Source organism: Saccostrea echinata, unplaced genomic scaffold, assembly GCF_033153115.1.
Source record: "Saccostrea echinata isolate AGI-Se365-2 ecotype Australia unplaced genomic scaffold, CSIRO_AGI_Sech_v1 ptg000001l, whole genome shotgun sequence".
NCBI lineage: Eukaryota > Metazoa > Mollusca > Bivalvia > Ostreida > Ostreidae > Saccostrea > Saccostrea echinata.
The window spans coordinates 41,642,941-41,715,029 of record NW_026889750.1 but is presented as its reverse complement, the minus strand read 5'-3'; the positions used below and the strand labels follow the sequence as shown (position 1 = coordinate 41,715,029).

Here is a 72,089-nt window from a genome sequence, read left to right as displayed (position 1 = left end):
AAGAACAGCAAAGCCATCTTTAGTCAGATTGATATGGAAACATCCTAAGGCATTGTAGATTCAAATTTGTTCAAACCATGATAACCGGTCATATAAAATAAATTTTCCGCCGAAATACGGCTGAAATATTGCCAACTCGGCGTTAAACCCTAATCGATCAATCAATCAATTAATCAATCAAACCATGACCTCCTAGGGGTAGGATGGGCCACAATGCACTATCAGAGTTTAGCATGTGAATGTATAGGAATAAAATTCTAAAACAGGAACAACAAAGCCATGTTTAGTCACACTGATATAGAAGTATCTTGAGGTAGTGTGAATTCAAGTTTGTTTAAATCATGACCCCGAGGGGTAGGGTGGGGCTAGCGCTACATCTAAATCATGACATCTGGGGTAGGGTGGGGTCACAATAGGAATTCATGTTTTACATAGGAAGATATGTTAGAATAAATTTGCTGATGAAAAACAGCAGGGTCATATTGACTCAGGTGAGCGTTGTGGCCCATGGGCCTCTTATTTTATATCAAGGTCTTGGAAAATCGTAGGACGATTCTTTTATAAAAGGCAGTGACGAATCTGAATGTATAATGGTAGTGCGATGTATATTTATCTATAAAATAGATTCGCCACATACAATCAAAAGATATGAGGTCAGATTTATTATCCATGCATATCACAATCTCAATCCAGCTCCAGACAGCTCAGTATCACTCCATATCATTATTCGTAGGGAAAGTAGTCCCGGGGAGTATGGAGTATGACTCTCAGTCATACTCCATACAGTGTCAATTCTCCGGGACTACTTGGTATGTAGTCCGAAATATCTGACGTTTTCCAGGCTTTTTTACGATTTTGATATTTGACGTGCCTGGAACGTCAAATATCAAAATCGTAAAAAAGCCTGGAAAACGTCAGATATTTCGGACTACTTGGTATGGAGTTGTAGCGTAACGCAATACTGAGCCGTCTGGAGCTTGGACTCTCATGATCAGCCAGTTTTATTAATGGAAAAACCCATGAAATACCTTTTTTTCTCCGGATAACCGTGAGTTGCCACTTTCCATAAATGAATGAAATAAATAATCAGCGCTTTTTAAAAGAAATAAATTTTTGATTTAAAATTAGACTGAAACGCTTCTAGTCGACAACACGAAAATGTACATTTAATAATAGTACTCAAAAAGTCCTTTATCATCTAAAGTTTGCACTCGCAAGGTTGTTTGTCTGTCGTTTGTTGTTTTCAAGTAAGCTACATCGGACGCAAGCTTTTATTCAAACGCACAACCGACGTTTTTGAGAATTCTACGGTGAACCGTACGCGCATGATTTGAACGCATGTGACATTTTTGTAATGTTACCCGTTGTCAAGTGTGTTGCTAACGCTGAGGGTAACATTACGGATTGTTAAATGCGTCTAAACCAATCAGATTTTAGTATTTAACATGGAAGTATAATAATATATTTTATTCTTCACAAGTTAACATCTGAAATACATAAAAAAGTAAATCTTTGTACGTGATAGGATACTTATACCTAATTATGCTAATATTGCCAAATTAATTTGAATATTACTGTTTGTTTTGTTTGTTTTTTAAGAGATTGCGTGTTTCAATAAAATACATACAGTTACACAATGTAATAAATTACAAACAATTACCTAAATATTTTAAAATTAATTGTTCAAACGATGTTTTACGATCAAATTAGACCTAAGGATATCTTCACACTAAGTTTTTTATTCTCCTTGATCTGAAATTTTAAACGTTTTAAATAACTGGAGACGAATAATAGAATCCCAGCACCACCTGTGATAATGGAACCGATTGATTACCGATCAAAATATTGTTAAACATATTAAACTGTCTTCTTCTCTTAATCAAAAAAGGTTAAAATGTTTCATTGTATTCACCTTAAAGTTTTAAAAAGACAAAATTCAAATCTAAATGTACGCTCGAACGAAAGCACTCAAAATCCGGAGAAAATATGCAAGTTTTGACAAACTTTCAAAGAGCCGTAGCTGCCTTGCCGACGACACGGCCGACTCGAGAATTTAAAAGGAAATCACTCGTTTCTATTTATAGACATTCCTGTTCAATTCATAGCCAACCTATTTAATATCATTTGAGTGCAAGTATAACATAGGAAAGTCATTTACATGCTCATTACTCTAATTTGAGACAAAAGGTTGAGAAAATCTTTGACAATAAATCAATTAAGGAGTTATGTATTTGTAAAATTTAATAAAATAGTTTAGAACTGTCTTTTCCTGAGATACTTTCAAAGTGCACGTGTATATTGAAACTTTTCGAAATTGTGTTCATTATCAATATTTTTAAAAAAAAAAAAAACGTAGAAAAGAAACGCCAAAAAAAAAAATAATAAAAAGCACATGAATGGAGAATACTGGTCTCGATCTAGGAATCATGAGATTTATAGTCCAGCGATCATACCACTGCGCCAAGAAGTCATTGATGCTCAATGGATAAATTTTAGACAGATTAGTAAATCTTCCGGAAATATGAGAAGGAAAATTGAATATATATTTATATCATTTTCAATATTCAGATCATCTTTAACCAAAATTATCTAAATGTAATAAGGTGCAGTCATACCCAAATAAAATTAATCAGAAGTTGTTTTTATGGTTAAGGGTGGCTTTTGGCAATAGTTTGTCATACTTTAGGTAGCTACCTTAATATGTACTATATAATCCATACAAACTGAATTATTTCCATATTAATCGTATAAGGAAACTATCAATATTTAAATACTATTATAATGTAATCTGAGTTTACTAATGTACAAACTAAGATTGTATAACAGAGTATTGGTTTAAAAATGAATTTAAGAAATCACTACTACAGTAGGCGAAAATGCCTATCAAATGCGCTATGGCTCTTTTCTCCGGAAGACACTGAATGAATTCTGGATTTCAATTATATAAGCATTTGAATGTAATTATTCTGTTTATTTTTCAATTTAAGAAGACGTAAAGATCAAGCATGTTACTTTCATTTCATGTTTCTATTTGAACAGTATCTTGCATGATTAGAGATTGCTTTTCTGCATCGTAAGCAATGCAAATGAGATGCTAAGTTGTGTGAAATAGAAAGAGAAGAACGATATAAAGTGTTATTGACACATGCACAAAAATGTAGGAAATATTTGAGTATATCATTGGAAGGAATATATATCATATAGATCATGCATCACTTTACTTCCTCTTGAAAAGTGGTGGGGAGGGGGGTGTACACATGTACATTAAAGTGATTGGGGTATCTGGCCATCAGTATATCCGGTACACTCGGGGTGGACATCTCTTACCCGCAATTCCTCTTGCAAATTTATGCTATTTGATATAGAATCTTTAATACAAACTGCCTTATAATATAAGCACCTGTTATTTTACGTTTCCACCGGAAAAGGGGTTTCCCAGTATGACCAGAAAAGATTTTTGGGATCTCTTATATCAAAACATGGACTTTACCACTGTTCTTGTCAAAGGGAGTATCCATTTTGTTAACGCAGTTCCTTCTTAAACCCCGAATGAATATCAATGATATTTTTAAAGAATCAACTTTGACCGGACGTAAACTCCTATTGGAGCGGGAATATCATTTTGTGAGCTCAATCAAGTTTCTATTCTGCTTTTCAAATGAAACATATCCTTGTAAAGTAATGTAGTAGTGAACAAGATCGATTGATTGATTGTTGTTTTACGTCTCGTTCGAGAATTTTTCACTCATATATTGACGTCACCATACCGATGAAGGGCTTCAAATTTAGACCTTTACTCGGCACCCAGGGCCATTGAGCAGTGAGGGTTCCCCATCGTGCCAACGCCCGCCGTGACACGGGGCCTCGGTTTTTAAGGTCTCATCCTAAGGACCCGCAACTTTCACTTCAAAGTGCCAAGAGCTTGGCAAAGGAATAGTTGCTACCTATTTTTTTATCGACTTAGGTCAGTCGCGGCCGTGGTTCGAACACACGACCCTCCGATCACGGAGCGAGCGCTCTACCGAATGAGATACCGTGAAGGTGAGGACTTCTTGATAAAAATGCTTTCATATTCATAAAGTTGTTTAACGAATCTATAAATAAAACAAAAACGTTAATTATTATGCTTTGACGTGTATGACATCATACAGATGGTAATAATATGCTTCAGAAACAGAAAATGATTTTTTAGAGTTCAATATATTCAAAATTATTGATGTTTAATGTTTAAATAAAAATATTACTTCAAAGCAACAAAACTCAAAATTTAGTCATATTTCTTATTTTGGGGGTTGGGGTGAAGGGGGGGGGGGGGGTATTGTCCTTTTTTTGATTTCCTAGTTACTGTTTACATGCACCTGTCTTAATATTGCCTGATTGTACATTATGAACACAAAACATGTACATCAGCACTGAATTAAATCTACTCCAAAACAATTAATTTTACGGACAGACAGACAGATATTATAGTTCATATTTTCCTTCTTTTTCTATGAAATCGATATGTTCACTGTAAAAATCAATTTTCCATACAAATTTATAGCAAAATCCGAGAAAAAATTATGAATTCCTTAAGCTTTTTAATATGTTCATTAGATTTCAATCAGATTTCAATCATTGATCTTTAACCTCCTATTATTTTAGATTTTGACCATAAAATTTTCTACGACCGGACGAAAATAATTGCTTAATAATATACCTTTCCAAAAAAGTACAAATTAGCCGTAGGGTAGGGTGGTGCATTAATTTCAAAATTTTGATGTCTTGTCACTCCACTAATAGCTCTGAAAACATTGAACATACGTTACTGTCGCTGGATCAATACAACAGAAGTACTGCATAATTAAGTTAATGAATGTATTACATATACTGCAATAATTATTTTCAATAGGTCTTTCTTTGTTAACACGATAAAATGCACTATTCCATCCTAAAATGTTTCCAACTATGAAAACATTTTAAAACCTTCTTCTGTAATATATCAGGGTCAGCCATAATGCTTTTTATCCAAGAATATTTACATTTCCAATGTCTTTGTCCGGGATAAAATTTCAAATTGTTAAAATACTTTATTTCTACATAAATCTACTGGTTCATCGATAGGCGTGGTGAAAAAAAAATCACGTGCGGGACGGGACAAATAGAGACAGAAGCGCGTTGCTTGTAGCACGTGAATTTGCAGAATCAAGAGCAGGTAAATATAAAGAATAACTGTCTGATTTTTTGGTTTCATGACGATGATCAATCGATTGGCTTGCGTGATGATTTTATGCATAAACGCCTTCGGCGTTTATGCAAATTATCACGCAAGCCAATCGATTGATCACATCATGAAACCAAAAAATTAGACAGTTATTCCTTAAATATACAGTATTTCAATTTTTTTATCCCGCCAACAAAGTTGCGGGATATTATTTTCATAGTTTACAACTGATCATACGTCAAACGTTTACTACAAATGTTTATTAAAATTAATTAAAATGAATAATAGTATTTGGCTATGAGTTGACTTATAGCTTTGAGTTTTACACCTGTACACTGATGATTATTCGTGTCTTGAACTTGATTCTTATTGATTTTCACGGTTAAATTTTAAGATTCAAGGAAACACTGAAAGATCAAAATTTGTGAGTGAAATAAATTTGTTTAAATATGGTACATGTTTTTTTATGGTAGGATGGTCCAAATACAGTATACAGTACGTACCTCTTAAACCCTGACAGTTTATTGTGTGTAAATCTTGTTTATAAGGCACAGGTACAGTCATGGATGTAGAATAAAGTGTGTATATTAGTCTGGTTCCCGCCCCCGCCACTCCGTTTTTTTACTTCGTTTTGGGGTTCCCAAAACGAAGTGAAAAACGGAGTGGCGGGGGCGGGAACCAGACTATGTGTATATATGCACAGGTACAGTCATGGATGTTGTTTATAAGGCACAGGTACAGTCATGGAAGTACAATGAAGTGTGAATATAGAACAAGTGCAGTCGTGGATGTTGTTAACAAGGTACAGGTACAGTCATGGATGTAGAATAAAGTGTGAATTCAGAACAGGTACAGTCGTGGATGTTGTTAACAAGGCACAGGTACAGTCATGGAAGTAGAGAAAAAGCGTGTGTACTGGACAGGTACAGTCGTGGATGTTGTTTATAAGGCACAGGTACAGTAATGGATTTAGAACAAAGTGGGTATACATGCACAGGTACAGACATGGATGTTGTTTATAAGGCACAGGTACAGTCATGGATGTAGAATAACGTATGAATACAGAACAGGTACAGTCGTGGATGTTGTTAATAACACACAGGTACAGTCATGGAACTCATGATGGAAGTACAATGCAGTGTGAATACAAGACAGGTACAGTCGTGGATGCTGTCAATCAGGCACCGGTACAGTCATGGTGTAAAATTTCTAGAGTTGTCAGCACAGGTACAGTTGTGGATGTTGCATCCCAAGAAATTCCTTACGATTTTCATTGAGCTGAACTCAATAAAGGTGCTATTAATGCTATTCACCGATATTCCCTATAGATTGATTCCAGATAATTGATTGCAGAATCTTAAAGAGGTGGATCTAATAAAAATATTTACTTTTACAAATACTTTCTTCGGATGTTCTTGATAATTATAGCATTCATTTCCTTTTACATGATCAATTATTTTAATACCATACCCTGCATATTTCGGGTATCACACCGCGGTAATCGACCAATAAAGATGTCAATTGTAGTTCCATGCATATAAAATTGATTTTTATTTCTTTTGAGAATTTTTTTTATTTTCTTCCAGCCTATTTTTACAACTTTGATATCTATGCCTAGTAAATTTTATGTACTTTGTAAATAAGTATAAATGACATGAAGTTTTAAAGCTTTAATTTTAAATCTAAAAGTTTTTGAAAAAAAGCTTTTTGGAAATCACAGCCTTCCATAAAGTAGATTTATTTGAAAGCAGAAATTTTCTTTCCTCCATACTGACACATTTCGTATTTTTCATTCAAAAACAATCCGTACTTAACAACATATAGCTTTGGAGTTTTTTTTTTTTTTTTTTTTTTTAAAAAAAAAAAAAAACCTTGGCCATTACTTTTGAACGGTTGGTGCAAGGGCTTTCATAATTCATATATGTAATCCTTGTGACAAGACCTTTCTTTGGATACCAACAACTTTGACCCTTTGACCTTGGAGTTTGACCTTCTTTTGGAAAATTTTAACCTTGATAATAACTTTTGAACGATTGGTGCTTCGGCTTTCATATTTCACCTGTGTATTTCTTAGGAGAAGGCTTTTCCTTGGGCATACCCTGGTAATTATTTTTGACCTTGACCTTGATGTTTAACATACTTTTGAAAAAAAAACTTTAACCTTTTACATATCATTTCAATGATTGCTGCTAGGGCTTCCAAATTTCACAGGTTTATTCCTCGAGACAAGACCTTACTTTGGGTACCAACATATTTGATTTGCATTTGAGAAAGTTTAACTTTTGCTATAAGTTGCCATACGGGGGCATCGGTGTTTCACAAACACATCTTGTTGATTGTTATTTTAAATTAGTTTTTTTTTTTTAATTCTGGTTTGGAAAGTTTTAATATGAAAGAAATATGATATAATAAGTTTTCCCAAAAATAATACTTTTTGGTTCATTTGAGTCAATTATTTAAATCTAAGCCAAAAAAGAGTTTTGATATACAAGTATTCTAATATTCTAACAAAAATTTCTAGATTTTGAAGTGATCCTATTTTACCTTACTCCTGACATCTGATATTATATTTTATAATACAATGTTTTAAAAATTATAACACACAATAACTCATTCAAAGTTTGTAAATCAGTTGGTTGTTTTGATATTTTTTTTATCATTTACGGCAAGTTTTTCATATTTCCTAGACTTTAAAATATCATTATTTGCTTTTGTAATATATATATTTAAAAATATATATTTAATAAAATGTGCAAACAATATCTGTAATTTATTGATAGACATAATAATTTGAACTACAAATAGTATCAATATCATAGTATCACATTTTCTACAATTTATGTTTTTATAAAGATAATGCTCATTGATAAAACAGTTTTGTTGCACTCCTGACTGCAGTAAAAGTCCAATACTTATGATCAAAACACATTAAAGTATTTAAACTTGGTTTTATATCTTGAATTAATCCCTCCCTATTTATCTTAAAAAAAAAAGCACCTAGCTAAAATATATTATGAAGATAAAAGTATATCTTATAGTATATTTTCCTTCGCAGGACAAATACTGTAAGCTATTGAGGTCAGCCAGAAATATTTTACTCATCCATTTGTTTTTTTAATATTTATTCATATTTGATCAGTAAGAATTCTAACAAACATGTATTTGTTGCACTCCTGAGAATACCAGTCTTTAAAGTAGAATTGTTACGCATAAATTACATCAGAACGTGTTCTGTTATTTCAGTGAAGTTGAGGTGGAATTACTTGAATTTTATAACAATTTTCGGGGTGGGTGTGTTTGTGTGTATGTGGGGGGGGGGGGGGGGGGGTTACATTAATCAAAAAATCAAAGAAAAGATAAAAAGACATATGGATTAATACAATTGAAAAAGAGACAGATTTTAATGACAAAATTAAATTGTCAATAATTTAGTAGTAAATTATTCAAATAGATCATTATTGATTAAAGAATATTCATTAGTATAAATAGGAGTCTTTTCATCATATAACTTACATATTTCAAAAAACGTGGTGTACTCCTGACCATAGAAAAATATATCTGAAACACAGACAGACCCTGTAATTGATAGATCTATTGGTAAAAATGTTTTATGTCTTTATTTTCCAAAATAGAAATCAGAGAATCATATACTGATAAAAGTTTTTCATGCTGGAGAGCAAAACATCAAATGTTGCACTCCTGACATTATTGGATATGCTCAGATACTTGATTCTCATTAATACTGCTTGTGATTTGTATAACATTTTAAAATTTTAAATGGTACATCAGTTATTGTTTTACACTTTGAAAATTCTTTTTTGACATAATTGTCATGCAGATTTTTAAAATCCATGTTTGTGGCAACACTACATTTTTCCGTTCCTGACATGGTATAACATTTTTTTCAGCATCAGCCATGACCACAACTTGCAATGTCTTTATTTCCAACAATAACCATTATTATTTATTCCATAGATCTTCAAAAAATATTGAATTTTCAAAATGTCACAAAAAAGTGTTGCACTCCTGACATTTTTAGCATCATTTTTGGGCATAATTTTTTGTGTCTTGAGATATCAATGAGATATTTGGCAGGTATTTAGACACTATCAAGATATATGCTGAGACATAGAAGTTGATTCCCCATTGCCTGCATTTTTAGTGCGGGTCGATAAATATGTGTCTAGTCATTTTTTTTTAATTCACCCTTTAGTCAAGTCATGGCCCCTTGGTACTTAGATGATGTCTTAATAAGGGGTCAACATTTTTCATGCAAATGGATACAGAACAAAATTTGAAGAATAAAAAATTCAGAATAACAGCAGGACCATGTGGTCTCAGATGAGCAATGATGTCATTGTTCCTCTTTTTTTCTTTTAAGAGATTTCTAATTTCTGGTATTTCAGCTCGCTGGCTGCATAGTGTTGAAATAAGAGTTGGAACTTCTTCTGTTTGGTCCGAGATGAAAATTTGTGGCTCTTTCGATGGGCCGAGTCAGGCAGGACAAATTCACACCATAGAATGTGAAACACAGCCAGTCTTGTACGGATCCTATGTCACAGTGAAAATTGTCCAGCCTAACTACATAACAGATGACTGGAATGCCCGTGACGGCAAAAATGCCTTGGTTTTACAGGAAGTTGTCGTCAATGGACTTCATGCTTAAATCAGAGATGTTATCACTTTTTAAAAAAAATTACTTATTTTGTTTTACATTTGTATATGTATTGAAATTCCATGTACATAAACCTGGGGATGTTCATTTTTAAGTTTAAGATCACTGGAATTAAAAATCTGCCAGTTCGTGCAATACAAGTGGGCAGTCCAGAGAGAAGGACGTATTTATACATGTATGCAGCTGTAGATGGGTAGTTGTTCATTGTAATCATGCATACAATATGCTTGCTATTTGTCTATGAATAAAGATGATTTTCAGAGGTTGAGATTTTCTTTCAATAATGAATAATTTAGGGCCACCCAGGGGCCTGAACAATTCGACAGAAGGGTCAAATATACAAATGTATTTCAAAATTTTGACAGAGAACTTATAGCTTTAATCAAGCAAACATTCTGTATTTCAGATATGCAATGTATTTCAATGTATGGGTCCATCTTTCAAAGTCTTCTCTACTCATAGACATAAAGCATGCAAATTGATTACATGAATATTATTAACACTCAGCCCTTTACCATAATTGTTAAGTTCTTGGCCCAGGCCCTAAGTTGGGGCTACATTACGTGTGCATGCATACTGTAAATAAATAAATCTAAATATCTTCATCTCTAAACACATCCATCGCCACAACATCAGGGGTCCTGAGTCCACTCCTGGCCGTACGATCCCCGACAAACTTCGTTTGGTTTTTTCGGTCCAGCTTCTCTCACCGAGAAGTGTCAATTAAATCTGGGTTTTCAAAGCTCATAAAATTGCGAACAGAAAGTAAGCCGTGGAGATCTCAATGCATGTGAACTACAGGTTGTATGTCCACCAAAAGGCTTAAACTGTGATTGGTCGAGAGATACGTTGTAATTTCCAAAAAAAAAATGTCGCTGCAGTCAGCCTGTAAAAAATCGAATGAAATTTTCTATGGCTCAAAGGCCACGAGTGGACTTAGGACTCCTGACGTTGTGAGGATGAAAGGCATCTAGCGGACACACTGATAATATGAATACAATGAGTGCATGATCCTTCCTCAAAATTATAAAATTTTAAATAAATATCTCTGGGGTCCAGCGTTCAGACCCTAGGGTGAGGCTAAGTTGATCATATTCTAAACATAGATTTATTTCATTGAAAATCTTCTTTACTGATGTAATCTAGCAGAAAACTTATTTACATGATTATAATGGACAATTACTCCTGTACAGAAAATTTGATTCGTGAATATAATTGTCAAATTGCAATAATCTAAAAATGAATTTCTAGATTGTAACAAAAAAACTAGTATATATCACAATGACAATGAAGGAAACGTCTACACAAGTGAAATGTAAAGTAAAATAAATTGAAACGTGAACAAAGCTAAGGCTTATTTAGGGGCTTGAGTAACAACAGCTTAGAGAAGAGAAATATGGCTGACAAAGATAATTCTCTTTCTTTTACGAATCGTGTTCAGTTTTTCATGAAATATAAGTATTGACCAAACATGACATATACATAGTATGAACCTTTTGATTTGACTTAAGGATAAATAGCACAAACTTTTTGTCAGAAATCAGCAATATTTCTCATAGATTTATATTCAAATAGGTAACCTGAAAAATGTTTGCCAGGTGAAGTGGGAGAATTTTGTAAGATTTTGTCACAATGTTGTGAATGTGTGCAAAATTTTGTATAGAATTACATAGAAAACGACACAAAATCGCATATCTAAGCACCAAAGAAAACTTACGATTTCTTTTTTTTTTTTTAGGGATTTCTTATTTATCTCATTTCTATCAAATCAGTCAAAAAATATATTTCAGTCCCTGTATCAAATTTTTGGTTGTGTCATGTGTCCTTAACTGATGTCTTCGTACATACTGTTGAGCCATTATTATTTTCATACTGAATTGAATTTCTCCTCTTGCCCAATCATGACAAAGGGCACAAGGCGGCTGTGACCGGTGGATAGGGGATGTTTACTCCTCCATGGCACCTGATCCCTCCTGGTCCGTGTTTGCTCTGCTTGCAATTTGTATTGTTTCACAGAACTTTTGAGCATGCTTACTGTTCCTTATCTTCTCAATTCATTAGTAGGAGTCATTTTCATGTTAAAGTCAACCGGTATATGAAATCATTATGGTCAAGCAAAAGGCTCTAAAGATATCGATCGGACAACGTTAATGGATATAGCATTAAACCTGGTGACTTTTAACCCTTGACCTGAAATTCAATATGGTCTTCTACTGGTCACGGCCAATCTATGTATTAATTTAAAGTTTGATGACTGTAAAGCAAAGGGTTTTCAAGATATTGATTTAGAATAGAGAAAATTAGAGAAGTGTAAATTGGAAGGCGTTACATGCGTAAAATATCTTTAATTTTTGCTGTAAAACATTATTAGGTCACCTGAGTCAGCTATTAAAGCCTCTTGAATCGCTGAACCAATATCAACCAATTTTGACATAGTATCAATGGGTGAAGGAGTACAATAATTGTGAATTGTATTGTCTCTGCCCCCTGGGGCCTGAGGGATGGGGTTAAAACCATCATAATTAGTGCTATCTTCAAAAATCTTCTTTACTCCTGGACATAATGAAGTCAAACTGTTGGCATGTTTGTAATAAGCATTGAGTCTTCTACCAAAATTATGTATTTCTTGGCCCCAGGGTAAGGGGTTCTGGGGTTAGGTTGGAGCTCTAATAATTCATCATATAGTAAAAATGCATAAATTCTTTAAAAATCTTCTCCCCTCCCCTGTATATTTAACAGATAAACTAGTTGCGTGGTTATGATAAGCAAGGGTGCCTCTTCGAAAATTGTGAAAATTGTAGTTCCAGGGTCATGGGTTTTGGTGGGAGGAGAGGGGTTCTGTTGATTATATTGTAAAAATGATTTATTTCTTTGAAAATCTTTTTCTCTGCTCCCGCACATTAAGCAAACAAAGTAAGTGCATAGCTATAATGAGCAAGGGTGCCTTTTACAAAATTGTGAATTTTATGGCCCCTGGGTCAGGTGTTCCGGTATTAGGGCAGGGTTATATAGATCAGATATTGAAAATGCATAAATTCTTTTAATATCTTCCTCTCTGTTCCTGGGTATTTAGCAGACAAACTTGTTGCATGGTTATGACAAGGATGTCTCTTCCAAAATTATGAAATTTATAGCCCCTGGGTATGGGGTTTTGGTGTTAGGGCGGGGTTCTGTTGAATTTATCTTGAAAATGTGATATTTCTTTGAAAATCTTCTTTGCCACTGGGTATTTAGCAAACATACTAAGTGCATGGTTATGATGAGCTAGGGTGCCTCTTCCAAAATTGTGAATATCTCGGCCCCTTGCTTTAGGGTCTCTGGTGTTAGGGCGGAGCTTTGTTGATTTTAAAGTAAAAATGCATTATTCTTTGAAAATCCTCTTCTCTGTTCCTTGGCATCTAGGAGGCAAACAGGGTACAAAGTTGTAATAAACAAGGATATTTTTACCAGATTTTTGAAATTCTGGACCACTTCATCAAGTCTTCTGTTTCTGGGCAGGCTTCTATTAATTTGTATTCTGTTGAGAGAAGTTATTACCCTTTGCTATTCAGCTATGATGATAAATCACTGTAATAATGTAAATGAAATGTCAATTGAAAAAGAGTATTATACAATATTTTTTTTAATAATATATGATACAAAGAGTACTTTATATTTTTCAATGGTCCGGTAGAGTTGTAAATAATAGATAAATAAAAATGAAACAAAGGGACCTTTGGAGAATATATCTTCATAACAAAGAAAGTAGACAAAAGCTCCTACAACAAGGGTTTGAATTTAAAAACCAAACTGTATCTGTTTATGACTCTAACCCCTTTTCGTCTGGAGCACTATCTCCTAAAGATCAGGTGTTAAAAGTCACGGTTTCAGGAATTCCGCTTTCAGTACAAGATACTGAAATTATAAATATGCTCAAAAAATTTAACGTTGAATTCAAAAGTGAACTTCGTTATGAAAACATACGAAATCCAGATACTGGAAAAATGACAAGCGTCCTAAATGGAAATCGCTTCATTTACATTGTCCCACTAACCAACGGTAGAGCACTTCCCCGAACTAACTACTGCGCAGGCCTAAAATGCAGAATTCACCACTTTGGTCAATTTTCACCAAAACAAGAAATAAAATGCCGCAAATGCTGGCAAACTGGCCATTATACAAGGAACTGTCAAAATGAAATCTGTTGTAAAGTCTGTCAAAAACCGGGACATGAACCCGGGGAAACTCAGTGCAAATTTTATCAAGAGCAAGAAAATGTGGTCGCTTTTCAGGGCTTCAAAAACATCCTATCAAATTTCCATATGAGTGAATTCAAAGTTTTCGGAGAAAATCACAGGTCAGCAGAACACGCTTTTCAAATTACCAAAGCGATTCGTAATGGCGATCTTGTGGCTGCCGAAAAAATTCGCTCAGCGACGACTGCATTAGACGCAAAGCGCATCGGAGACTGCATCTCTAAAAACGAATCATGGGAAAAAGAGAAAACCGAGGTCATGTCTACCATTATAGATGCTAAAGCTTCTCAGATCAAACCCTTTCAGGAAGCTCTACAAAAATGTGGTCCAAAATCTATCATAGCGGAAGCCACGTACGACGATTTCTGGGGGACTGGTATCAACATATCAGCTACTCTAAAAACAAATCCTGAAGCTTGGCCCGGTAAAAACATGCTTGGCACTATAATCAAAGATATAGCAAAAAACTACCGTCGCAAACCAAGAAGCTGGTCTCTCCCAAGGCAACCGACTCGCAAAGCTGCTCGGGCGTCACAGAAGGAAATCACTGATTTCGTTAGCCAGCTTAAGGAAGGACCATCAAAGAGATCCCGAGAGAATATCAACGATACAAGTGGTCATGACACGGACACTAGCGAGCAAGGTTAATATCTTTTACCGTTTGATTTTCTATTATGAACTTTTTTCTCCCACTGACGCAATTTTTGGTATGAACAAATCTTACAATTATGCTTAACCCTTTATTAAGTGTTTTCTCCTTAAATGCAAGGGGATTAAATACATACGAAAAAAGAATAGTTTTATACGATTGGCTTCAAGATTTAGATATAGATATTGTCTTATTACAAGAAACTCATTATATAGAATCAAGAGAGTATCAATATAATGCCAGATGGCTGGGCTCAAGTTTTCACTGCTTTTCGAGCTCAGCTTTCAGTAGGGGTGTTTCTATTTTGATTAGAAAAAATTTTTCTTATGAATTGATAAATTATCACAGATCTGATGATGGAAGAAAAATTTTGATAAATCTTAAAATTAATGATATTACGTTTTCAATAGCAAATCTTTATGCACCAAATAATATATCTGATAGGAAGGCTTTTTACACCACAACAAAGTTTTGGCTAAGAAAAAATGCTAAAAGTATAGAAAACCTGATTGTATGTGGAGATCTAAATTGCAATATAGACAACTATAATCAGACTACTGATACAAGCAAAACACAATTAAACTCTTTAATCAAACAGTTAAAATTAATAGATGGTTGGAAAAAAATTCATGAAAATAAACCTGGTCTTACTTGGTGCAATGCAAACAATACTCCATGTAGCAGAATAGACTACATTTTATTTGCAGAAAGGTTTTCATTATCTGTAGATTCTTTTTCTTTAAGAAAATGTCCCAGAGTAAATAACAATAGGATGAGTGATCATCTAGGGCTAAAAATAGATTATATTCTCCAGAAAAACAAAAGAGGTTGTGGATATTGGAAAATGAATACTTCATATCTAATAAATGAGGACTTCTGTAAACAACTAAAAGACATTTTAAAAAATAAAGAACTAGAGCTTAGAGATGTAAAATGTCCACAAGAAAGATGGGAAATGGTTAAACTTATTGTTAAAGAATACTCTATAACCTACTCTAAAACAAAAAGTAAGAGTACTAAACAAAGAGTAAAAGAAATTGAAAAAAGAATTACAAATATTGAAAATAGACCTTTTAATGAAATTATTAATCAAGAAAAATATAAGTTAGAAAAAGAATTACAACAGATATATGATAAAAAATTAGAAGGAGCATACATTAGATCTAGAGCAAATTGGGTTAAGTGTGGAGAGAAATGCTCCTCTTACTTCTTAAAACTAGAAAATAAACATCAACAAAGTAATGTTATTGAAAAAATTAATCAAGATAACCAAACCTTTTTCAGTAGTAATGATATCTTGGGACAATTATGTAATTTCTATGAAAAATTGTATACATCACAAAACCCCAAAACTGAAGACATAAGTAATTATCTAAAAAGAACTGAATTAAAAACAAAACTTAACACAGAACAACAAAAAATATGTGAGGCATTACCTACCCTCAGAGAGTGTTAAGAGGCAATTAAAAGCATGGATAACAATAAATCACCAGGTCTAGATGGCATACCTATTGAATTCTACAAATTATTTTGGAATGATATAAAAAATTACTTTTATGATTCACTGTTAAAATCTTTTGAATATGGTGTACTACCATCATCTCAAAAATTAGCTGTTATAAGTCTGATACACAAAAAAGGTGATAAAAGTAATTTAAAAAATTACAGACCCATAAGCCTAACAAACTGTGATTATAAAATACTTGCATTTGTTTTGGCTAGAAGATTACAAAGTGTTATTTCAAAATTGATAAATAAAGACCAGTCAGCATATATTAAAGGCCGATATATAGGGAATAATGCTCGTCTAATTCAAGATATATTTGACTATTGTGAAAATCAAAATGAGAATGGATTACTATTATTTTTAGATTTTGAAAAAGCTTTTGATACTGTTGAATGGGAATTTATGATACAAACATTAGAAGAATTCAATTTTGGTCCAAATTTTATTAAATGGATTTCAATTCTATACAATAATCCTACTTTTAGAGTAAAGAATAATGGTTTTATTTCAAAAACTTGTAGAATGACAAGAGGCATTAGACAAGGATGTCCCATCTCTGCATTGTTATTTATAATAGTTACTGAAATCTTATCAATCAGAATAAATAAATCAGAACAGGTAAAAGGGTTTCAAGTCAATAATCAATGTGAAATTAAGATGTTACAACATGCTGATGATTCAACGAACCCTCTAAAAGACTTGGTGTCTGTAAAACATGTGATAGATATTATTCATAGTTTCTCTATCTTTGCCGGTCCTAAACTTAACTTACATAAATCTGAATGTATACTCCTAGGACCTTTAAAGGACTCATGTAAAAATGTATATGGAATAAGAGCAACAAATGACCCAGTTAAAACACTTGGAATCTATATAGGACACAACAAATGCCTTTGTGAAGAAAAAAATTGGAATGAAAAAATAAATAAAATTGTTGATACCTTTAAAGCATGGGAAAAAAGAAAGTTGACTATTTTTGGTAAGAAAGAAATTGTAAATAATCTTATCATATCAAAATTTCAGTATATAGCTAGTATTCTTCCTAACCCTCCCGAGGAATATTTCAAACAAATCATTAGAACAATTTATAATTTTATTTGGAATGCTAAAGATAGGATAAAAAGGAATACCCTTATAGGAAAAGAGGAGGAGGGTGGTATTAATATCTTTGATGTTGAAACAAAGTTCCTCTCTGCAAAAGCCTCTTGGATTCCAAGAATTCTTAAATCTAACAATAGTTTAGTGTCTTTTATACAAAACATTCTTAGTAAAGAAAAATTTACTCTTGACTACTTACTCAAAACAAATTTCCAAGATATTAAAGATTATCAAGAATTAAATTTCCTTCCTTGTTTCTACAAAGAAGCACTGTGTGCATTCAATAAATGCAAAAAACAAAAAGATATGAAAAAAATATCCACAGATGAATTCCTGTCATTACCTATTTGGAAGAACACATTATTCATGTATAAAAACAAGCCAATATTTCTATCAAACTGGATAAAATCAGGTGTGTTATACACAAGAGATCTTTTTGATAAAAATGGGAGATTACAAGATATTTCATACTTTTTAGAAAAAATCTTAGATAAAAGAAATATATTCTGTGAATATTTCATAATGAAATCAGTGTTTAATAAATACTCTAAGATTTTTGAATGTAGAAAAGCTCAGCATGTCAACATTAAAAACTATCATTTTGCTTTATTTTATGGAGATATTTATTGTAATTTTGAGAGTCAGAAATCCTCCTTTTTCTACAACATATTGAGAGCAAAGAAATTTCACCAACCTGTAACAGTAAAATACTGGACTGATCTATTTGATATTCCTAGATCAATATGGCCAAAAATTTTTCATATGAAAATTACCAAAATGTTTGATAGACAAATTGCTGATTTTAATTATAAACTGTTACATAAACTGTTGAATAATAATCTGAATGTTAGTAAATGGAATACTGATGTGCATAGATTCTGTCACAAGTGTGGTGAAATAGAAAATATAGAACATCTTTTATATAAGTGTAATGATTCCTTGAATATATGGAAAAAAGTAAGTCAATCATTGAAGTTCAATATTGGCTGGAAAAATATAGTAATTGGTTTTTTTGAAGAAACTCAGCTATCTGAAATGTTGAACATACTCATTTCTTAAATAGCTCTAAAAATATTTAAATATAAAATGAAATGTCGTGTAAATTGTGAACCATGTATTACTGAAAATTTGATAAAATTTGTGAAGAGCAATTTATTGATGTACTATAATATTATAAAAATGTCATATAAAAATTTCAAACTAGCTGAAATGTGTATAAATGTTGAAAGACATATATAATTCATAGTTAATAGAGCATTTTTCCTTCATGTTATTATTACCTAACAACTTATGAAATCCAATGCTTCTTGGGTAGCCTGACCAAAGAAGCATGTTAACAAGTGGGGGTCAATATGGACTTTGGAAGGTGAAATGGGACCTCTGTGATAACACGGATTTCATAAGTAGTAAATTTTTATACACATAACCTGTAGATTTTAATTTTACCTCGAGTCTTTTTGCATTATTTGACTGTTTAAAAAAAAAAAAAAGTCGAGGATAACTCAATGTTTACATTCAAAGTTACAACCGGATATCATTTGTACTGTATAAACTTTGACATTATAAAACGGAAGAAAAAAATACGGAATACTTTAATATTATTTTTGTTTAGAAATTTATCCTTTTTTTTTTCATTGTCATTATACTATTATTATTAATAATATCAATGTATATATAGATCTATGCTATCCAATCCAGAAAGCTGTTGGCACATATGGTGCGGATTATAAGGGGGTCTCTGAGGAGACTTTACCCCAAAATGTCTTTGTAAAATCTGAATAAAAGAAAAAAAAAAATGAAACAAAAATTTCTTATCTTTTTACATTAAATGTTCTTCAAAAACCAAGAGAGGCCTATGTGAGTGGAAATGAGATGGGTATACTAATAGTGCTTAAGCACTATTGTTTTGTTTAGCTTGTATAGTGATAGTGACAAATGGGGGCATTCACAGGCTAGTAAATAGGTTTATTTTAAAATTTGTTACTAAATATAGTACTAATCATTTTGTTGATCCCTGATCACCCTATTTCTCTTGCTTTTGGACTTCATCTATCAGTTTATTTTATTTTATAATTCTGTGGATCCTTTACAATGTTGAACATGTATTATACTCTGGTGACCGTTAAGGCCCTTGAGCCTCTTGTTTTATAATTCGGTAATTCGTCGTATTTATTTGACAAATTCTTCATAATTTTCTTCACTTAAACCGTCTCTTCTTTATTACAGTGTATAACAAATTCGTTTCAATGAATGTGCACAATAGCTGTAAAAAGTGGCGGATCTAACAAACTCTTGCATGTCAAAAGAGAGTCAACATGTATATATGTATTGATTATATATAAATTTAGATTCTGGTTCTTGTTTTGTCAATTTTTAAATGTACTGGTCACAGGTCATAAGAACTATAATGCGATAGTGAAGATCGAGTCCATCAAGCTGTTTCTCTGTAAACATGCTATCCCTCCTATTTTGGTCCAATTTCAAGAATATTTGGTACACAGGTAGAATACATAATTCCGTTTATCGGATTTTGATTCCGATAAAAGTCGTCGCCATGACTACAAATATAAACATTTGAATAAAATTCTATCATTCAAAGTTTTGGTCCGATTTCAATAAACGTGGCATACAACTAGGCGTCAACATAAAGAAACAGAATTTTATTTATCGTTTTTATCGTTTTTTTTATTTCCATGAATGATGTTGCCATGGTTACTGAAAATTGACAATACTTTATCTAAAAAATTGCTTTTTCAATGTACAGTTTTGGTTCGATTTCAATCGAACTTGTGACAAAAGTAAACAACACAAAGATACGTAATATTCTATGTATTGGTTTTGATGAAACGGTGTTGCCATAGTTACTTAAAATTGAAACTTCTTTGAAATTCTATAAAAGCACAATAGTTCTGATCCCATTTCAAAAGAACAGTGGCAGTGGCATTCAACTGAATTACACCGACAAAAGATACATAACTTTGTCTATCGAACCTTTGATTTCGACAAACGATTATCTTGGGTCTTTCAAACATACCGGTCACGGTAGCCTAGTGGTAGGGCGTTCGCATCGGGATCGAAGGTGGTGGGTTCGAGCCCCCTGCTGCGACTGACCTAAGTCGATAAATAACAAGAACAGATATATGGGTTACCCCATATCCAAGATATTCGACTTTTAATTTATTCGAATTTTCATTATGCTCAGATGATTTCTAATTTAAAAAAACTATTTACTGATAAAAGGTCAGAGATACTCAAGCTGTAGAATGTCAACTATACAATGGCCATAAATATCCTGAAATGACATAATATTTAGGCTACTGAGTTTCAACATCTTTTGTTGATTAAAATATGCATGTGTTAAGGAAACTGCATGTACATATATAACGTTACATGCGTGTAGTGACTTATTATCACAACGTTGCAGATGCCTAAAAAATAGTTTTAATTTCCCATAGAACATAGACTAAATATAATTAACCGTATAATTTTAAAGATGTATTTAACAGCTCACTCATTTTCAGGAATATTTTAATCCAGATAGCATGTTACAGGCCTGTAGCAACGTTTTCAAAGTGAAAGGGGGGGGGGCTCCGAAAAAATCCCGCGTACTATGGGCCTGTGCTACATGTGTACCATCTAACTTTCCAATGATAGAATCTTCTGTAAAAATTCGAAACAAGTCCAAGCAAAGATCAAAGATAGCCCAATTTTTTAAATAGCAAAACTATAGAACTATCAAGGATAGATTTTAATTTATTTTTTAATTTTGTGCTATTAAAGTACTATCACTCAAAGTATAGGCAGATGTTAAAGATGGGTCAACAAGAGTAATCAATGGACTCGTCTAGAGATGCATTGACGGCCGTTGTTAAACGCAAAGTAAAGCGCGAGATCGGTTGCGACTGTGGAGCGTCACTGAACATTCCTTCGTCATAGAATAAAATCCGACATTTAACACTTTATATAGACTTTGAATATAGAGACGTTTTGAAGATAAACTACATTTTTGTTTCTAGAAATGTTTTTATTTACAAAAATAGTATATTTTCGTGTTTATAAACTGAGTAGATCAATGACCTAGCATTGTTTTAGATAACTCAGCCCCTCCAGCCTAGTCTAGGGCTTGAGTAAAAAAACCTGCACTTGTTATGAAACTGGTGTATAGTTCTTCCTCATGTCCGTAGCAAATACTGATACCCATTCTACATGATCTAAGCGTCGCTAGCGAACGGTGCACATACCTGTGCTTGCAAGACCAAATAGACTAGGTTTACACACGTGCGAAGATCCTTTCCGACGAGCTCGGCAAATCACGTTGCTTTGCCGAGAAGTTACGATTGCAGGTGTTTAACAATAATATCCATTCCGTTATTTAAAAAAAAAAAAAGGGAAAAAAAAACACACACAGTTAATGATTAACATTCTCACTCAAAAGAAAATATACGGCAATTAACGAACAATAATCATGACAGGTATATAATTGGTGAAAAGATTTATCACTATCAATCGAAGGATGACCTATATATTTTCGTGAAAAAGACTGAGGAGGCAGAGAGCGTAGGAATATGAAAACTTTTTATTTCCTTTTCTGGGGAAAAGTGATTTTCTTAAAATCTTTTTACGTTAATTTTGTTTTCTTTAACGAATTAAATATACATCATTATTCTTAACATTTGTTGTAATGTTGTATCTACTGATCATGAATGGAACTATTTTCTTCGGAGCAATTGTGTGAAGAGTACCTGACTTTAGTAATATATCTTGAATAGATAATATGCACTGATCGAATATATTAAAAAAAAAATAGGTAGCAACTGTTCCTTCGCCAAGCGCTTGACACTTTGAAATGAAAGTTGCGGGTCCTTCGGATGATACCTTAAAAACCAAGGTCACTGCTCAATGGCCCTGAGTGCCGAGTAAAGGTCTAAATTTGAAGTCCTTCACCGGTATATGGTGTCGTCTCTATATGAGTGAAAAATTCTCGATCGGGACGTAAAACAACATGCAATCAATCAATCAATCAACCGTGATCGGGAGGCCCGGGTTCGATTCTCGTTCGCCGTGTCGCGTCAAACCTAAGACGTAAACATAGGTAATGATTGTTCCTTCGCAAAGCGCCCGGCAATAGAAGTGAAAGTCACAAAAGTCAACAAGTGGTCCCGCGTCAAGGTAGGCGTTGGCACGATAAAGAACCCTCACTGCTCAATGGCCCTGAGTGCCGAGTGTAGGTCTAAATTTGAAGCCCTTCACCGATATGTGGTGACATCTCTATAGGAGTGAAAATTCTCGAATGGGACGTAAAACAGCATACAATCAATCAATCAAAATCACATTAGTTTTCTATAGAACAGGTAGATGTCAGGTGAGATAACTATTTTATCTAGCGGTCGCCAAATAAATATATCTGGAGGCTGCCAGATAAAATGGCATATACATGTATGTGAATTGCAGGTGGCCACTCTGAATAAATAAATAGCTGGCGACCACCACTATATTACTTATTAGGTTTATTGACTGTCCACAAAAATATGACTGGTTGTTCAAATTCATGGAAGTTTTACAAAGTTGAAGATAAGAATAAACAGCACATAATGTGGCTCAAAAAAAAAGAGTCTCATTATGTGCTGTTGTTATGTGCCACACAAAGAGCAACAAGAGGTAACTTGGCATTCAAGATACCGTTAGGCCCACGGACAGTTTGTTCATAAACATATGTACTTTGAACCCTTATTGTACTCCCTAACTCTAGTCCCAAAAGCCTATGTTTAAGGACATACGCAACGTACCTTACCTACTGATAATTTTTCAAGATATTCTTAATTTAAGATTATAGTGCCATCAGATGTTCGTCGACAAAAAATCAGCATGCATTACCAGGGGTTTTGAAAAGATATCAATTGATGAAAATTCTTGTATAATTCAAAGAAAAATACACAAAAATTACTAAACACATATTCTAGATGTTTTGTTTATCCAAACTTGTTTTAGAAGAAGTGTACAACAGTATATATATACAGACAAATGTAGCACACAATTCCTTCAAGTATTGGAACTCTTCAACTCCAGGGAAAAACACAATAAAGTTCAAACTACGCTGCGTATGTCCTTAAAGAAATTTGAATGTACTGGTACACTATATAAGGGTGTTATAGATCTAATATGCTACCATTAGTAGAGTGCTCTCCCCTTCTTACTTGTGCCATCCAAACGATGAGCATTCTGCTGGTTTATTAACAACAAAATATGATATAAAATATCACATGATTTAATCAACAAAATATAAGGATAGATTAGAAACATTTCTTATGTTAACAACAGAAACTGCAATTGTCAGACATAAACAACTTGTATACATTCTGGCAGTTGACTGCAAAATCCAGAATGTTAATGTTTCACAAAACTGTGGCTTGAAACATAAATCTTTTTCTCTCAAAAACTTAAAAATTTGGGTTCTTAATAAAACCTATCTTACTAAAATTCTAATCAGAAATAAATTATTGACTTGATTGAAAAATAGAGATGTTAAACAAGTAAAATGATATATTTAAAATGAAAGTACAAACCAGTAATGGTAATTCTTTGAGTACATGTACACAAGTTTTCTCTAAAAAAAAATCATTTCAAGAATTTTCAATTTATTAGAGATTGATTTGTCAAAACTTTTAACTGCTGCTTATAAACCCTTTCTGTAGTCAAAAAAATAAAACCTTGATGCAATTTCTGTATAAAATGGCATGAACTGTACAAAATAATAATCCTCAATACACACTCACACAAGCCACTTTTATACTACCAGTCACTTCAAGTCATTTAGAATGATTTACATTTAACAAGGATCACACACATCTACATAATTAAAAGAAATATCTACAGAAAATTCATAGCAATACATAAATTATCCAATTACATGTAATATCTTTAAATGATAGTCTGTCAAGAAAAATAATACAGGATTATTGATGTTTCTTACAAGCTGAGGAAAATAATTTAAATATCAGGAAAAATCTTTTAAAACTTATTTATTACATTTACTGCTATTTCATAAATTACTGCTAATACAGATATGGTTTGCTCTGTCTGGGTTACATATTTGTCCTAAAACTCTTTAATTTACAAATCAACATTTCTCACAGGGGTTTTCTTTATATAGACTTCCAGGCTAGTACGACTGCACAAATTATTCAAAAAATTCTGTTGCAAACTACTAAATACTTGCATTTCCCCTAGTTTTTTTTCTTAGACACACAAATATACGAAGGGTTTTTTTTCTCAAAGATCCATTACAGTTTATACTGTAGATATGTCCTGATTCAACAGGTCACATGTGATGAAAAATTCATGAAGGGTTTGTTTCTTCACACCATGACATTGTAAAGATGGAACAATGGTGATATTTTTATTTAGCATCTTAACTGGATCTCCCCCTAGTAACTAGATAAAGAAAACCTTCAAAGACATGTATTTTTTTAAATTACTGTTACTTCATAATACGTGTACATAACCTACAAAAAGGAAAGTCATTGGAGGGAGGGGGAAAGAGAGAGAGAGGGAGATACATGTGCTAGACTCAATAAAACAATTGTAACACCAAACAAGAGGCCCATGGGCCACATCGCTCACCTGAGCACATTGGCTAGGCAAAAGCACAATCAGTTCAGTATTGAAAAGAAGGGGGGGGGGGCTTGAATTTTAAACTACCTGATGATGCTTCCATGTCAATATAACAAATGGCTTTGTTGTACTTGAGAAGATTTTTTTTTAAAAATTCCCATGTATTCCTTTGTAAAAATTTGATCCCTCATTGTGGCTCCTCCCTATCCCAGGGGTCATCATTTGAACAAACTTGAATCTACACTACCTGAGGATGCTTCCATATCAATATGACTAAACATAGCTTTTCTGTTCTTGAGAAGAAATATTTTTTCTATATGTTCTTATGTAAAACTTTCCATCCCCCATTGGGCCCCATCCTACCCCTGGGGGTCATCATTTGAACAAAATTGAATCCACACTACCTGAGGATGCTTCCTTATCAATATGACTTAACATAGCTTTTCTGTTCTTCAGAAGAAGATATTTTCCTTTATATTTCTATGTAAAACTTTGATCCTTCATTGTGGCTCTGCCCTACCCCCGGGGGTCATGGTTTGAACAAACTTGAATCTACACTACCTGAGGATGCTTCCATATCAATGTGACTAAACATAGCTTTTCTGTTCTTGAGAAGAAATATTTTTTCTATATGTTCTTATGTAAAACTTTCCTTCCCCCATTGGGCCCCACCCTACCCCTGGGGGTCATCATTTGAACAAAATTGAATCTACTCTACCTGAGGATGCTTCCATATCAAAATGACTAATCATGGTTTGCAGTTCTTCAGAAGAAGATATTTTCCTTTATATTTCTATGTAAAACTTTGATCCTTCATTGTGGCCCCGCCCTACCCCCGGGGGTCATGGTTTGAACAAACTTGAATCTACACTACCTGAGGATGCTTCCATATAAATATGACTCATCATGACTTTGCTGTTCTTGAGAAGAAGATTTTTAAAGATTTTTCCTTTATATTTCTATGTAAAACTTTGATCCTCCATTGCGGCCCCGCCCTACCCCGGGGGCCATGGTTTGATCAAATTTGAATCTACACTACCTGAGGATGCTTCCATATAAATATGACTCATCATGGCTTGCTGTTCTTGAGAAGAAGATTTTTAAAGATTTTTTCTATACATTTCTATGTAAAACTTTGATCCTCCATTGTGGCCCCGCCCTACCCCCGGGGGTCATGATTTGAACAAACTTGAATCTACACTACCTGAGGATGCTTCCATATCAATATGACTCAACATGTCTTTGCTGTTCTTGAGAAGAAGATTTTTAAAGGTTTTTCCTATATATTTCTATGTAAAACTTTGATCCTCCATTTAGGCCCCGCCCTACCCCTGGGGGTCATGATTTGAACAAACTTGAATCTACACTACCTGAGGATGCTTCTATATTAATATGACTCATTATGGATTTGCTGTTCTTGAGAAGAAGATTTTTAAAGGTTTTTCCTATATATTTCTATGTAAAACTTTGATCCTCCATTGTGGCCCCGCCCTACCCCCGGGGGTCATGATTTGAACAAACTTGAATCTACACTACCTGAGGATGCTTCCAAATAAATATGACTCAACATGTCTTTGCTGTTCTTGAGAAGAAGATTTTTAAAGGTTTTTCCTATATATTTCTATGTAAAACTTTGATCCTCCATTGTGGCCCCGCCCTACCCCCGGGGGTCATGATTTGAACAAACTTCAATCTACACTACCTGAGGATGCTTCTATATTAATATGACTCATTATGGATTTGCTGTTCTTGAGAAGAAGATTTTTTAAGGTTTTTCCTATATATTTCTATGTAAAACTTTGATCCTCCATTGTGGCCCCGCCCTACCCCCGGGGGTCATGATTTGAACAAACTTGAATCTACACTACCTGAGGATGCTTCCAAATAAATATGACTCAACATGTCTTTGCTGTTCTTGAGAAGAAGATTTTTAAAGGTTTTTCCTATATATTTCTATGTAAAACTTTGATCCTCCATTGTGGCCCCGCCCTACCCCCGGGGGTCATGATTTGAACAAACTTGAATCTACACTACCTGAGGATGCTTCTATATTAATATGACTCATTATGGCTTTGCTGTTCTTGAGAAGAAGATTTTTAAAGGTTTTTCCTATATATTTCTATGTAAAACTTTGATCCTCCATTGTGGCCCCGCCCTACCCCCGGGGGTCATGATTTGAACAAACTTGAATCTACACTACCTGAAGATGCTTCCATATAAATATGACTCAACATATCTTTGCTGTTCTTGAGAAGAAGATTTTTAAAGGTTTTTCCTACATATTTCTATGTAAAACTTTGATCCTCCATTGTGGCCCCGCCCTACCCCCGGGGGTCATGATTTGAACAAACTTGAATCTACACTACCTGAGGATGCTTCCACATGAGTTTCATCTTTCCTGGCCCTGTGGTTCTTGAAAAGAAGATTTTTAAAAGATGCTATTAATTTTTCACTAATTCTTTATTATCTCCCCTTGAAAAAGGACGTGGCCCTTCATTTTAACAAATTTGAATCTCCTTCACCCAAGGATACTTTGTGGCAAGTTTAGTTGAAATTGGCCCAGTGGTTCTTGAGAAGAAGTCGAAAATGTTAAAAGTTTACAGACAGACAGACAGACAGACAGACAGACAGACAGACAGACAGACGGACAGACAGACAGACGGACGCCGGACAAAAAGTGATCAGAAAAGCTCACTTGAGCCTTCGGCTCAGGTGAGCTAAATATGACCAATCATGGCTTTGCTGTTCTTGAGAAGAAGATTTTTTTAAGATTTTCCTATATATTCCTATGTAAAACTTTGATCGCCCATTGTGGCCCCACCCGACCCCCGGGGGTCATGATTTGAACAAACTTGAATCTATACTACCTGAGGATGCTTCCATGTAAATATGACCACTCATGGCCTTGCTGTTCTTGAGAAGAAGATTTTTAAAGATTTTTCCTATATATTCCTATGTAAAACTTTGATCGCCCATTGTGGCCCCACCCGACCCCCGGGGGTCATGATTTGAACAAACTTGAATCTACACTATCTGAGGATGCTACCATATAAATATGACCAATCATGGCTTTGCTGTTCTTGAGAAGAAGATTTTTAAAGATTTTTCCTATATATTCCTATGTAAAACTTTGATCGCCCATTGTGGCCCCACCCGACCCCCGGGGGTCATGATTTGAACAAACTTGAATCTATACTACCTGAGGATGCTTCCATGTAAATATGACCACTCATGGCCTTGCTGTTCTTGAGAAGAAGATTTTTAAAGATTTTTCCTATATATTCCTATGTAAAACTTTGATCGCCCATTGTGGCCCCACCCGACCCCCGGGGATCATGATTTGAACAAACTTGAATCTATACTACCTGAGGATGCTTCCATGTAAATATGACCAATCATGGCTTTGCTGTTCTTGAGAAGAAGATTTTTAAAGATTTTTCCTATATATTCCTATGTAAAACTTTGATCGCCCATTGTGGCCCCACCCGACCCCCGGGGGTCATGATTTGAACAAACTTGAATCTACACTATCTGAGGATGCTACCATATAAATATGACCAATCATGGCTTTGCTGTTCTTGAGAAGAAGATTTTTTTAAGATTTTCCTATATATTCCTATGTAAAACTTTGATCGCCCATTGTGGCCCCACCCGACCCCCGGGGGTCATGATTTGAACAAACTTGAATCTATACTACCTGAGGATGCTTCCATGTAAATATGACCACTCATGGCCTTGCTGTTCTTGAGAAGAAGATTTTTAAAGATTTTTCCTATATATTCCTATGTAAAACTTTGATCGCCCATTGTGGCCCCACCCGACCCCCGGGGGTCATGATTTGAACAAACTTGAATCTACACTATCTGAGGATGCTACCATATAAATATGACCAATCATGGCTTTGCTGTTCTTGAGAAGAAGATTTTTAAAGATTTTTCCTATATATTCCTATGTAAAACTTTGATCGCCCATCGTGGCCCCACCCGACCCCCGGGGGTCATGATTTGAACAAACTTGAATCTACACTATCTGAGGATGCTACCATATAAATATGACCAATCATGGCTTTGCTGTTCTTGAGAAGAAGATTTTTAAAGATTTTTCCTATATATTCCTATGTAAAACTTTGATCGCCCATTGTGGCCCCACCCGACCCCCGGGGGTCATGATTTGAACAAACTTGAATCTATACTACCTGAGGATGCTTCCATGTAAATATGACCAATCATGGCCTTGTTGTTCTTGAGAAGAAGATTTTTAAAGATTTTTCCTATATATTCCTATGTAAAACTTTGATCGCCCATTGTGGCCCCACCCGACCCCCGGGGGTCATGATTTGAACAAACTTGAATCTATACTACCTGAGGATGCTTCCATGTAAATATGACCAATCATGGCCTTGCTGTTCTTGAGAAGAAGATTTTTAAATATGATCAATCATGGCTTTACTGTTCTTAAGAAGAAGATTTTTAAAGATATTCTCCTATATATTTCTATGTAAAACTTTGATCCCCCATCGTGGCCCCACCCTACCCCTGGGGGTCATGATTTGAACAAACTTGAATCTACACTACCTGAGGATGCTTCCATATAAATATGACCAATCATGGCTTTGCTGTTCTTAAGAAGAAGATTTTTAAAGATATTCTCCTATATATTTCTATGTAAAACTTTGATCCCCCATTGTGGCCCCACCCTACCCCCGGGGGTCATGATTTGAACAAACTTGAATCTACACTACCTGAGGATGTTTCCATATAAGTTTCATCTTTCCTGGCCCAGTGGTTCTTGAGAAGAAGATTTTTAAATGATGCCATTATTTTTTCACTAATTCCTAATTATCTCCCCTTGAAAGAGGGCGTGGCCCTTTATTTGAACAAACTTGAATCCCCTTCACCCAAGGATACTTTGTGGCAAGTTTGGTTGAATTTGGCCCAGTGGTTCTTGAGAAGAAGTCAAAAATGTGAAAAGTTTACAGACAGACAGACGGACGGACAGACAGACGGACAGACAGACGGACGCCGGACAAAATGTGATCAGAAAAGCTCACTTGAGCCTTCGGCTCAGGTGAGCTAAAAACAGTCATACAGGTCAAAAGTGTGCTTATATAATCTTGATCTTTAAATTTTGACTCTTGAGAATGGACAAATCTTTAACTTCTTCTTTTGTGGTTATGTTAAACTTAGTTTCTGTGCTTCAGTGTTCATAGAGGAAAAAAATAATGTTGACCTTGACCTTTGACCTACTGATCTCATATGTGTATTCTTTTGACCTTAGTTCATCTGCAGAGGGAAAATGAAGTTTTTAGGCTAAAAATACCAGTTTACTGCATGATTTGAATGTGTAATGTCTTGACCTTATACTAGACTTGACCTTTGTTCAAGTTACACTAAAATGAAGAGTTGTCTACCTTATCTGTGTAGTAAGCACAAAAGACTATGAACCATTATTTGTTTGCTTATTTATTTGTTTTACTTCCCTTTAAGAATTTTTCATGGATATTGGGAATATGTTTAGAATATGCATGATATTACAACAAAAATCATAAAAATAATTTTCCTTTGACCTGCCCGTGACCAAGTGACCAAAATACCTAAATGTGCTGTCCATTGCCCATTTTCCTTCTAAGCAGTGAAAGGAAAGTCTATATATTAGTTAAATAATCCAATTTATTGCATCACGTAGATGTAAAAATAGTCATAGAATTATCAGACAATAGAACTATGTACATGTTTTCTATAACAGTCTGCATGTTGAAAGATACTTAAGTTATTGTGTCACATAAAAGAGAATAGCTAGACAGACAGATAGACATGGTGATTACTAATACTACAGGGCATTTGAAATTTTTTTTTTTTGGGGGGGGGGGGGAGGGGGGGCTTATAGTTACAAAAATGAAAATCAACATCTCTATAATAAATGAGTGAAATAGTAAACTAGTGCATCAGTTCCACATGGAGTGACAATAACTATATTGTAATCACAGTTAGATAATGAACAAAAGACAGATGATTCACTTAAATAGTCTGCTTATTAATTTACTCTCTCTACAAAAAAAATACTGCACATACAGAAATCAAGACAGGGACTTTGAGTCCATCAAACACAAAATAATATAAAATACATAAAATTTTGTACATCACGAATCTGATTCACTCGTATTACATACATATATATACATATCAATAACACAATGTTGTACATTATATAACATCACAAAAAACAAATACGTAACATGTAATACTTTATTCATCTTGAGAGTTAATGAGGCTTTTCCCCCCAAAATAGGATAATTTTTTGAAAATGTGCCAACATTATTTTTTTTTTTATAAGGTGGCTAATATTAAAATAAAATTGATAATGTCTACCAGTTAACCTTGGTTTCAGTTCCAAATTCAATAATGGATAATCATTTTGCATTCAGTAACTGTCATAGAATTTTATACAATACTTACTGATACTTTATTGTTACAATGCCTGTAGAAATAAACTAGCAACTTCTAAAAGCATTTAAATTATGCATAAAAAGTTCTGAGAACATGAACAGAAAAATATAATAAATGAAACAGTTTTTATATATATATATACACAAAATGTAAGATTGCACATTATGCCTTAACCATGAACATGTACCTTTAACATCCCTTCAGGTTCTGTATCATTCCACAGCAAGATTACCTCAGAATCACTGACACTCTTCTCAGGGGCCAAGCTTAAAAAATTCCCCGTTTGAGGTTGCCGTCCCACAATTTTTAGAGTGGGTTGATAGGAAGGCATTTTTTTTTTTAAAAGAAAGAAGTCTTAGTTTGGCTTTTATTAGATAACAAATCATAAGTACTTTCAACGGTGCTGAAAAGTTTATATGCACCTGCCCGCTACACTTAACTGTAGTGCCTAATTGACAGACATACAAGTAACTCTCTAAATTAGAAAACTAAAGTTATGGTATTTGGAAAACTTAAACATTAAAAAAATCATTTTGATAAATAGCTGAAATTTTTTTTTTTAGGGGGGGGGGGGGGGGGCATTTTAAGCGAGTCGGTAGGTAACGGCAAACAAACAATATTTTGTTTTAGGCCCTGTGAATATTTTAAGAAGTCTTCACATCCATAGAATATCCATACAAAGCTTTCTGTTACATAATGTGATGGTAATGAGACAACATTCAGCACTTTTTTCTTGACATTTTAAAGCCTTTCACTCATAACAGTAATATGAGAATGAAAAAAATTAAACTGGATTTGAAAAAAGTTTCCAGATAGGTATTTCAGTTAGAGAGTTTGTTACATACTTTGATTTTTTAACAACAAAAATGAACTCTCTCTCTGGAACAATAAAAACCACTAATTCTTCACTATATATTCCTGTACTTGGAACCACCAGGTGTTCAAAATCTCCTGGAAGAATGGCCAGATGATTTTGGATTTTTCTTCTTATATCAATGTAACAAGAGTTTAACACATCAAAGGCACTATCATAACACCGTTAACGTCAAAATCACCATTAATACTGTTGCTAAGGAAACAGTCAAACATGAACTCCCTCCTGCAGGATTTGGTTTTTTAGCAGGCGGCAATGCCGTATATCCTGGAAAGTAACAAACTGCTGTTAGATATAGGCCTTAATAAGTTCTATTTTTATACCTAAAGCTTAAACCTTTATGGTAGATTTGATCATGATCAAACCCGTATTTATATCCCAATAGGTGTTTTAAAATGATACTCTTTTACTGATAATTACATTTGTGACTGATTTGTAATATATATTTGCATGATTATAATCTTTAATGCATGAAATGTTTTATTTTTCAAAACTCAATGGCATAACTTAGATCCACTGAATGCACGTCAACCCTGTACTACAACACTGAGAAATTAAGTTGAACATTTATGATGTCAGAATCCTCACTTGCCATGTTGTTGATAGAGTGATAGATATGCACTGCTTAAATAGTATTATATAAGAGAAAGCATTTGCAAATGTAAATATATGTATACTAAGTAAAGAATGTGACGTTTTTTAATGAATCAGACAAATGAGCTTTACAAAGAGGTTGTAATTAACTAAGCACACATTCTTAAAAAAATTACAAAGCAATTATATAGAAATTTGGAATCTTTCTCCGTGAACAAAAAATATATAATGCGACATAACTATTGCTACCACTTACTGGTATCTTCCATGGTGACATCAAATATGACAGGCGTGCTACCACTACCGCTACCACTATACATATCACCAGAGCTACCATAAAGGTCCTCATCATCCGTCTGAAGATGATCGTGATGTAGGCTGTAGTCTCCACTACCGTACTTAAAAGAGTCTGACTGCATGGGCTGTCTTCTGTCCCTAGCGTAATCAAAGTCCGAATAACGCGTCATGAGGTTCTGCAATAAATAGGATTCCTGATTTAATGATCAATCTTTGTTATTTTCAGGCATTAAAATTTCTATAATGTAAATGTTTCAATCAAAGACCTTTGTCTCTGCATCGTTTCAATAATACAATGACCTTACCACTCTCATTGCAGCTAGTTTATCTTTCAAGCTAACAAGCTTGGGGTCTATAACCATAGCTGTTCTCGTTAGTAGGGTCGGAATATCTTCAACAACTTCGGTGTATCTGAAAAATAAAATTGTAAGACAGTTGACATGAGTGTACCAAGAGAGACAATTCTTGTCATATAAAAATCCTCAATGGGTTATTCCTCTTTGGTTGTTTCAGCCATAAACATGTTGAGCTGAGCCAGGGACGTAGCTATGTAAAACTTGAATTGCACTAATTTTTTATCATCAAAATATGTCTTAAATTTGTATAACAAATAAAAGTACATAGGACAAATATTTTGATCCATGAATTCTCCAATAAGCCAGTGACTAATATTTGTGCAAAATGTTGACAATACTCTAAAATTAGTACTGGTAGTACCAGAAAATATACAGAATCAGTTAAAAACTTATGTTATTTCATATCATAATAAAAATGTGTTGCTCAGATTGATATAAATGTAAATAGGTCTTGATCAAATAAATTTCAAGAGCTCAAATATTCAACAAAACATCCCAGTGAAAACTTTTTTAATAGCCCTCCAGGGTCTGAAATTGAGACCATAGAAAATTTTGCCTATTTACACTTATGTATATTTAAATATAATATATATTTATTACAAGTCAATTTGGTACAATGCGCTTTGCGCACGACTTGAACATACTGAATTTCATTGTGGGATTAGTGGACGAATATGTTGGGAACACATGTTTAGTAATTTTTTTGAGATGGCAGTTGAAATATACGGAGAAATAAATTGAGAAATGGTGCATTTTTAGGTACACAATACAGTCATATACACTTTTTGCAATGGGTAGCATTGTAGCTCTCTGTCGCCGGGCTCCCATTTTTTTTTTTTTCAGACCAGCGAGCTACAGATCTGTAGCCTTATATACATGTACAAACCAAATCTTATAATATTAATTTAATTTAAACAATATTTTATTATGATTATACATAACTGGATTGGACAGCAGGCACTGCCTATATAAGTCCTCTCCAAATGCAGGTCAAGTCATACATGTTACAAGTAAATATTAATTACATAACATTGAAAAAATATATACATGTGTATATTCTAAAGATACATATACATATATATACACATATATATATATATATATATATATATATATATATATATATATATATATATATATATATATATATATACACATACATACACATACACACATATATATATAAAAGACAAAATAAGTAAGGGAAAAAAAATATAAATGAGCTGATGATACTATATAAGTTTGCATTTAACATATATGACTGATAATTATAATAATACAAGTATAAATGTGAAAGTTAATAAGAACACATAAATAAATGTTGGTTCTGTGGTTTGACAAAATTTAAAAAAAAGAAGAATAAATATCATGCAAATCTCTTTGTAGATGCAATAAATTCTTGAACAATTTTAAATACGGCAATATTTTGGTTGTAAGTAAGATTATTGTCTCCATTCAAAATAAGTTGTAAGGATATAGGCATTGGTAATTGCAAAGTCTTATAATATTGTAGAATATGTTACAAACGTGAAGGGGTTAGGTTAAGAAAATGACTTTGCTGTATATTTGACTATACACAATATGTAAATTTTGAACATCTGACCTTATATGAGAGATTTGTAGACAGGCCCTTACCTGGAATGCCACCTTTATAAACACCATTAGATGATAAGTGGCCACTAAATCATTGACAGTTCATAAAAATTGTCACATACGGTCATTGATATTAAAAATATTTTTATGCACTACTTAAATATTACAAAAAATAAGAAGTACCAACTATCAACAGTTATGTATTAAATAAGAATTAACTGTTTTCTTTTTAGGAAGTCATGCAAATTTTTTTCAGTTTCCTTTTACGATATTGTTTTAAAATTGTTTTTCAAAGTGTTCTATACAACACATATCTAGAAATCAATTTAACTCTGGTCTCCATTTAAAACTTAATCAGCCAAGTAATTAGTAATCAGTCACTTAATGAAGAAGTTATGACACATTACATCTGTATAATAAATGTTAATTACCTAACAACTTGATAATGATCTCTTTAACTTTTAAACGTTACATAAAGTGTTGCCAACTTGTCGAGTGCAAGACAAATGAACATTTTTTATGAAGTCGCTGATCAGCGCACAAAAAAGAAGAATTCAAGTATCTCGGCTATATCTCTGCTATGTGTCTTTTTGTCTACTAAGTCATCAAGTTTAAACTGTGGTATATATATATAATAACAGGAATGTTATCTTGTATCTCAGACTTTTCACGACAATTTGCATTCCTTTGTCCGTCCTTAGTCACAATGAAACAACTTTCTATTACCTTAAGCTCACTGAGAATAATTGGCCAAATGTGCGTTTACCTACCCCTCAATTTGGGGAAACTCGATCAAAAACAGTCTTTATGAAAGATTTAGATACGACCTCAGCAATGTTAAAAATACACCATATATCATGGTATAGCTGACAAAAAAATAGAGGGACACCTCACAACGAACTTCCAAATGCCTGTACTTAATTAAATACCTTACATCTAATTGTATGTATCAGTGTAGGGAGTTCAAAGGCAATTTAATTGATACAAAAAAGGCTGTGAATCTTACAGCCTATTATTACAATCATTTTACACAGTTGGGTTTTAGCAGAAATTACTAGGCCTCAAAACAGACACATTTGTCTCGTTTTTTAAATGACCCTTCTATAGCTTAATATTAGTTTGATAATGAATGCTTTAAATACTTGGGTGACAGGCTTACATCAAAATTGCAACATGGTCAAAAATAGCCTGGTTTTCCTGTCAAAACCACTTTACCGGACCTAGTACCCTTTCTATTCTCAATAACATGCTTTCAGCATACATGATATCAAACAGTCCTCCTTTTAAATTTTTAACTCACAACAAGGATAACATTTCAGATGTAAAGATGCCTTCAGACCAGGCAAAAGGTACAAATCTGTAAAGATTTAAACAGACAGTCAGACTTTTTTTATTTAAACACTTGATTTGAAACTTTTACAATGCTCTGCCTGCCTATTACATTACATCTTTAAAGTCTTAATTTTTATCCAAAAGGTGACCTACATTTAAACTGTCTGACCTATTTTTTGACAGGTACAATGTGCAGCAACAAAGAATCATATACACTTTCCATTTATTGTTTTGTACATCTACCACCATCTGCACAGTAAGATGGCTACCCAATAAGTGAACACCTGTGAGGAATGGCCATGATCTTCAACATACATCACTCCATTTTTCTTCCATTTCCTCTGTCTTAATTCATTAAATTTGATATCTATTTCCATTCATTAAAGTACATCCTCATCTTGATGTGATTAAATGGAGATGATTTCATTGACATTCATTAAATGAGAAAAGTGATCCACTGAGAACTAGAGAGAAGATATGCAGAACGTGAAAAACGTTACAGGAACCATTAAAGTCTGACATGCAAAGTGCAGAATTGCAAAAAAAAAAAAAAAAATCGTGTAATTCATGAGGTGAAAATGATGTTAAATTGGATCAAAAGGAGATTTCCCAGGGAAATATTGAGTTATTCCGTTAAACATCTTTTTGTGGTGTAATGGTGTCTAAACTCATTCATATTAATCTGGCATTATTAGATCCTTTTTTAAGTCAAAATTTTTATATTTGAAATTCATTCAATTCTGAAATTTTTTTGCAATTCAATAAAAGATAGCATGCAAATATGCAAAATGGAAATGATTAAATAGTTTGATGTTGAAAAAAAAAACCCAAGTCTCTGATAAAACTGTAACTCTACTGTTTTTTTTTTTAATATTTAAAAGGAAGAGAAGTGTAAGCACCTGGACTTGAAACACTTTTTTTACTTTAACAATTACAGAATTATGTATCCTGATGTTTTCTAAACTTGTGTCAATTAAGTTTTGTTGTAATTTAATCAAATTGTAGGAGTAGTAGCATTTGTTAGTAGCTATGACAAGTTGACAACACTGATAACTGGAATAATATGTCATAGTTATCAAGACACAACATCAAGCACACATGTTTACCAGGTTTAATTGAAATTAGACCAGAACTGTAAGAGAAATAGCGTTTTGAAAAAAATTCCAACATTATATTTTATTTTTTATTAATCACTGCACCATATTGCCCATTAAAATTATTTAATTATAGTGCAGCATTCATGTTTTATCAAAAATGGACCAAAAGTGTAGAATGAGTAAGTATTTTGAAAAAGTGTACCAAGTTTTTTGAAATCAAACCAAAACAAAAAAAAAATGGAGCATTAAGAAAGAATTTCACTCAGAAACTTTAATTTTCAGTAACTGCAGCAACACTATTCATCAAAATCAAAAACATACAATAAAAGGAATTACCCGGATATGTATCTTAGTTTAGTCTACTAGTCTAGCAAGTTTTATTTAAATCAGACCAAACTATATGAGAAGCATCGTCACAAACCACGGCCAAAATGTACGATCCTCTCCCATTCTGGCCATGGTTGAATGAGAAGAGAATATTTCGCAGCTCATTAAAAAATTGACCAATGCAAGTAAAGCATAGTTGGATAATGAACTTTGATGCGACCTTTCAATACCCAATCGCATTATACGAAACATTTCTTGTATACTGTTGATGTCAGTTGTTGATTTCAATTGCAATGGAAACAAATATTGTCATTGGCTGAACATGACGTCACAACATAGAGGCATAAATATTCAAGATCACGACACTTTTTGTGATCAAGCAGACACGGGTAGGAGAGAGCTATATGTGGACTCCGGACCGTGGCTTCAGAGACGATGTACGAGAAGTAGCATTTTGAAAATGTCTACAGACAAATGGATGGAAATATACACTTACCTGGGATAAGCTAGCTCTTCTGGTTCTTGGACCAGAAGAGCTAAAAAACTGAAGAATTTTGAAACATAAATAATCTAATACACATTGAAAGCAGAGTGACAGGAAAATGCTTTCTAAATTCCTGAGGATATCCCAGGAAACAAAATAGACTTAGGGAGTGAGGTCATAAAATAGAAGTGCAGAACAAGGGTGTGAAACAAGATCTTGCACTGCCTAATGAAGCAGCAGATCTGTTAATGAAGCATTGATGTAATTCTGCGTAAAGAAGTTACAAAATAACAATAGGTTTCAGCTTTGGGAAAATTGCTTCTCTGTGGTTTGGTATCCTATATATTTTTTCTGACATCAGATCTAAACATCTTAACTTAGAACATGCAACTGTTCGAGTTCTTACAAAAAAAACAATTGATACTTTTTCTTGCCCCCTGACCACACCCATTGTTTGTTCAGGGTTGTACAGGTAAGAGTCCAATTCCAATGTATTCTGTCATATCTGGTGAGAAGTACTCATATTTAGCCCTCTTGTAATAAGAAAACCTGCCCTTTGTGAAACTTCATACACACATTAAAAATATTGGGGTATATTCTTCCAAGTCCTCTCCTTTGAAATTATGATAATCACAAAAAATAGTTCATCCCATTTTATTATGAAGTTGTATCACGTACAAATCGGGACAAGGGCTTTTTTATCTGATAATATCAGGTCTGAACTTAGCTTTTGTTGCATTTATAAGACTGTACATATAAAAACTTCTATAGTTCTCTAGTTTCATATCATATAACCTGTTGAATGCCTCAAAGATTAAACGAAGTACAAACATGTCACTGATACAATTGATGCATTTTAATAAAAGTCGTAAAAATTTAAATAAACCTACGGAAATTTTGAAATCTCTTCAGCGTAGCTTATTTGAAAATTTAAACATACTGTTGCATTAAATTGAAACCAAAAATGTTTCAAATATATTTATAATGCAATAATTTGATTTTTTTTATACATATTTTGATGAATTAAGCCATACAATTTTTCAATTGACTGAATCAAACAAAATTTTGTTTTTACCATCTATCGCAATTTTAAATGTGAATATATTTATATATATGTCTGGGTCACACACTAAGTGACCACCCATTCACAGGGAATCTCCTGATAAATACGCAAAAGATTTATGGTAATTAGCCATATCTAGCTAGGAGGCAACAGACCATCATCCTGTCCTGTGACCTTTCATGCTTGACTGACTCTCATATACATCATAGGAGGACACGTTTGGTCAAATGTAGTGAGGTTTATCACACTGCACAGAGAGAGGGCCCTGGTATTTTGTGATGTTTTTAATATGGTGATGATGATTCAGACTACAGCCATTAGGGTTTCTCAGGGCATGCTCAGTCAAGTTTTCAGCAAAACATGAACATTCTTCCAACTTCTGCAAGGACTACATGTTGAATAAAAATTGTTATTGTACCAGCACCCACGTGAAGATGTCAGATGCTTTAGTCGTGACATTAATTTACTGTTAATAAAACAGTAAGGATAAGGCATATCATAATCCTAAAAATCATTCACCAAAAAAAAAGTTATGGTAAAAAAAGCCATATATATAGGTCTGGAATAAAAAAAAAGATCAGGATTCTGAGAATATACATATAGAGGCATTTCTGAGATTGAGCCGTAAAGCCGTAGACATTGAACAATAGACCATGCAGTGTCTAGACTCTCAAGTCAGACGCAATGTATCATAATCGGCATACATTCCATACAGTGTGGAAGGAACCACATAACTATGATGCTTGCTTTAATCATTACTAAGCTTGCATGATCATCAAAGAGATACATTTCTGATTACTTTTAATATCAATTGCAAATATGACGGAACTAATGGATTAACATGTTTATCAGAGACCAAAATGTCAGCAAATACCAAGCAATTTCATGTCATTATGATTTAATTTTATCAAATGATCCATGACCCTTCAATTTAAAAGCTTTAATACATAGCAAATGCTAAAAATTTAGTAATGTGTCCTTTTTTATCCAAGAAAGTAATTTTTATGTTTAGTTGCTTTTTTTTGGAGTGGGGGGGGGGGGGGGTCAGAAAAAAAAATGATTACAATAATACAGTAACACCAAACAATAAAAAGGTGTTTCCCACTGGGTAAGAGGAAGTCTTTTTTATTTATTCTGTTGTTTTGTTTGCACCACACTAATTGTACACATATTTTCTCTCTTCTGAAAATAGCAGAGTGAATTCAATAATTCTGGTTACAGTGAGAGTTCCCATAAATTCATTAGAAGAACACTTTGCAGTAGATTCTTTGCATTTCTTCATTTTGTAGGAGTGCAATTTTCTAGATGGCAAGGAGCACATTGCCAGAAATCACTTTCAGTATGTGTGACTTCCAACTGCTCAACAATTTTTCATTATAAAACTCTCCCCACCCCCCAAAAAAATGATATTGCAGGGTTTCTTTTTTCTTTTCTTTTTAATACCAAATACATAGACTGTGTAAAAGGGAAATTACTCTAAGTGCATTTTTTAGACTTGCATGATATAAAAAACTCCATTCCTTGTGACAAATTTACCTGTCAGGTGTGAATGAATGTTAAAAGATGTAAAATCTGAATGAAAAAAATGTAAGCAATTTCTGTTATCATTAGTACGTAAGCTTTGTACTTTAATTCATCGTCCCAGCAGATTTGAGAAGCATTGACAATGAATGTCATCTTACTGCTGCACGATTAAAGTTTTATTTACGATCAATCCTTGTCCCCCTTTCTGTATAATGTGGACTATTTTTCACCAGCTCATGATTAGATTTGTTTTTCTCACCTAAGATAAGAGCAGATGTACCTGGTAAATAAAATATTTGTGGATTTTCTTTTAACTAATCACTTTTTGTATATAGTATATCTCAATATCCCTCTTTCTATGAATGAACTCATTTTGTTAATTTGAACATTTTTTTTGGGGGGGGGGGGGAGGGGGGGTTATAAAATTCAATTTATCATCCAATAATGAAGTTGACAAAAAAAAAGTCAAGATTTTTGTCATTCTGCTTTCATTTCTTTATAAAGATTGCACAATGTTTATTTATAAAATTAATGGTAAATTATGAGATAGGTCATACCAGGTGTTCCAAAATGAAAGTCACTTATTGTAATCCAGCAAATATTGCACATCTTTTGTGAAACACCTAAAGAGACAAGAAAAATGATGACCTCAGCCCCTTAAAATAAACTCTGATCCATTGATCAGACCTTTCAACATACTTCAAATATTTCCTTCCAGTCTTGAATGAGAAGTAAATTGAATTTAAATCCCCTGGTTTCTGTTTAGAAGCTGTTTGCTTACAGACTAATATCGGTCCTTGTCTGGCTGGCCTGAAGGAGGTCAGCCAAGGTTAGACACAGCCTACACAGGTAGTTCACTGGGGTACAGCAGTTGTGTGAAATATGAGCTGACATCTCTTTTTGACACTTTATCTATATATCTATGTTTGTGATGTGGGTAATGATGGCCCGATGACAGTCTGATATCTTTACAAGAGGCTGGCTTGCTCCTTTAGTCTCTCACCTTGTTACGTTTAGCTTTAATGTCCCTTCTCAGTTCAGCGTTTATTACATTCTCCATTACCATAAACTCATTTTTTAAGTTATTCAGGTCATTTTTATATTGTACCACAAATTCAAATAGAAGATTTGAAGGGAGATAACACTATGAGTTTTGCATTCTTACCTCCCCTTTGTGAGCCCATTCCAGCACTGGGTACTGTTAATATCCTGGTCATAAAAAATCTGTTGATCACAGATATCATCAGCAATGGTGTCAAACATCTTCAGTGAGGTCAGCAGCTCCTTCATGACCTCCAGAATTTTTTCATACATTTCCCCGCCAATTTCTCTTTTAATCTTCAAGGGACCTGAGCTGGAAGAAGCAGGTATATTCTTTGGGAGTACCTGCTTTGAACTTATAGGAGTTCTAAAACCACAGATTTGTTGGGTCTGAAAAAACAATAGGAAAACATTAAAGAAAATTTGTAATAACACATGGAAACTGCCTAAAAAATTATAGTCTAATTTGGAAAACCTACTTTTAAAGTTTGATACATCATAAATAAAATTGTTGCAAAAAGTTCTGGAATCTCCATCTGGTGCCATAATTTTAACTCAAATTCATTCATTACTTTTTTTTGTCACAAGGAACTTTATTCCAATTTTGAAGATTAATAAGCCCACAGTTGCTCAAGATCTTTGCCTTTAATCATATAGCTTGTTATTAGAGTGCTGTAAAAGGGAAGAATCATTGATCGCTATGAATGGGAGCTAAAGCTCACTACAGGAAAAGGGGGGTAATCCATGATCACAATGAATGGGAGATAAATCTCACTGTAAGAAAAGGGAGGTAATCCCATATGAGCAGTAAAGGGAAGTTAAATCATTGGGAATTTTCATTCTATTTTAATAGTGTAATAAATCTGAAACAATCAAACATAGGATTTTCTGCCATATGCCAAGGCAAGTATCCCATACCAATAATATTTACAATCCAGCTGATAAGAATGAGAAACAATGAAATCTGTATAGAGTTTCTATTACAAAAGTAAGCAGTATGGGCTTTAATGTGTTTAGCTCTCCCATACCAGATATCTGGCCCTTATTTACAGCTTTACACCTTGCAAATAAAAATGCAACAAATACTGAACCTTTATAATGCATTGGACTAGTAAAGAAATGTACTGAAATGTACAGTGTTTAACAAAGAGCCAGTACAGACCGACACGATCTACTATATGTTGGTTCTGGCATTATTTATGTCACTGCCGCATTCAGTTTAGGATTAAACCAAATACAATGTCCTTCCTAAATATTGATGCTATAAAAAAAATAAGGACATTCATGTTATATTTTATCATTTCATTACTATTGTGACATAATTATTTGAGTTTCCCTATGATTCCGAAACATTATAGAACCCATAAAATGAAAAACAATTGAGATAAAACATCTATATATTTTTTTGATTTTGAGCTATTTGAGACAGTGAATGTCTTAAAGCTTATACAAACAATCAATAAAAAGAACACATGAATAGTTAAAGATTGCACATAATGCATGTGGCTGTTTACACTGAAGGGATGAGAAAGACGGTAAATTCAATATATTTTAATGGTAAAGTGTATTTAAACACTGAAAAAAGCTACATATTTTCCCTCCCTGATATGCAAAAAACTTTGTTTGATAGCAAGTGTACCACAAAATGGGCAATGTCAATATGAAATTGTCTAGACATCACACGCATAGCCTTTTCATGATGTGCTGTAACAATTGAATGGAGTCATTTTCCTTTGAGCACTTAAGCCCTGATGTCTCTAATTTTGAAATGCTGTGGAATAATACATGTATACCAACCACGTTGAACAATGAAGCAAAAAATTTCCATTAGTCCTTCCATATAACCAAATAAGGAAAGATATACTCGAATTTGAGGGAACTTACTCAACATAATCAATGAAATATCAAGATAACAAACAGTAATCAGGCTCCAAAGTCCATTGGAACAATACAAATTGGGAGCAGAGCACACACAGACCTCTAAAAACATCAAAGGTGAGATCAGGTGCCATGGAGGAGTAAGCATCCCCTGTCAACCAGTCACACCTGCCATGTTCTCTTTGTCATGACTGGGCAAACAGGAAAATCTTGTAGACAATTCAGTGTGAAAATAATAACATAGCAAACAATTTGTATGAAAAACGTCAGTCAACATTCGATTTAACATGCTAACAAGTTCATTGTATTGACTATAGAATTTCCAGAATGTTGACTTTAAATGGGACTGTTGATATCCTTATATCATCAACTTATTTGTCAAAGCTTGCCTTGTTTTAGCAGCTGTTTCAAAATTAGAGGCATCAGGGTTTAAGTTCTCACAGGAAAATGACTTCATTCAATTGTTGCAGCACAACATAGTCCTGCTATCAGTTTCTTGATACCAATATAAATCTGTCAAATTCTGCAGCTAGTTGTAATTGTATATTAAAAAAAAGGTTAAGTCTGAATTTTTTTCTCTTACTATAACATTTATAGAATATCATAATTAAGATGAAAATAAATATTAAATGTCCAACTAAAATGATACTCATTATTAAATTAAACCCTTTTTTATACAACATATAGGTCTGACTAGAAAAAAAAATTTTCTGATGAGAAATTTTGATAATTTGATCATACTAAAATGTGTCCATATGTGTTTGTAGGGGAGGAGTTTAACTATGCCTTTTGAAGTTAAATTTCACTCTTAAAGTCACTAAAATTTAGGAGCTTCTGGGGGCAAATGGGCTTTGACCTAATGGGGGCCTTAAGGTGGCCCCTTGCCTCTGAAAAAAATTTTCATGCCTCACCCACCCACCCCCAAAAAATTCCTGGATCTGCCCCCCCCCTGCTATTCCATAATCTGTTCCCAGAAAATTCACTCTCCATCTGTATGATTAGTTTTATAGACAGTCTGACTTGCAGTCAGTTATGATAAACATAATTTAAACTGAACCCTTTATGAAGACAAAATAATACAGTTTCATTAATAATTCAGTTCAGAAGCACTGTATAAAGTTACGATTGAACTGTGCAGCTTGGAAAATGGCCAATAAAACCACAAAAAATTAATCCAATAAATCTCTCATAGCTAACAAGTCAATGAAATTTCAAAAAATAGGAATTTCCAAAACAAAAATTCAATGATGACTTTTTGGTCTAGCATACTGTAGAGCTTGATATTCTGGGTCAAATTCTGCATAACTTCAAATTGCAGAGTAGGAAATAAGATGTTTTATTACACAAGGAATAAACTTGTTAATTGTGTGAGAAGATGGCAGGCCTGGGACAACAACACCAGCTTCCTTCACTGAAATCTGACATTGATTTGACTATTAGCTTCCTCTGTCGTCTGGTTCTGCCCCTGGTAACAAAATTATAGAAAAGGTCTTTTTTCTGCTTAGGCAATAAGAGTCACAAATGTCTAGTCATGTCTCACAAAATATGTGTTGATCTAGCTTAATGCACAAAATTCCAATTTCTGATATGACTTGCATCACTATGCAACTTATCTTTCCTTTTTTTTTTTTATTTGAATGCTTGAAAAATAGAGTAAATAATGAATTGATCTTTTGTTTCAAAGCAAGATAATAAAAACTGCCCTCGTAATTGGAAAAAATTCTGAAGTCAATGTTTATAGAACACTTAAATCCAAATCTGGTGCTAGACAATAAACTCTGTAAAATAGAGACAATGGAATTCAGTTACAAATAAAACATTAAAGGCCCTCACTAAAGAAAAACATCAATCTATATTTTCCTTGTCCTCAAAATTTGCTATTTCTACCACTAAAAAAACTAAAATTGAAATAAACTTTGACTTTTCATTTTAATATTAAAAAAAAATCTTTTCTTCAAATGTGATGGAAAAATGGCTAAAAAATTTGCCTAAATTTCAATATATTTTTAGTCCTAAAATTTTAGAGTAGTTCCCCTTTTTAACCTGATTTATTTTAAGGTGTCATCTACAACTGATGCAAATTTTTTCTAATAATTATAAAATATACATGTATACAAATACACTGTATGTCATTTATTGATAAAAAAAAAAAAAATACTTTGCCGAGGACCTTAAGATGTAGGCTTTAAGCATGCATGTACATCTCTGATCATTTATTCCTTCTATCTTTTTTCATCATGATTGAAATTTTAAAATCATTTTTTATGTCCAAATAGATCTCACTTACTTTGGGTGCAAGTATCAAAAATAGCTACTCCAACTAGTCTGGTATTCAAAAGTTATGCAAAATGAAATAAAAATAGCTGCAAAACCAGCTGACACATAGGCTATTACTAGTGTAATTCCTTAAACTGTAGCAGAAAAAAATTCCTCCTGAATTCTGGATTTTCACAAAATTTTAAAAGTTAATGAATATTTTCCCCCAGTTAATCTATCACCTGACAAAGAATTGTTTTTTACTCTGATGCATTTTAGATTGTTCTTAAACTGCATTTGAAAACCCCTTTTTTCACCCAGTTATTGGATTCATTTATTTTCCTCCCCAGACAGTAAGAGTTAATTAACTATCCATCACCATGGCTGGAATAAATGTAGCAATATTTCTGTGATCTTTTTCACCAAAAAAGAATTAAAAGGATGTGCCACGAAGGACACATAATGAGTGGCCAATTATCTAGACTGCCAGAAGTTGCTGTAAACGATCACGATCTTGCATGCTAAGAACATTTTAAACACTAACTGTATGAACAGACTTTATACTCTCTGTTCTTCTTGATGAATTGAAAATGCTACATCAATTTCATGAAGGACCAAATACAGCCTTAATTGAATCCCTGAGTTGTTGAAATAAGTGGTGATTGAAGAAAAAAGATAGTGCTTGCAGTCCTTTTCCATCTTGTACGTGTTGGAGATGTGGATCACTTTGGATCCCATCCAGACCAATTAAGGCAGCTGTTACCTCAATGTTGATGGAAATATATCATGAACCCACATCACCCCAAAATAAACCATCATTCATAGAGTCTGAGGTTTCTATTCTGTTGACATAATTCAATCACACTTTTTATTACATAAAAAATAATAATTGAATCAAATGAAGACATTGCAAATAATTTTTTTTCTACTGACATTAGTTTGCTGAAAGAGTGAAAACTCAATAATTGCAAACCACTAAGGGATGAATTTAGGCTGCAGAATGTTAACTCGTGCAGTTTGAAAAACTCAATTTTTCTGCCTTGGAGCCACAGGTGGCTAATCAAAAGATATCCTGGACTTTCCCAATCAAATTATGAAGAATCTGATACAGGGGAAAATCTGCTAGTAGAAACAGTAGTGAACAGGTATCTGTTTTCCCTGCATCCCTGTAACATCATGGCTGCCAGCCAAACGCCACATCCCAGAATAAACATTATTTGTTTACTCATCAGAAGAGAGGATAAACATTAGAAACAGTATCTTGATCAAATTTATAACATACATTCTATCCTGATATCAGAAGTCTGTCATTGTTATATTATGAGATAATACCTCTGTTGCCAATTCATTGCTCTTTCTTTATAATATCTACACACCAGATCAAACAAATAAATGAGAATAATGGTTCCACTGTTTTATAGTCTGCTTTATAAATTCATAATTTCATAAAAACAACCCTGAAACTTTTCATCATCAACCCCCCCCCCCCCCCCCCCCCGAACCCTCAATCTTTCAGCTTAGTCTGACTGAGGTAACACTGTGACTCCAACACAATCAGGGTTAGAAACTCCCTAAAATTACAACTCGCAAATAATTGCGAGTACCAAGGAAGTGAACTCGCAATTTTATAAGACTACTCGCAATTTTCATATAAAGTTAAATTTATATAAATTAAATATGTGTAACTTAAGGAAAAAGTAACTACTGTACAATACACAAAATACAACTACAGTGTGACTTTTAGTTAAATTACTGATTTAAATCAAAAGTATTGTGTTCAGTCATATTATATAATTTTGCTACAGTTTCAATGCAAAAAAAAATCAACTCGCAAGTTTTTGCGAGTTACCTTATTTTTAACTCGCAATTTGGGAATTCTAACTCGCGTTTTGCGAGTTGTATATAGTGAATTTCGAACCCTGACAATTCCATTCCTTCCTGCCTTTTATCAGAGAGAGCACTGCACTATACTCCTCAGTAGACCTATTTTTCACACCGTCTGATACATTGACCTTCTGTTACAGAAAATTAGCAGTTTACAAATTAGTTTTTATATCTCTGAGCCAAAGAGGTGTGCTATACATCTGAAAGATGTCTTCAACATGAAGAGGGTAGAAAAAGAGTTCCAACATTTGGCAACAATGTAGTGTTTTACCATTCTCTTAGACCAAAATAGCTCTACAGCATGGGGAAACAGCGGTATCCTCTTGTTAATTGTTTTCATTTTTCAACGCAACTCAAATAACCAACTTATTTCTTATATATATTTTCTTTGCTAAGTTATTAAGTTTATTTGTGTCCTTGAAAGATCAAAATGCTGTTTAATGTTGCATACTATCCCCTACTAAGTAGTGAGAAATGTCCAGCAGACTGAAAACTACAGGTACTATGAGCATACAAAATGATATCCACTGCTCCCATATGAGTATAATGGCAAAGTGCATATGTTTTGCTAAAATAAACTCCAAATATCTGTCTGATCAGAATGTAAAATAGGAGATGCACAATGGCACTATGTAATAAAGATTCAGTGAAATTCTCATTAAATTTTATATATTATTGGTATATTATAGAAAGAATGGCAGTGTCCATGTAAAATAAGAGATGCAATATTGTCACTATGTAATAAAGATTTTGTGAAAGTTTCATTAAATTGTATTCAGTGTTGTAAGAGGAGTTGTGGATAAGGGATCAGGCTACCCCAAAGTGTAATGGATGTAAGGACAAATGGAAGGACAAATGGATGGATATCCCCATCACAATATACCCCCTCATTTTTCCAGTAAGGAATATATCAAAAACATCTCATTTCCATCTTAACCTTTTAAATGTTCAGGTATATGATAAATTGTGAACACATTCTTCATGAAAGCATCCAATAATAAAATCAAAATGTTTGCTATAAAAGGATCTAAATTGGTAGCAATTTAGTTATTGTAAATAAATTATGTCATATTTTGTCTGACATGTGATACCATTGTTAGTCATAGCTTTTATTCTAAGTACTTTGTATGCCTGACCTGATCGATACATAGGGCTTAAGGCAGGTGTGACCAATCAACAGGGGATGCTTACCCCCTCTAAGGCACCTGATCTGGCCCACCTCTGGTATTTTCAGGGGTCCATGTTTATTGCTCTGTTCACAATTTTTGTTTACAGGATTTCTGGGATTGATCACTGTTTGTTATCTTCACCTTTTTACACGTAATAAAGTTAAGTATATATGAAGCATTTGTAACAATAACGATAGCAAGATAATTATCAAATATTTGATAAGAGCCGAAGGGCAAGGAGTTAAAATATGGCTTATGATCCAGTCTTAAATTAATATTGGAAACAATCATTATAAGTGATTCAAAGTTGACTCTAATCATGAAAAATGAACAGGATGAAAAGCCCACACAGGGGGAAAAGTATTCTTATAGTTTAGAAAGGACAGGCTTGGACTCGAACCCAGCACGGTCCAGCTAATCATTTAAGTGCTAGCTACCTGACTGAGCCCTACGTAGACTACGTACCCAATCCTTATGACAAATATACCCTACCTGTTACCAAGACATACATGAAGCTTTATTATTCACACTAGAAATGCTTTGGAATAACCAAGAATTTATGAAAAGTTGACACATAAAAGCATTTTATTACAACGACTTCATAATCACTTGGCAATGTTATAATGTTTGGGAATAAGAGATGAAAGTGACCATAGAGAGGCTATGCACTGTCTTCATATTTAATGTTCATGTTTACCAAACAAGGGCCCTCATGGGAGAGGGGGGGGGGGGGTACATGTACAATTTTAACAATTTATTACCTCATCAGAAAATCAGTAATTTAATATGATATTAATTAACCTATCACAAATACAAAGTTCTACATCACAATAATTTATTACTACTTAAAATTTCACTTCTAATTTACATGTAGTTACAGGTGGGGACACAAACTGTGAGTCTTTCTCTCTTTAGCTCTCACTCTCTCACTCTCTCTCTCTCTCTCTCTCTCTCTCATTACAAAAAACAAAAGGGTCTGCTTTGGTAATCTGCCAGTACAAACATATCCCAGTAACCTGGAATGCATAATACCTGCATATAACCACATGCATACACCTCTGGCAAACTAAAACTAACAAGGTAAACTGTTAAACATGGAGCTCAACAGGTATTATACAAGTACCCGGCACCACAGGCAGAAATTGATAGGCCGGTCAATACTGCACCGGGGTCAAAGTTAAACTTTAGATCTTGTGTTTAAAAAAAGACATTTTAATTTTAAATACCGTGCATTAAACCAGCAATACTTGGACATTCTTATATTGATTTCACATCTGATATAGGATGCAGATCTCGAGTCTTTATAAATGGTTATTGCTAGTCCTTTGAATGCACTCGATATAATATATATATAGAAATATATATATATATGTTCTTAAAATACCTTAAACCAGCAATACTTGGACATTCTTATATTGATTTCACATCTGATATAGGATGCAGATCTCGAGTCTTTATAAATGGTTATTGCTAGTCCTTTGAATGCACTCGATATAATATATATATATATATGTTCTTAAAATACCTTCCTTTCATGTGTTTTTTACTCAATATAAGGTGTATATATAGACATAAGATTTATGAAGACCTCAAACAGTCATAAACATATATCCTCTTGTATTGAAGGGCCTACCAGCTAAAATCCCAAATGACACAAATTCAAACAGAGTTTCAGTCATAAACTGAAATTACTTCAATCAGCTTTAGGTGATCAATATTGACAATTTTTTATAGCAAAAACATCAATCAGAATCTTGCACATATTACTTGGAAAAGTAAATTTGTCTTCATTACGAGTGTATTTTAACTATGGTATAAATCTTCACACAGTTATCCAAATTCATAGCCAACAATAGTGCATGGATAGGTCTAATAAATCAAGATAACCCTAGGAGTAGTGTCATAAGAGATAAACTAAATTTGTTACCTACACACAATTAAACTTGCCATTTAACTTCTCATCAAGAGGTGGGAATGAAGATAACGGCGAGGTCAATGGCACAAAAATCTGTCCCCACAAAATGCTTAGCATAACATCAGTCATCTTCCGTGAAACTGATAAATGCAGTTAATATTTGCAAAACACAAAAAAATATCTTCAGCATTTTTTAAAATTGCAGGCTACCTATATTATACATCAATTGGGGTATATCATCTTCAGTAGCATATTTTATCAGGTAGGGTGCATTATAATTTGTCTGAAGTGAGGAAACTTGTGCCTTGCATCTGTCCCTCACATTCCATGGGGGTACACCATGATGCTCTGCATCTGTCCACAACATTCCTCCCAGACAGGTGAAAATCACCCCCACTCCACAATTACCTGGTCCTGTGGTGAATATCATTCAAAATTCAAGCAGCTCAATTTCCATACCCTGTAAGCTCCCCTCTTCATTTGCCTTTTGCCAATAATTACCCCCATTGAGGAATTTATCAGCAGGAATGGCTGTTTAACCTGCCACGAGCCAGTGGTATCAAATTCCAATTTAATTTCTTTAATTTAAGAACTATTAACATTTTGATAAAGATCCATTATAATTTTTTATACCCTCATCTGAGTTACAAAACACCATGACAGACACCAAATGTCATTGTGGATTCATGTTTTATTAAATTTATGCACAACTGTTTTGAAAAGAATGGGTACTTGATTTCAACATTAAAATTCTTAATGATTGAAAAACTTGCCAGTTTCCTTTTGTGATATCTTTTAACAAAGGAATATTAGAATTTCTAAAGGATAGTGATATTTTTTAACATAATTTAGCAATAAAACATCAGTATATTGAATTTCTGCTTTTTTGGCAAGTAGGCAATATTTTTACTGAGTCATTTCTCTCAATACAAGGAAACAAAAGTGCAATATATCAAATGCTGTCTGCATGGCACTAAAACACAAATACCTGTAAATTGTTCAATTTAATGGGGAAAAAAGATAGAAAAATAGATCTAGAGAAAAACTTACAGACAATGAAATCCATCTCAGTCTTTTCCTCTGGCATTCAGTTAAAAAATTTAAATGAGAAATGTTCACGTAGTATCAATTGCATGAATTTATGGAATAAAAAATATTGTTTATTCATTTTACATTTTTTTTTTTTTTTTGGTTGATATAATTGAACCAAAACAAAAAATTAATATTACCAATATTATCTTAAGTCCAATCCCATTTTACAACAGAGTCAGCCTGATTTAATTCATTATCCACCATAAAAAACAGCTAAATTCTGCATCCCCACTTGATACCCCTCCTGAACCTGAGCGGTGCAGCTGCAGACCAAGTGCAGCACATGTGTATAAGTGGACTTCAAAAGATGAAAGTCCTGGGTGAAAACCCTGAAGCTGTTTTTTTCTAATGTTTCATGCATCTGTCCCATAAAAATGCTTCAACTTAAAACCTCAAAGATATGACATGAGATTTATAATTAATCAGTTCTTGTGGGCAGTGAACAAACATGAAGGAGACGAGGATAAGCAATAAAAATCTATCGTTTTCCATTTCTACACTAAGGAATTCTCTACCAGAATCTTTTTGAAATATAACAACCTTTAACCAAATCAAATTGAACATAAGTGGTTAATATGGAAACTAGTTGTCGAACTCGTCACTAATTTTTCTTTTTAGAAAAACAAGTTTTATTTTTGTATGTCAGTATTGTCATATCATACCGTGTCATGTCATATTATATGCATTCTTCAATGTGGTATAGTGATACATGTATTTTAGTAGTGTGATATTGAAAAGGTTTTTTTTATTATTAGTTTATTTTGTCAAAACTTGAATTTTAAATAAATATTATCCTATCTTACAAAATCCACTTTCAAATGTTAATAATTCTTCCTAAAGAAATTGCCTCTTTTTTATATATATTTATAATTTTTGGGTAAAACTGTGCATGACCTGCTTTTCTTTATTTTTAGTGATCCAGTTCTCCAAATGCTTGTTTTCTTAAATGACAAATGTGATCTGTCGGAATATCTGATCATGGCTGGTTACATACTGACGGGTCTAATTCAGCATGAAATTCACCACCACTGGGGCCAAATAGTTTGTTTTAACAAAAAAGGTGTAACTTGTGCCTTGTGGGAAATCTGGTGATAGGAACTACCGATAAGCTTGTTATATGTTTTACAGTGTTCAGCCTTCAAACATTTCATCTGCTCTCATATAAAGTATGGGCCTTTTATTATTAATTAGAAACTGTTATGCAAGCAACATAAGATACCATATTCCATAGTCAAAATGTCAATGAATAATTTGTGCTCAAAAAGTTTGCTGAGAACCTGTGTCTTTGAATGGTTGCTGGGTAGCTGCATTTAAACAAACATGATAGCTGTACTAATTCTTCCATAGGTCTGGTTTGGCATTTCTCTCCATGTCGTCAATGTTTTATGCATAACACAATATGCTCTTTAAGACTTTAATTCAACTTACAAGTGTGTATTCACAAACAAAACTGTTCTTTTTCTAGTAACACTGAAATGTGAATGATGCTCTATATTCTAAAAGGTCGTTGTCAACGAAGTCAGGTCATGAGAAGATGACATAAGTTCAGGTGTGTCATTTGACAGGTATTTCTTAACCCTAAATAGATCTGATGTAACCTTGACTATATTACACAGAAACAGGTCAATACACTTTGGAAATACCATCACTCTAAACTTATGTAACACAATATCACTAATTTATCTATGAAACACTTAAATAAAGCATACCTCATTCAAGCATATTCAAAATTAAGTTCAACTGAAGAACAAAAAGTAAAATTGATTTAATGATTTTGATGACATCTAATATACCAAAAAACAGGTATTGCTAATTATATAGGTTTGGGCAACTTGTTTTATGATTTTGATTGAATATATATAAAACAATGAAACATGGTGTAGTAAAGTAAATGAGGATAAGAAGTGAAGCTACTGTTATACAGTATTAATACATGTATCCTACTGTCTGTCTGTCTCTACAATCAAAACTGACAATAAAAGCTTCCACAAAGAATAGAAACTATTCAACAACATTATTAAAAGCTTGAATTCCAGCTTCAATTTACTTTTGGCAAAAACCTACTCCCAAGATCAACAAATGACAGAAGAATAAAACACTTGTCTACAAAGAAAGAACTGATAGAAATTTTAAAAACATGATCGGAATTTGTGTGCAAACAGTCGGCCCCTGAAGTGTTGAATTGTCGCAGTAGGATAAATAAACTGACCACAATAGAGTGGCCAAACATGGGCGTTTAAACTTTAATCAATTATCTGGAACGTTTGAGAAGATGCAAAGTAAAATTGTATGGCTGATATTTGATGAAATATTTAATCTACGTCATTGAATAATTTTGCCTGACAAAGCACCCGCTTGTCTTTTTTTGCTTTGAAGATATTCCAAGAACATATTCCATTTCAATTAGACCTTGGTGTGATAAAGCAGTGTCTATTATTTTATATAAAAATGTCAATAATAGTTTGTTAATGCTCAATCACATTATCTACGTAAAAGCTATTAGAAAGTGGGTGTCAAAATATTTCATTAAATTGCTATTAATAGTTATTAAATAAAAACCAGGTGGTCGTACTTTTGCCTTCCACAATTTTTGCAATGCTTCCTACGGTATCTTACTAATGGGACCTGTATCATCAACATCACCATCGTCATCGTCCCAACACATTACTATCTTGAAGGCAAAGTATAAATGACCAATGCACACACATCAACAGAGGCGTACACATGAACTAAAACTAGATCCAAAGGGACATTTCACATTTAAAATCACCTAACATCTTGAAAGATAGCTTTCAATCAATAAATGAAGCAAACTGCTGATAATGAATTAAATATGTACTTGACTTCAAAGCAAGAATTAATCAATCTTTAACTAGCATTTTAAACCTCAGAGATGCTATTTACTGTGTATTCAGATATAATGACTGTGTACGACTTTACTGTTCGGAAATTTTTAACATTTTTTTAGCCTATTGTTCATTACATGTTTACTAAATGGAAAATACTGTCCAACAGAGAGAAATAGTACTCAATACATATCCCAGGGACTCGTTATAGGAATAAACAGGATACGGAAGGCATGTTTGACTTGCACAGTGCCATTCTAACGGACAGACAGATGGACAAATCCTGATTGTTATGTTGTCCCTGGTAGAAAAACAAAGACCATCAAAAACAGATTCAATACTTACACTATTTATGTACTTCTCACTAGTGGTGAGGGCATGCATTATAGCTGTGTCCAGTTTCCCGTCCAGCTTATTCAGTGTATGTTCAGCATCATACTTCTGAGCCATCCAGGCCTGAAGTCGACCTACTGACATAATTAATCCATTCCAATCATTACTTATAACAGAAAGCTGTGCCAAACACCTTCTCATTGAATTTAAGCAAAATCCCTTGCATGGTTTGGTGTCAATTTCCTGTTGGCAATGTGAACAATACTGAAGGCGGGTCACTGCATGTTGGCACTTTTCGGTCAAGGTCATTTGATCTGTTGTATTGATGGCCTCCACCAACAAGGTCAGCACATCCATGTATGATTTGGCTGTAGACAATGCCTTATTAAGGATATGGGATATATTGTAAGGAAGTGGTCCAAATGGATTGGGGATTATTTCTTGTCGTTTGTTTTTTAAGCACTCGGTGTGTTCTGGAGATAAGGTCACTGAAATATTCTTCCCTTCGAGAATGTATTTATACAAATACGGGAATAAAGAATCAAATAAGGAATTCACTGAGCCATACAGGCTCACATGTTTCATTTTTAAATAAGTCCTAATGTCTTGGTAGAAGTCTTTCAGAGGTTGTCTATGGGCACTTGGTGGAATATCATATAAATCTATTAGCAGCTGGCTCGTCCTGTTGTATGAACTCTGGATTACATTTTCCAAACGTTCTGAAAATAAAAATGAACAAAAAATGCATAAAGATTATTTCGTAAGTTTGTGATTTGTCTGTATCTTTTAAGTTTGTCTTGAAGTAAATCCTAAGTGTTTCCTTTCAGAAAGACTAACAGACACTCTATTAATACTGCAATACGTACAATACATATATATGACAAGACAGTATTCCTATTGAAATGTTACAAGTGATTACAATTTCATTACTGAGTATTTGCAAGGTTAAATTTTGCACTATTTTCATTGACTTCAAGATAACTTTCACATGGCCAGATTTTTTTTTTTTTTTTTGGGGGGGGGGGGGGGGGGGAGGGGCAGCCTCTGAAATTTTCAGAGTTATGAAATCTCTATGTAAAATTAATGAAAAAAAAAAGACCTTTGACACCCTCCACCCATGAAAAAAGAATCACTTTAAAAATGATAAGGGGAGTCATCTATCAGAAGAAAATTGAGTTAGGAAAATATCCTCTTCTAACCCCCCCCCCCCCCCCCCCCCAACAAGAAAAAGGGATTTTCAGGTTTGGGCAACTTGTTTTGTTTTTGTTTTTTTTTTGCTTTGTTTGTTGAAAATCCTGGATTCATCCCTGTTTCATACTAATCTACTTCTACTCTTCTACATGACCTTTACCAGTTATACCTGATCAGTCTTATCATATATTTATGATTAAGTACAAATTATCAATGTATATATGTATGTATACTGGAATATCATTTAAAACAACCATGTCATTTTTAACATACAGGCATTGACAATTATTAAAGAGGGTTAAAGATGGGGGTTTACAGATATGGTTGTTAATTACGATGAAAATGTCACTGTATCTTGTCTATCGAATCTCAAATAGCGCGACTGGTCATTAAAAAGATGTAAAATCTCTGAACAACCAAATATGTTCAATGAATGCTTGAAATGACACAATACACCTATATCGCATGCCAAACAAAAGTATCTCTAGCCATCAATAGAAATATATCTTAGCAATTCGAATCAACGCATTGCTTGATTAGAGACATTGGAATGTGCTACCATTTATAAAAGGTTAGATATTTTAAGATGATATGACATAGGTAATAGGCAGAAGATTTTGTCTGAATCGGATACCCGACAACGCACACTAGACATATAATGGAGGGAAATGCTGGTTAAATATTTACCCCACACTTACCACAGAACTGTTTCTTTCACTCTGTTTACTCTACATGATGCCCTATAAGGACATTTTTTGCTTTGTTGACACAGGTTAGATTTCCTCTTCTAAAAATCTTAACAATTTTATACTGAAAGGCCCAGGTTTGCATACTTTTTTGGAGAGACACATTACTGTTTTGAGAACAACTTTAAAACATTCAGTATGTGAAATGTCTCAGCTTTTACAATAAAACATTATAGGCAACAACCTTTTATGATTTAAAACTTGGAATCAATTAAAGAAAGACTTTTTTAAAGCTCTATAAAACTTTTTGACATTCAAGAATGACAGCTGTTTCATATTCATGCATTTTTGCTGTGAAGAACCTAAATGACCTTGACATGATCCTTATGCATGTTCATTAAGAATTCCATGGGAGAAAGACAAAATCTTGGACTCTACCCATGAGCTGGCAAATTTATGTCTCTCAGTTTTTAATGGTTTTACTCTGTGAAATCGATATAAAGATGCAGTATTTTATGCGCCCATTTTTCAAAGCAGATTACAACATGTTTTACAATCAAAAACTCAAGATGTTAGAGGCTGTAGATCCATAAAAGCTTTGCAGCTGCAATTCATTAAATGTTTTGCAACTTGCCACCTTTTTTACTTGTTTATTTTATCAAAGATTGCAGCATCTAATGCATGTGTCAAATGACAGCAATATATGAAATCATAAACGCGGCTAGGATAAGGCTGTCCGAAGAATGTCACAATGTACCAGCAGTAGTAACTTCTCTGAACTACCTAGATATGACGTCATAATGGCATATGACGTCAAGTCACTGCAAACATGATGGGGAAAGTGTCATAACTTTTACATTCCTTTCACATGACATGCAGAATTTTTTTACGTTGATGTTTAATTCATGTGTCTGGATTCTTGTGTTAAGCTTCAGTATGCTGTTATGATGGTGAATATTTGCAATATAATATCGTTATTCCTTTTTCTTGTATTACATGTACGTATTCAAACAATTACAGAAAAAGAATGTGAAATGCTCCCCCTTATACGTCCGTAGACAGAGTCAGAATTTATAAATCGTGTATAAATTAGACTGGCACAAGTGAATAATAAGTATAAATTGAAGATATTCTGTGTGAATCTACTAGAAAAATATGTCCTCTAACTGAATTTTGCTGGGGGATTGTTTGTAATTCTTCCCATGTTGTATAAATTGCAACAAAGAGTGGAAAATGCCCCCTTGTATGTGGGTAAGATTTCTCGTGAAATATTTTCTTAAGAAATAAAATTCAGGCTTGTCCCCAGCACTTTATATATACCCAAGGATATGTTTAATTGATTTATGTAATAAACCGTTCACAATAATTTTGTTTTTCACTTGTGCCGATGCGATTTTTGTGCAACATTTAAGAAAATTTATGTGTCCGTCATGTGATCAACACAGTCATGTGACATCAGAAAAATGCTTTTTATAATACCTTATTCAACTCTCTTTACAACTGAACTTTGCATGTATACATAGATTACAAATTGAAATCAAAACATAGCTCAAAATTAAATAGTATATATCTTATGCATATCAAGCGTTCGGACAGCCTTAACATAGCTGCGAAAACACATTTTTATTGACTTTCTGTTTCATAAAAAAAATTTCCATGGAATATGAATGTCTGCTTATTGGTACTTTTGTGTTGCAAAATGGAAAGAAAATGTACCTTGTTTCCTTAGTATTTGTATATTAATTAATCCAATGTATGATTTTGGAGGGATACGAGGGCAAAGGATAGTAAATTTCATTGAGAAGGTCAAGGTCAGAAAAATTTTAACACACATTTGAAATGTTCTCATCAATGTGAATCAGATTATGAAGTTTGATGAAATGCCATGCATATATATATGGTGGAGGAAATTTATACAAAATATAATTTTCAATTCGAGTAAGAAATGGTCAATTGGAGTGCTGATATTCTCAGACAAGGTATGAGCATCTTCCAATAGTAAGAAATTCAATATCTTGCATTTAACTTAACTGAATAACAACTGACAAAGAGAATACACGTATTAGCACTTGGTAGAGTTGGGTGGGGTATTATCTTCAGAATAGAACAATCAATGAATATTTTCCTTGCACTGACATTATTATCACCAAGAACAGGAAATAAAGTTTTATTTTGAAGATACACCAAATTATCATATATTTAAACCCATCCCTTGAGTAGCAACCATTCCCTAAAATTATGCATTTCAATAATTTTTATCACATTATTAAATTCTTAAAATTTAATAAATTGCATTTCCAACATTCCTGTGCTTCAAATTTATTATGTATTGCATGCTAAAAGAGATTTAAATGTGTTGTAGAGGACACATTTAACACATCAAAATAAACATTTTGATAACTTTCGATGCTTTATATCACTTATTTTCATGAGATATACAACACACGATTTTACGACTGATACTCATCTCCCAGACACAGTAGCCTGCTGTTTTCTGCTTGTGCGTAACATCATCTACCGAGTGCAATGCGTCATTAAAGGGCAAACAATTTTTCAAGCTAAAATTTTACAGTAGTTTGTTATGAAACCTCATTAGTGATAATTAATATGTGCTATAAAAGATTATACATTTGATGAAAGGTATGTGTAGATAAAAATAGACCAGATACAGATATATAATAACTGAGCTATGTCTGAAATTATGTGTATATATAGAAATCTATATTTAATTAAACTTAATCCATAAATGATTCAAAAAGAACATATAGGGAGAGAGAAAATGCGTGAAGCATGAATTAAGTATAATATTAAGTTCGGTCTTAACTCTTCAGCAATCTTTTCATTTAGCATACTGTAATCTTCTAGGATTGAACTGGTCACACTGAATCATTCATCTTTACAAAAAAAGGACTGAAATCGGAGATCAGTGTTGCAGGTGACACATTCATTTTCTGCTCATCAAAATGACACCGCTTTCCTGTTTATTGAAAATACAAAAGCTTTTATCTTTTAAGTATATCTATGCATATAGCAGATAAAGACCTTCCCTCAACCATAAAAACAGGTGACAGCAAACATTTTTAGCACCACCCCGTTGATTTTTTTCAAAGTATGGAGGAACATATGTGTCATAATACTCCTCCTATTCTAAAAGTATTCTTCACACCTGTGTGGCCGCATGTAAATGATTCAAAAGAAGGATTAACGAGACATTCCAAACATTGGGTATAATCAGAATACATAAAAATCCGGTTATAAGTCGGTGACGTTTATAGGCTCGCAGGAACAGAATTCCAATCAGTACATGGCCTAAATCTGCTCGACATAAAATTCAATATCTAGTCATATAAAGTAGACTGCCTTCTGATGTTTTGTATGTTTTTATAATATTTCTGCTGTTGAACATATCAGTTTTGGCTGTGAATTATTATGGGACGATAATTAACATTCCATTTTGGGATAGAATTTCATTCAAATGTATTCTAGCTCCGCAGTCAATCCAGCTTGTTTAGTGATTGGACATCCATGGTGAGTTTCCCAACATCACTGTCTTGTTAATATAATCCAGTATCCTAACTATGAAAAGATTAAACCCTTCAATGTGACAGGGCAACAAAAACATTAATTATGAGCAGAGTCAATACTAGAGAGAAATAAATTCAAAGTGCGATTAAAGCATTCCCTAAATATCATTAAAGGAAATAAGAAATAGTATGTCTACAAAATAGAAATAATTAAGCTTTCAGGCTCGGAAATATTTGGCAGCTAAATCTAGCATCGTTGTACCTGACCGATTTCATACATTATTGATTGTCAAACATATAATAATTGAATAGGAGATGATAGAATAGTGAGTTAATAGAATAACTTAATAATGTGATGGTTTGTAGAACTTGTTCACTTATGGGCCTGTGTCACAGACAAGGCATAAAACGACTCTATAAAACCCAACTTCCCAGTTACATCATTACTGGCACAATTACTCCCTATAATTAATCAAAATTCCTCTAATCATCATTTATCTGCATCAGTAAGCAAAACGAACTTTATGCACAAACATGATTCTGCTCTCAGAAGGCTTCCCCATGGATCAATTCAACACAAGTTTTTATAGTACTGCATATTTAAAAACATGCACTAGCCGAGTCTGACTGAAATATACCTTGAAAAAAAAAACATTATTACATAATGATTACATGCTTCAAATAAAAGTATAAATAAACTTCATAGGGGGGCAACTTCACAACATTATCAAGGTCTGAGTTTGTCAGCTTATTGTATCATTGTTTGATATGGACTTGCTTTCATTTTTTTTTTTTTTTTTGTATTTTCTAATATATAACTGTCCATTGCAGTATAGAACATATTGTTTTGAGGGATTTGACATTGAATTCTGACCCAGATCTCATTAATATGGAGTTTTAAAGCTGCTGGAGTAGATAGCCACAGGTCAGATGAATGAGACAATATAAATTTTAAAATTAAATTGTATTCCACAGCCCCTATTACCTGGTGAAGGCACAAAATCTTGTTCTCTTGACACTTCAGACTCGTATTGTGAACTTGCACCTGATTGTAACAGGTATAAATATCTCACACAAACTTCCAAGCAAAGAAGAAAGTCAGTGAGATAAAGAAGTAATACAACCCCTATTTAGTTCTGACTGAAAATGTCTCCCAACTTTCCTATAACATTAACAAAACAAGATGTGTTTATGAAACACTCAGATGCCACTGTATGGAAACTTATAGCAAAGGTTAGTATTTCTCAAATGCAAATCAAATATGTTGGTACCCACAGTAAGGTCTTTTCTCCAGAAATATACCTGTGAAATATGAAACCCCTAGCAGCAATCATTGAATAGATATGGAAAAGGTTAAAGTTTTTCAAAAGTAAGTCAAACATCAAGGTCAAATGGTCAAAACTAATGGTGCCCAAGGAAAGCCCTTCTTCCAAGAAATACACATGTGAAATATGAAAGCCGTAGCACCAATTGTTCAAAAGTTATGGCCAAGGTTAAAGTTTTTCAAAAGTAGGTCAAACTCCAAAGTCAAAGTCAATGGATTACAATTGTTGGTATCCAAAGGAAGGTCTTGTCATGAGGAATAGACTTCAAGGTCAAAGTCAATGGATTGCAATTGTTGGTATCCAAAGGAAGGTCTTGTCACACTTAGGAATAGACATGTTGAATATGCAAGCCCTATAAGCACCAACTGTTCAAAAGTTATGTCCAAGGTTAAAGTTTTTAAAAAGTAAGTCAAACTTCTAGGTCAAGGTCAAAGGGTCAAAGTTGTTGGTATCCAAAGAAAGGCCTTGTCACAAAGATTATATATTTGAAGTATGAAAGCCCTCGCACCAACCGTTCAAAAGTTGTTGCCAAGGTTAAAGTTTTTCAAAAGTAGGTCAAACTGCTAGGTCAAGGTTAAAGGGTCAAAGTTGTTGGTATCCAAAGGAAGGTCTTGTTACAAGGATTACACATGTGAAGTATGAAAGCCCTAGCGCCATTTGTTCAAAAGTTACGGTCAAGGTAAATGTTCGTTTAAATTTTGCAAAAATGGATCAAACTCCAAGGTCAAGGTCAAATATGATGATACCCAAAGAAAGGTCACAGGGAATACACATGTGAAATATGAAAGCCATAGCTCTAACCAATCAAAAGTTATGGGCAATGTTAAAGTTTTTGCAGGCAGACAGACAGCTAGACAGATGGACAGCTAGACATATGGATGGACAGGGCAAAAACTATATACCCCCCAATCTTTGATACGGAGGCATAAAACTGTACCTTTGTCATAGATCAAACCAATAGAAGGTCTTCAGTCAACTGTAATTATCCCTATATCCATGTAATAAATCTCTGACCAAGACCATCATAACAAAACATACATCTCTCTGCAATAAAATGTCCAACACATGATGTAATCCTGATTTCTTTGCAAATAGTCATGCACAATATTGGCTCATCTTTATTTCAATATTTATAGATAGAGCCATAGACTAATGACTATTTTTAGTTTAATCTAAATGAAAAACCATTGAAATTCCTAAATGTACTTTCTTGTCAATATTCAATCAAACAGATGAAATTGTCTTTCAAATCCAATAAAGTTTCTTTAAAAAAAAAGATCCAAATACCATGGCAATTCAATTATCTTTTCCATGTGAAAAAAAATATCCCTAAGGCCTCTTTTGTCCAAACAAATCTGTGCTAGGAGTCCCTAACATAACAAATATTTCCTAAACTGTTCAGCTTATATAAACAGGATAGAATGTGCAAAAGAAAATGATTTTAGACTCAGGGTAAATATTGATACATGATGATAACCCTTGTCCTGTCTACCCGATTTAGGGCATTTTTAAGCATGTTTAAGATGGCTTATTCACAGAGAACCATATACAGTACAGCCAAAAAAAATAATAAAATCCCTCTCAATTCTGTCACAAAGATTCCAATCAAGAAGACTTAAAGATTTTTTCTCACTTCGCTTCCTTAATCAGATTTTGTCTTCTGAATGCATTCTGCAGGACAACCTAACCAACAGAGGAATTTAAACATTTTTAAATCTGATCATTAAGAAAAATAATAAGCACAGACAATAGATTTCATTGTACACTGGGAAGATGTCAGGCAAACAGTGGTGATGATCTCATGGACTTCACAGCTGTTCAGATTTAAATCATCTCAGCTCAGTTTATCATTGATTAAACATTTCAGAGGACTTTTTTTGGTTTTTGGTGTCGAATTATCAAATCTATCTCATAAAAATAACAATCCTGGTAATTTTTGACAGAAAATCAATTGCTACTTGAATTACCCTCTATAATCTTTTAAATATTTCATTTTCCTGTGATAAACATTTAGTCTAAAATATTTCTCCATTAATAATATTTCATGCAGATAAATACACAAAGATGTAACATTTGTTTACAATCAATGTTTACCAACCATATGCTATTACATTTTGTAAAGGAAGTGTTTCAATTTTAAATTTAGAAATTGGTAATAACTTAGCTCCTCTCTGATTTTTTTAATCTGATATTTTCTGGAGAGCCCCCCCCCCCCCCCCCCCCCAAGGATTGCAGGTAGTTATAACTATGCTAATTGGGAGTCAATGTTTGGATAGTTGTCATTCAGAATGATAAAATAAAATAAGAGATAAATAAATTTCATTCTGTTGCATGGATTATAATTAAATCACACATTATAGATACAATGTATCCTCCTTGTACATGTATTACTCAGTACTGCTTAAAAAATATTATTCTCAAGTCTTAAAACTTCATAAAATCACAAGTTATTATTTGTACTTCCTTTGCTTTAATAATTTTTGATAATCTTAGTTGTATTGGTTCTAAGAAGCAAAGGTTTTGTAAAAATGATTTAGCTTCCCAGACACATCAATTGGATAAAGCTTTGTGTTGTATAAAGACACAATCATGTAATTACAGTCAAACCTTGATATCTTGAACTTGATTAGGCTGAAAAAGAAAACTTCAAGACATCCAAGGGTTCAAGATGTTGAGGTTATTACACACAAAATAGAAAAAGAAAAAGTGATTGAGACATCCATGGTATTCAAGATACAATGTTCAAGATAAAAAAAAGCTTTAAAATAGTATTATCAGTATATATCAATATTCAAAATTTCCATCAGAAAAGTTCACTTTAGCATGTGACTCAGGTGAGTTAACGAGCTGAACAATAATTGAGTTTGTGTGTGAAAAATGTTCATTTGCATGTGAACATGGGACAATTGTCTATATCTAAATGCATTTTATTTTCAGCTGCAATGATAAATTTGCAGAAAGTCATTTCAGCTTCTGGAACAATAGGGATCCCCCAAGAATAAGTGCATGGTGCTAACTTAAAACCGCATTTTTTTCTTCAAAAATTAATACTGCTCGTTTTTCAAATTATTCCTGTGGCACCCATCCAGAAAACCTGCATGAATTACTTTGCACCTAGCTGTTTGCACTCCAAATCGTCTGTAACCAGACTTACTGTTAACTCACAGAGGGAGAAAAAAAAAACTTATGTTGAGAATGGATGGTTGTCAGTTTTAAGCCCTGGATACTAGACCAATGTTGTATCCTGTGATGCAGTTTGTCAGTTTTCAATTAATTGATTGCTTCAGAAAGAAACCTGTCTTTTGTTTTAGGATGAAGATGCACAGAGTCTACCTCCCAACAATGAAGAGTTTCAATCATACTGACTTCTTTTTTATTAGTTCTGAAAAGGTAATGTGTTGCACTCTTGACAAAGATGAGCTCTAATTCAACTTTAAGCTAACATTAATGAGTTTAGATCATAAAACCATGTATTTTTTTTTTTAGGACAAATAAAAGCCATATTATGTCAAATATTCAATAAGCTAATAGTGGAGTTAGTGCTAAGTTTTAAGTGAAATGTATATGAAAAAAACTAAAAAATAAAAGTGTTTCCCAAATCTTCTAGCAGACTTTGCACAATCTGTAATGCATTATGTGCCCAAAAAAATTCTTTGATATATTCCTTCCACTCTACTTACAAACTTTATCAAGTTCCTTCTATAATGCTCTATTTGATACTTTTAATGTTCACATCAAAATTTATGAATTTGTTTATAATTACTGCTCGTAACTTTCAAAGGAAGGCTGCATAATATGTATAGGTATAGTGCTAAAGACCTATCATATCTGATAATTAATGCTTGAAAGTTGCATATCTTCCACATAAAGCAATAAATCCTATTAAAAGTGATCTAATTTCACAGCTGCTCTCTTAATTGTTCTTCTGAAGTTGCATCTTCTTTGAAAAAGTTATAGAAAGCATGGAAACATTGGGTGTGTCAGACACACATTTCAACTTTGTCAATACTCACACCTGTTTACAGTCAATGAGTTAAATGATTCCTGGTGTTTATAGAAAATATATTTTCATCAAATATCACCTTCCCTTAGTATTAAATAAGACATTTATTTGAATATAGACTGTGCTGCGTTCTCTTTAGAGAAGTGGACAGGCGTAGCCTACATCCAGTGGAGCTATGCCGGGTGTCCACTTCACTAAAGAAAACAACAATGCCATAGAAAGATAATAGCTTATGTCCCTTTTTTTCATAAAGTATTTTTTACAATTCTGGTGAGAGCAGCTCTTCTGGACAGTAGCCACCATTGATGTACATCCTCATGTTAACAATACCATTACACTTATAGACAGGCTCCTACTAACAGATCATCCCTGATTAATTACCCTCACATCTAAGTCAATTACCTCTGATTAACGATGTCCAGACTAGACACCTAGCCAGAACCATTACAGCAAGCCAGTTATAGGGATTATACCTACATATAAGCTGTCTCTATCTGTCTCTGTTTCTTAGCCAATTAACCTATAGTACTACAGAATTGGATTTTTTTTTCACAAAAAGGTCAAATTCATGCACAATGTAAACATTTCTCTTTTTTTGGTTGCGAACATGACTAATAAATAGCAGATGGTCAAATTTACACTAATTTTATGTACCTTATCTCAGATAATGAATAAAATGTCAGGATTAATGTCCTCAATCAAAAGTTAAATCATTTTAATTATTTGCTACCTCAGATTTATAGAACATCACTGATAGCTGAAGCTGCTTCTGAACAAAAATATTGTACCATCAGAGTGCCAATTAGGCAGCCATCAAAAAAGAGTCTACACCAAAATTAATCAGATAAGAGAGAAATAAAAGTGTTGTATATTTTATGTGTCTTCTTACAACCCCCACTAAATCGCAGGAAAATTGCCGAGGCATCTGATGAGATGTCACAAGTATCCAATGGCAGACTGTAAAACTGCAACAATCTTACAGCCTAAAGTTAAAAAAAAATGATATAGATACTTGCTTGTCTGCATTTTTTTTATAGTTCAGGCGAGGGCTTCTCTTGCCAAGGGCGAGTCCTTCATGATCTAAGCTAAGGTGCGTGTTCAGGTACATAACTGGTTATTTACGTTGATTGCTTACGAGTTCGTAATCAAATTGCTGGCCATGAAACATCTATAAACACAAACCTATATGGTTTTATTGTGAGGGAAAACACTATCAGTTTTATGATGATTGAGAATTTTTTTCTCCTTGATGACCTCAAGATTCGGATATGACCTTATTCCTTTGATGAACTAATGATTTGATCACAGGCTGCATATTCCTATGTTTAGGACAGTGTGAAGGAATTCTATGAAGATTTGTGTACATTTTTTAAATCAATTTGTCACAGCTGTGATCATGTTTAAATTAAAATCAATACATTAAGTGAACAGTTGATTTTGTTAATTAATGTATATTTACATATCAGAATGAATATCAATTAAGTGTAAATATCTATTTGAAAGGTCATTTGACTGTGTGATTGTCAACTTGATTGGGGGGGGATCTACAACATTTTGTAACACAATTCTATCATTGCCTGTGGTATAACAATATGTACCTTCAGACCAGTTTAATTTTATTCACCCAGACAAAAGAAAAAGAATCGATAAACACGTATCAGCAGAGAAAAAATATTTTTGTAGCAAATTGGGCATAAATAATATCACACGAGTGATCTCCATTTAAAGTGTGTGGTGACCTTCTCCACAAAGGGTGAAAAAAAAGGTGTGGGTCTGGCCATTAAACATTATAGCAAAGATCTCCAGAAAAAATGGTTTCCTCGCTGCAGATATCGATAAAATTACACTCAGATTTTGATTCTTTTGGAATTGCTTGATCATTATGATGATTGTTCAATAAACTTAAAATAAAAAAAAAAAATGTTTATATTTTCATAAAATGAAGGAAATGGCTCATTACTACTATTTTACTGATTAGGATATTTTTTTCATACAGCGAAAAAGTTGACATAGATCTACCTTATCAATACACAACAGTTTTTAAAGAGTCCTAAATGGATTTCAAATTTTCTTGAAAAACATTATTCCACTTTTTAAATGATAACCGAATACTTTAAAATCTAAATTTTGCGAACATGTGTGTGGTGAAAGAGAGTAAAGTACGTTACAATTTTCAGACAGCGTGTTTCTGATATAAAATTACCATTCAGTATGTCAATCATTAACTGGAAATTTGTTTTTAATATGTTTGTATAAGAATCAGAATTATCAGACAACTGCTCGCTGATGATGTGTTGATGGTTATATGGATACATCAAATGATTCAACAATATTCTAAGATCTGCGATCATCAAGGTTTTCCTCGTTTTCATTTTTCTTCAAGCTGTACTAGACTCGTTAGCTTTGAAATTTCTAACCCATTAATTTTTGTTCTTAAATTAATCACACAGCACATCATATAGAAAGATATTACACATATGATGGTAATTTTCTAAAATGTTTTTGGATAATATTTTCATCAAGATTTTCTTTTTAAAAAGTGGTGTCTAAAAAACTTGATCTCTTGCCAAAACAACAGCTTTTTGTATCTACATTACACCTGTAAACTCAAAATTGGCTGATCACATAAATTTTAATGGCCACACCTGATTTCCTGTTAAAAAATTCTTTTCAAGAAACAGCGGGGCACCATTTCTCCAGCTTTTCAATGACTTTTTTTTTTATGCAAGTAAATTTTTAAACAGTCAATAAAATCATCAATATTTCAAGACACATTGAAACAGGTGCTTGGGATTAAATGAGATGTATGATGTGATCATGTCTGACATTGTGTATGCATAGAGAGCATCCTTATAATGACATGTACACTGCAATGTCAGAAACTGAATCTGTAACAGTAGCCATCCTCAAACAGGCAAATCAACAGAGGATGAATTTGACACTGCATGTAGTAGAAACTCACTGTGAATAAACGATTTTTATTTGTACAAAAAGTAGAGAAAAAAAAGTATAATTTTATACTGCATACTGTAGATTCCTAAAATGTGTGTGAGAAATTTATTATCGTGAAATTCTGCGAGAAGCACCACCACGAAATATAATCACTCACTTGCAAATTTATGTTCTCAATATTTGAGGTCTAGGAGTCATTTCGTGATATTAAGTACTCACGAAAATATGGAAACTACAGTATGCAAATCGTTTGAAATAAGATTCAAAGGACAGCAAAAAAACTGTAAGATTTCATATTCTTTCACTTGCAAAAATGGAGTAAATCTTTCAATAAATCAGTTGCCATTCCAATCCAACACTATGTTCAACACTCCCTAACATAAGTCAGCAGAGAATGGCTCATACACTTCAACAAATGGCTTGCGAGGTTTTTTATGAACCACTAATGTCAAACAACTGCCTTCTCTGTCACCTTGTTTCCACACCTCACCTTGTCTATAGAAGCACCAACCAAAGGAAAAAAATCCAACAAGCATACATGTGTGGGATTTGTTGTTGATTTTTTTTTAACTCTGAACCCACATTTACATTTTATTGCCCAAAATGGAATTTCGGTCCTCAATTTGTTTCCCATGCATAATCTTGTACTTTTTTTTATAAAGCTAGCTCCCCTTAATGATTTCAAAAATGCATTTTGTTAAAATGAGCACATTTATTACAAACTAATCACATCTGTGTGGTTTAACATTCCTGGTAAGTTGACAACAATTTCATTATTCCTGTCTAAACTGCATGTTTATCAACAATGTGTGAATATTTGTGCTGGTGAGAAAATTGCATTGTGACAAAATATTCTGTGGGATTTTTGTAATTCACTGCAAAAACATTTCAATGAATCAAATATTAAAGTGGTCAGCATCACGGGCTATGATATGCCATTCCAGGAAACTCGTGGCTAAATTACCACGCCACAACGGAATTGTGGTAATAATCTAACTTAAGTAGATAATCAAGTGTTTTAAACCCAGATTTACCATTATCCCCCCACACGAACAAGTGCAAAATATGATTTCCTCCAACACAGGGTCATTATTAAATCGGCAAAGTTTAATCATTAGGTTGGGAAGATTTAATCAACTTAACATTGAAATTGTTTGCATTAGAAAGTAATTAAGGTCAGGGATTAAAAAGGAAATTATTTCAATTTCTCCCTAAAGGCATGTTTTCTTCCAAAAGAAGGATTATTAAATCAATGCTTTATACAGACTGTGATACTTCATTACAAAAACTATTTCCTCTTAAGAATCAAGCACCGTGTTTGTATAAGAACTAGGCACAGCTTAATTAGTTTAAAATTCCTTAATTTTTTTCAAAGGGCTAATTAAATATAATCAGACAGAAGTTTCTATAGATTGGTCTAAGCAGTTAAGATATTCACAACTGTAGTGTATATTCTATAATTATCAGTTAGCAGTTTGGCATAATACCCTGCTAAGACTTAAAGAAAGTATGTACATATAATCTTTGGTTCTGGATTTTTAGTTTCCCTTTGATCTTGTTTACAGTGTGCTTGTATGGGTGTGGGAATGAAAAGTTATGATAATTATATGATTATATGATTAAACTGTATTTCCTAACTTTTTAAAGAAAAAATCACACCTTTGAATAAACATGTAAGTTAACATAATTATCAAATTATAATTATTCACTGGTAAAGGTGATAATTGTTTTCTTTTCACTCAAACATTAGAGTACACTGTTTCAAAATAGTAATGCTTTAAAATTATTCTGTATTTTGTCTTAAGCAGGAAAACTTTAAACTAACGTGCCTTATCTCCTATATTACAGCACTATTTGTAACACACAAGTTTCACCTGTCATTGCATAAGTTGTTTCCCTTTACATTAGGAAGTACCTGTGCAGTTCTGTACTATGTGCACAAACTAAATACTTACCTTCGTATTGTACAATATGGTCCATCACTAATTTCTTAAGGTATGCATTTTTTGTGTGTATTGTCTTTCGCAGAAACTTTTCTGCAGCGGTGACATAACTCAACTCGGAAGCCTTGGAGCAGCAGGATTTTTCACTTTTATCTTTAGACGCAGCATTAAAACATATTGAAATGTCACCATCTGAAAAGATTAATACATTCGTAGAACTAGGCCTCAGTGTTTTATTTTACAGAGAACTGTAAAATTATTTTTTAAATTTCTTTTTATGGGGAAAAAATAACAGTACTGTAATTCTAAATTGGATTTTGTGCAAAAAAATTAAATAAACAAAATTAAACGGAATAGTAAAAAATTAAGGTATAAATACTTTTATTAAGTAATTTTGAAGCTCCTTAAAAAATTAATCCAACAATTCTTATAAAAACATTTTCATAACTATTGAATTACGAGTTACCATAAATTGGTTCACTCGGGACTAGACTGGCGGGACCGATGTGTTCCCGTAGGTAAGCCTGTTTTACACGATGACACCCGGTCATTTGGCTCCCACTGTCTGGATCCGCCAACGATACATAAAAAGTCCATAGAAAGAAGAACACAAAATACTGTCTCAAACAAGTTTTCGCCATTTTCCAAGTTATTACAGAATACTAAATCAGAAAACAAAAAATTTTGTCAAGTCTGTGAGAGTTGTTAACAAATACTATCACATCTCTTTTCACATGTTTCGCACACTGACATCAGCCTTCAGCTGTTCTTTCTATCCGCCGTGACACATTGAAAATGTTTGAGTAAACACTCCGTCGATTGATGAAAGACGACACGCGATTGGCTAGACTGTTCTTGTACGGAGGCGCATTATTGGGTATACATAAAATTAGTCATCTTGATTTCAATTGAAATTCCTTCTTCAAATCCCTCAGTGGGTGAAAACAAACAGTAAGCCATAGCTCAAAAAATATAGATTAAATAAAAAAAAATGTTCACCTATATTCTACTTTTAAAATTTAAAACGTCAAGGATAACGTACGTTAAAATTCTTTTACAATTCAAGATTCTTCAAACCCATTTTGT

General features: G+C 33.3%; 1 protein-coding gene across 1 annotated transcript; it reads right to left on the bottom strand.

Moving 5' to 3' along the window:
* Nucleotides 1-31,292: 31,292 nt before the first annotated feature.
* Nucleotides 31,293-71,830, bottom strand: LOC133191972 (glypican-5-like). The gene is made up of 7 exons (XM_061327773.1): nt 71,470-71,830; nt 71,016-71,195; nt 55,392-56,098; nt 42,131-42,396; nt 33,495-33,600; nt 33,149-33,365; nt 31,293-32,565 (listed from the first exon to the last, which is right to left on the bottom strand). Exons 1-7 carry the CDS (start codon nt 71,642-71,644, stop codon nt 32,453-32,455), a joined length of 1,764 nt encoding a protein of 587 aa, XP_061183757.1. The 5' UTR covers nt 71,645-71,830; the 3' UTR covers nt 31,293-32,452.
* Between the last annotated feature and the right edge of the window lie 259 nt (nt 71,831-72,089).

Bases quoted from the DNA above. Each gene is read 5' to 3' on its own strand.
- LOC133191972 (XM_061327773.1), bottom strand. From the start codon at position 71,644: ATGGCGAAAACTTGTTTGAGACAGTATTTTGTGTTCTTCTTTCTATGG. The intron at 71,196-71,469 runs GTAACTCGTAAT...TAATCTTTTCAG, and splicing joins CCCGAGTGAACCAATTTATG to ATGGTGACATTTCAATATGT. The intron at 42,397-55,391 runs GTAAGTATTGAA...TTGTTTTTTCAG, and splicing joins GTGAGAAGTACATAAATAGT to ACCCAACAAATCTGTGGTTT.